Genomic DNA, 72,089 nt, shown 5'->3' with positions numbered 1-72,089 from the left:
CTACAACAACACTGCATATATATCTGTATGGTAGTGTAATGGACTGGAATATAGGCAGTCTGGCCTAGAGGTTGCACCTGGGCTGACGTCTGCTCACCAGGGGATTGTAGTTGCTGGGCAGGAGCTGGAGGGATCTCAAGAGCCAGATTCCATAAGTAAGAGTCAGGGTCAGAGTCAGGCTGGAGTTGGAGACCATAGGTCAGAGGCAGTACCAGGTTAGAATCAAGAGGCAGGAATCAGGATCAGAATCAGACTAGAGATCAGGAGATCAAGCAGGGTCTGGCATTGCAGAAGGCCAAAGTCTGTGTGGTTGTCCAGAGAACATCCTGGGACCAACCCCTGGAGTTAAATAGGGGGCTTAGCCGATCAGAAGGCCTTCGGGTATTTTCACGCTGGGTCTCTTGCGTGGCACTTCCTGTGGTGCCTACTCTCCACAGTGTTCCCTGGCTGCACTTCTGCATGGCTTCTTGGTGGCACTGTGGAACTACCAGCCCACCCACAGACTCAAGTTCTAGTTCCTGGGTCCTAACAGATAGATAATTTACTTGCTGATGAATCACTTCCTTTTATTTTTCAATGTTTGTACTGAAACATGGAATTTCATCATTAGCCACTGGTTGTACACAACAATGGGCACTGCTATTTTCAGCTCATTCCAATACCATACAATTATTTAAAGAAAATTAGCACAACAATGCTGATGGGCTGTTGAGCTTGCAATGCGCAAGCTCCCATCAACCAAAAGAAATTTTGGACAATGTTTGGACAATGTGTTTTATCTTAATTTGATAGGTAGATTACCTGTCAGTAGCACAGACATCAACAAAGAAACAACTAAGGATGATGAAGGGAATGATACTACATGATTCAGTGCTGGGTCATAAGAACCCACAGTTTACACAATTTGTGTTACATCAATGTACATTATTTGTGAATCAATGTTGCATTTTATGGGCAATGTGAGTGATCATTCCAAACTCACTTCAATCTCATGTTTTGGAAGTTCGCCATGAAGGTCATTTTGGCACTGTATTGATGAAGATCATATGCCAGAGTCAGGTCTGATGGCAAGAGATCACCAAAGTCATTGAGAGGAAGGTGAAGTGCTGTACTAAGTCAGCAAATTCAGCATGATCCTGGCTCAGCTCATCAACACCTTCAGTCATGGCTGATACTGCTTGGACATGTATTCACCTGGACTTTGTTGGACCCTTAGAAGATTATATGATTTAGGTCATAGTCAATGCCTATTTGAAGTGACCAGAAGTTTATAGAAAGACATCTACGAGAGCTACCAAGACCACTGGATATCTTCGTACCTTGTTTAGCCAATTTGAATACAGATGGTGATTGACAATGGACCTCAGTTCTGTTCTGATGAATTTCAGAGGTTACTAGCTGAAAATGGAATTCAGCACATATGTTCTGCTCCATTACATCTTGCTACAAATGGACTAGTGGAAAGCTTTGACAGAAAGTGGACAATTTCTTGTTTGTCTACAGGAACACACTACATGCTACTACCCAAGAGTCACCTGCAACTGTTTTTGAAGTGATCTTTGCTTACCTGTTTGGACCTTACATTCTGATGTTGCCTCACAACATGAAGCCAAATCTCAAGATATGCAGATTGATTGACAACATGAGACTCATCATCATTCTTTTCAAATAGGAGACTTAGTGTGGATTTGCAACTGTAGTTTTTGGAGTGAAATGGGTACCTGGAGAACATGTAATATGCATTAGACCTGTTTAATTCATGGTAAAACTATTCAAGTACTTTATGGAAACATATGGACCAATTGCAGCCTCAACCAGTACCAGAATTCAGGGATATTCCAGTCACATTTTCTGTTTCTCTGATCGAAACTTCTCCTGTTGCAACTCCTAATGTCACGGACTTGTTGGAAGAAAATTTGGTACCACATCCAGCTGATTTCTTACCAGATCCAATTGATTCCTTACAACTGATTCTTCCTATTGTTCAGGACAATGCTGAACCACCATCACCAATTATCCCAAGAGAGTGTGAAAACTAGTGATGTGCCTAAACATATAAATTGTTGCAACATTAAGGATCTGTTTCAAATCCTTGTGTTCTTAATTCCTTTCTATCATATCCTCATTTTTCTCATGTGCCCATTACTGTAGTATCTCAGCACTTTCCAGCTTGGAGAATTCCAAAGCTTTTTGGAAGATATATAGTTTACAAACTCTATTCCAGGGCAGAATATTCCCTTGCAATTTAAGAGTCTGCACTAGTCCACCCACAACTTTTAGTTAGGTTATATAGTTTGCTCTGTTAGCCATGTAATCAATAATGTGTTAGTGTATGTACATTTGGAAAGTATTTTTAAAATATCGTGGCAGAATTTGATGTCCTATCCCTTTAAATATTTGAGTTCTCTGTACCCACACTCCTCAGTGCAGAGCCTCACTTAGGTTTGGTTTCTGTTTTGCTGCCAGGATCAGTATTCACCTTGCACTCCCTGTCAGTACCCAGCCCAAGCTGGGGACAGTAATGATCCAACAAGTGGACCAAATTCGGTGATCAATCCTGGTCACGTGCCACTTAAGGCATGTTGCGCATACACTAAGAACAATAAAGTCACCACAGCAGATATCTGTGTTTAAATCAGATTGTCCATGTCTATATCCTTTACTGCTTGGTCCAAATATAACAAGTAATACCATAGGATTCCATGGGATTTACAATGGACATTTATAATTCAGATATTCATTTATATTGGATGGATGAAAGAATATGGACTCTGCTTTTTTAAAAATAGCATGTGATTGTCATTGCTTGAGGATAAGTCCAATAGACTCTAATTCCAATAGAGAGCACCAATTTTCTCTTCTAGCCAACTTCCTACAATGGTCTGCAATAGATAGATATTTCATTGAAACAATGATCTCTGATTGACACACAACAGCAATCTCCTCCATTTATATTTTTGCAAAAGAAAACCATTAGATTTATGAAAATTGGCATAGGCTTTTCTAATGTGTATTGCAGAATCTAGAGAGAGGTGGCAAACTCCTAAAGACAAAAGCCATTAAATGATGAGATAATTACAATACATTTCCCTTTATTATGAATTAAGTATATTCCTACTCTGTCAGGGTGAAATTTATCCGTGTGCAGACAGACAGAAAAAATTCCTATACATCATTTCTGTCCTATTTCATCTCCTGAAATAAGGTTTAACTTGGACTTCCCTGATAAATTGGCCTTGTGTTGAACTGGGGTGAATTTTAGCCTAACTGTATTAAAGAGAAATAATAATATTGGTGTAGTTTTGCTGATATTTTGAGTAATCTTGTATTATAAATAAGTATAATAGTATACTGTAAATTATCCCATTGAATAAGAAATTGAATTTCATAATCTCTTAGTAATTCAATATTTTGAACTTTGTGCATTTTTGTCCAAATTTGGGCAAATATAAGGGAATTAGTTTTTCTTAGTTTCTAAACTGTATAACATTTAGGCTTCTTTGAAGTTGTAGAAATCTTGTAAGGAAAGTATATTTTTTGTGGGATGTTAATTGAACTCATTATAATATTGCATTTTTAATCAAGTCTTTGTTTAGGAAATAATAATAACTTTTGATGCTAGGTTCCTTGTTTCTGCTTCCTTAGTTGAACACTAGTTATCATATTATACTGCTTCTTTAATTATAACTTTTTAAAATTTGCTTCTCTTTTTATGTCTATGAATTCAAAGTAAAAGTGTTATTTAAAATAATCTTATCATCATAAAGAAAACTATGAGAAATATCACTATCCATGTAACTTCTGAAAAATATATCAATGATATTAGCAAGAGCTACTGCCGTTTTTCGAAGATATCAAGAAGACAGGAAAGGAATTCCCTATAACATTATTGGTGAAAATCTTGCCCAACAAAAACAATTTTAAAAAGCAATATTTAGGCTTTTCTTGGCTTTAGAATGGGTCATAGCTATTTTATCACTCAGAAATGATCATTGAAAGAACTGAGTCAGACTCATCTAGACGTTCTTCATTTTATATGTTCTGTTTTGTTTTGTTTTTTAATTGAGCAAACTAGTATTTTAGAATTTCACAACTGGGTCAATCCATGTCAAATAAATGTTAAAGCAGAGCAAGAAGAATAAAAGAAAACCAACATGACAGTTATAGTGTTGGCATTATAGGAGCATTGCAAAGATCAGGGGAGAGGCAGAATACATGCAAGCATTATATTTGTATAAGTTGCTATAAATTTATAGTGATTATTATTTATTTGGATTGCCATACTGTCTGTGGGACTGGCTAAGGACTCCACTGTGCTAGTTGCTGGAAAAAGACATATGGTATATCAAGGTCGCTATTCTGAAGTCCTTACAGTCTAATAAGATGAAATATATGAGTGAGTTTAACAAAGATTAAGAGAGAAGAGGAGGATAACTGTTACTATAAAAAATTGTAAGGTAGCTTATCTGCACATTAAAGGTCTGGTCCTGCAATTGACAATGCACAAGCACAGCAGTCTTTCTGGTGTTCAGTGTACAAGCATAAAAAGAGAGAGCTAAGAAAATGCACTATTCAGACTTGATTTGTTCTTCCACATATACTGTCTTTCATCAAGCACTTACTGAAAGTGAAGTTATCTAAATTCTTTGCTTTTGTGCAGCTATCTTCAATATACTTTTAGCACTTTTAAATTCTGATTTGGCTTTGCCATTTGACTGGCTGTGATATGGTGATGATGTGGAATGACTCAATTCCTACTCCTGGGTTCATTGCACAAACTCACTGTAAGGAAACTGGGATTCATTGTCTGAAACTACAGTTTGGAATGCCATATCTGCTGAAAATGTCTCATTGCTTTGTCTATCACAGTTGCTGAGGTAGTGTTTAACATTTGTATAGTTCCCAGAAATCTAAATAGTAGTGTACAATAACGAGGTTTTTATGTGGCTTGCCATGAAAAAAAAATCATTCCTATTTTGCTCCAAGGTCTGTTGGAAATTGTGTATATTTTCATTATCTCTTTTTGCTGCTTGGCCTACATTTCCCCATAGGTATCACAACTGCTCACCAGGTCTCAGATATCCTTAGTCACATTTGGGCAGTATACAGCATCTCTGGCTTTCTGGATACATATTTCTATTCTGGAATGTTTTTGATGTATTCTTGAAAGAATTTCTGTTATCAGTGATCTGGGTTTTACAATTGACAGAATGATGGATGTGAGCACTTGTTAATCTTTGTCTTGTATAGTTTGTTCTCAGATTTTTTTCAGTCCCTGCCTTGATACTGGCACATATCTGGCCTGGTTGATGCTCTCTGTGTCAAGCTATGTTTTTCTGTATTTCTACCACTTTAAGGATCTCATATTCTTGTTCAGTTGATGTATTTTCTTGCTGCAAGGCTGCTCTGGATAAGAACTCAGCTATGTACATCTCAGTCCCTTTTTTGTAGCATACGAACAAGTTGTAGTGTTGCAGTTTAAGTAGTATAGGCTGAAGACATACTGGGGCCGCTAGCAGTTGCTCTTTTAAAAATGTTCTGTAGTGGTTACTGTCTATTCAAATGGCTTCCCACTCTTGAACAGACTGGTCAGACTTTTCTCTTGTGAACACTATTGCAAGAGATTGCTCTTCAGTTTGGGTGTATCTTTATTTCATGGGTAATAGTGACCTTGATGCAAAAGCTACCAGCTGTCCCTTTTGTAAGAGTGATGCCTCAAACCCTGTCTCAGTGACATCACATTGTGTGGTTGTCCCTTCATTCACATTGTAACATTTCAGGATGGGATATTTAGTCACCAGCTCCTTGATATGTGTGATGGTGACGTTTGAGGATACAATTATGACATGGCGGTCACCATGAAACCTATGAATTTCAGTTCAACTGTGAAAACAGTGAGAAATTCTTGTGTAAACAAAAAATGATTGTGACTTTTTGACACTGTCAGCAGCCCCACGCTTACACAAGGGTTATACTTATGTAAGCCCCACACTTACATAAGCGTTCCAACATTCACGTTCACCTCCAACTCACTGTGGGGAAGGTGAAAAACCCCACCTCGCCTTGGTCAATCTGGTGGCGAGGGAGAAATCCCTTCCCATGACCCCGAGAAAGAAGTGACTAGTGTAATACCCATAGCAGATCATGACAAAACCTGGTATTTAACTACTAAACACCTGCTTCTGCCTCTGTGGGCAGATAGGGGCCTCCTTCCCCCTCTGCTCTATGTTCTTACTGGTCTGCTACAGTGCCTAGCTGAGTCTGAAACTCCTTCCCATTCCCCCTGTGTTACCAAACACCTGCTTCTACTGCTGTTTGCTGGAGGGTGAGGGCTCTTTCTTAGGGTGACCAGATGTCCCAATTTTCTAGGACAATCCCGATATTTGGGGCTTTGTCTTATACAGGCACCTGTTATCTCCCACCCCCATCCCAATTTTTCACATTTTCTATCTGGTCGCCCTACTCTTTCTCCCTCGACCCCACTTCCCTGTCCTCACTGTTCTGCTACCACATGGAGCCATGAGAGAGTAGAGTTTGCTGTGCTGCTGTTCCTGCTGCTCACCCTAGTGCAGGTAAAAGAAGGCTTTTCCTGCATGGATGTGAACCTAAATAGTCCCTGCTGTCTTCCGGTCAGGGTGGGAGGAAGGAATATGGGTCATCATTCTCATGCTGACCTGGTCTGAAGCTGCCACAGCAAGTCAATCTGGCTCTCTGGCCCTTAAAGTGGCCACACACTTTTTCCTACAAGCCAGACAGCAGCTTTCACAACTTCATATGCAGTGATATAATTATACCTCGTGCAGACCAGCTTAGAAAGCTTTCCTTATCCGAGGGTTTTTGAGTATCATATACAAGAATTAAAAGAAAAGCTGCAAGCCTTTGAAAGAACCAGCAATTGTAGTTGAAGAAACTACTGTCGTTGATACAAATATGTGCTTAATATTCTTTTATCCCCATCCCAAGAAGCAGTGACAATGTGGATACCTCGGCTGCAAGTAAACACATCAATCTGGATATTTTTGATTGAATTATGAAGTTTTGGAAGCAGTTAATTTGAAAGCAGTGGGCCAGGCAATTAGGGAAACTGTTGAGAAATTCAAAATACTATTTAATCACATCACTACATTTGTGACAGATAATGCCACCTACACAGGTAAAGTTTGGGATTGAGGTTTGAAATCTTTGTATTTAAATGCTGTGCACGTGACATGCATGGAACATTTGCTGAACCTTGATGAGTATTTGTGGAGGAAAATATTTTTGAAAGTAAACAAATTAGCTGTGACTACAAAACAGGATTTTACTGTGTGGCATTCTGTACCTCAAAGCAACACCCTGGAACCCCCATATTCACCACTGTCATATACTTATGGTATGTTTTGTACAAAGTAGGCCTTGAGAGGTATCATTTTAAAAGTCTTGATGCGTTGAACATTAATGTCCTGTTGGATTGTATGTGCTATCATTGTATGTGAAGTTATGAAGTTTTGCTATGTGTGTGTTACTAAAATAAGTTGGGAAGTTGGGAACACCCAGCTTTTCAGGTACAACAGTGGAGTAGCCAGACGGGCTGATGGCCCATTAAAGGGAATCCATTTTCCCAACACTCATCCCAGAAGACTTCTCAGAGACAGCAAGTAGACAACGGAGGCTGCTTGACCAATGGGGGCGGACTTCCACATCACAAGCATAGATCATTCCAGCAAGCTGGAAGAAACAATAAAGAGGGGAAGTGACATCATGACTTGGCCTCACTCCCCCCAAAACTCAACACCTAGAAACACGTCTGGAGGACAAAAAGTTTGAAGTGGGGAGGGTGGTCCCGGGCTGAAGGAGAGTTCCAGCCTATGTATTGAGGAACTATACCATCTATCAGGGTGAGACACTGTTTGATTCAAATCCTATTTAATTTATAGAACTTGGCCTGCACATTTATTTTATTTCTTAGGTAACCAACTCTGATCTTCACACTTTCTACCTATAATCACTTAAAATCTGTCTTTCTGTAGTTAATAAATCTGTTTATATTTTACCTAAAACAGTGTGGTTTTGTTGAAGTGCTTGGGAAATCTCAGCTCAGTTTGCAAAGGCTAGTGTGTGTCCACATTGACGGAGGGGCAGACTGGGTAATGAACGTACACTGGTCAAGCTTCTAACCAGGGCAAGAAAATATAGTTCTGAGGTGCAAAGCTGAGGAGCTGGGAAGAATTGGCTGGAGCCTTTCTATTGTTGGTTAATGAATGGCTGGGAAAAGCATTCATGTAACTTGGTGTACCCCTTCCTGTGGATGTCTGTGTAAATGCAGTACCTGCTGGAGATTTGTAGCTTGCCAACAGCATCACAGTATGAGAGGGAGCCTAGGTTGGTGGGAGAGAGGGCTCAGCAGTCCCACAGTCCAAATGTCACCCCGGGAAAACCCATCACACACTGTTTTGACTCATCCTCTCACTTTTTCACCTGCTGCTTCTTTTTTCAGTGTATTTGAGCCAAATCATTGAAAACATCTTAACACCATGCTATATTACAATATCCCACTGTTTGAAGACAACATTCCAGCACAGCAAGAATATTGGCTTTATTGTGAAGTAGTTCAAGAACTGATATTTTACAGGTCTGGAGAAGCATGAAATTCTGATTTCCATTTCTTGCAGTAATTGCCCTGTAATGCATAGCAGTACCAGTCAACAGCATAGACACAACGGCCATGCTCAACTTTTAATAACGTGCTCAGGCATGACAGGCTACATCAAAAGTGACAGTCTCTCAATGTATAACTTCTTGTACCAATATCACAGCCATGTGTAAATGGAAATTCACCAAAAAAGTATTGTTAAGTCAAGAACTTTCCTGTTATGGTTGCTTGAAAAAGTATTGTACATCCCAGCTTTCCACAAATTAATTGTTCATGTAAACAAGCCCAGAGTTTAATGCAATATTGTTTTTTTCCCCCCTTGCATTAAACTCTGGGCTTGTCTACACAAACAATTAGTTTGCAGCAAGCTGGGACATTAATTTACTTCATGCTAACCTGCTGTAGATGAACTGTCCATGTGGACCTGCTGCTTTGGCATTAACAGTTGGTTAGTTATTTTAATCTAGTCTTTGAAACAGGACTTGATCAAAACAAACTAAGGAACACTTAATGCCTGGAATCAGGGTCCACATGGATAGTTAGTCCATGGCAGGCTAGTGTGGGGTAGATTCACACTGCAGCTTACCACAAACTAAATGTTCATGTAAGCAAGCCGTCTGTTTATTTAGCAGAAATATTAAGCTGTTTGTGTTAATAAATGCATATTTATGTCCACATTCAGTTAATACACAATTTTGTTGCCATTACCATAGAGTGAAATTATCTATTTTTAATGTGATTGTTCTGTGAATAATGCAAAATTTTAGTGTGGTAAAATTATATGCATAATCATGCTGAAGTAACCATTTTCATGCCACATCTTTATCCAGTAGTCACTTCAGAGGTTCACACACATCTGAAAGGATTGGAAAAATAGAAGGTCAGATACTTTACAAATCCTAATAGTCACTGAATTTATTTAATATCTTTAGGTGTTGGCATCTCCTGTATTGCTTTTACCTTTCTGGGGTTAGCAAGTTCCCCTATGTATGGTACTTCAGTAAATCACAATTTCATCTTGCTTTTACTTAAATTCAGATTTACTTCTCTGGCTCTTTCTCAAAGATTGGTGAGGTTGTGGTCATGATTTGCCAGAGCTTCTTCCATGTTGTCTCTGCATCTGGAAATCAGAATGACATCAACTATGATGCTGATCTCTGTGAGTACATCTTGTTGGTGGCAATGAATTTATTCTGCTACAGTTTTGAACTGGAATGGCATTCCCAGCCATCCTCAATCACCTGCTAATGTTCAAAAGGTGTTGAGGTAGCATATTTCCTAATCCAATAGCACTTGCTAATATCTGTCTTTGGCAACAAGTACTGAGATTATTTTTGCTTTTGCCAAGTAAGATTCTCTCTCTTCAATTGTAGGCATTTGGTAGTGGTTCTTCATAGTGCATTGTTTAAATTGCTCGTGTCTATGCTAATGTGAAGCTTGCCAGCTTGTCAATGACTACCATGCTGTTTATCCAACTTCTAGGCTCAGTGGCTTAAGTAATGATGCCTTCCTTTTTCCAGTTGATGTATTGCCCCCTTATATTTTCCTCTGAATGCAATGGGAACTCTGTGAAGTACTTACTGTACTAACAAAATTATTTTCTCTATTTCCAGGAGTAACAGGCCTGGAAAATATCTTAGTTCTTCAAAAAACTTCAGGATAATTTTTAGCAGCTTTGCTGCAAGGATGGCACAATCCATTCTCTGTTCTGGATATATTTTTTGTTGTTTGTTTGCTTGTGTGCTATTACATGAACTGTTTGTACCAAGTATAGTGGTACTAGATTCATGCACTCACAAGTTTTATCTGAACTGGCTTCTGTGTTGTTGTAAAAGATGATATTTCAGTCTACATGTTTTTCCTTGGTATTCTGCTTTTAATTTACATTGTGCTAGTGGTGTTATAATTGTGCCATCATATAATTTTAATTTGGTTTTGCTTGGTTGCAGTTTTGCTTTGTTTTGCATAATGCTGATGAAGTCTTTGTAGCCTACCACATTCACTGAAGCACCACTATCTATCTGGCATTCAATTTCCTGTTGTTTGTGTGCTGCTGCCATGTCTTTACCTCTGGTGCTAGTCTGAGCTTTATAAAGCTTTATTTTGCTGTTTTGAACTGCATTAATGTCATCTATGTGCAACATCTCATCCTCTGAATCACTGCTTCCTTCCTCAATATGATGCATGTTTTTTCTTTGCTTTTCTTGTCTGCAAACTTTGGCATAATTATTTCTCTTGACAAAATTACTATATATTACCACATATGTGGGGCATTTTCCATTAACATGATTTTTTCCACAGTACCCACAGGTCTTCCTTTGCATTTTGTTTATCTTCTCTGCTTTGTATTTGTCATTTGCTTTTGAACAAATTCTTGTGTATTTTTCCTTTATATTTTATACTTTCCCTGTGATACCTGGTCAGTTATCTGTGTCTGCTCCACTTATGCTCTGCATTTGGATGTCAACTTCATCACTAGCTATTCATAAATCTGTTGCGGTTGGTAAAGTGTGGGCATTCTCTGAGCATTCTTTTTCATGCTCCTGCATCATTTGTCCCTATTACCAATCTATCACTAATTGGTTCATCTTTTAAGGATTAATAGTTGCATGAGTCAGCCATTTTTGTAGAGTTTGGCATTGTAGTGATCTATTGTTTCTCCAGAATCTTGATTAGCCTTGTTGCAAATATAAGATTTTTACAAAGTTTTCATATATGATATTTTTTATGGGTTGAAATGTTTTTGGCCCACATCTGGGATTTTACATTAATCATACCAGTCAACTGTCGACATATCAAGAGCATGCGGCAGCCTTTGCCCATTACAGCTAATAGTGTGGATGCTCCTATTTTGTTTTTCCTTTTGATCCAGCTTGTTGCAATTTTGTAATTTTCCCATTGTGATCCAAAGAATACCCAGTTGCTAAACACATCTCTTTTAATATCCATTTGCCTGTAGACAGGAATCTTGCTGCCATGATTGTTTTATCTCTCTTTTTATTATTTTTTTTTCAATATTCTTAGTTTCTGATTTCACATACCTACAGGAGCTTACACCATGTTCAGTATGCAAACATGGAAAGAGAGAGAGCTAAGATAGTGCAACATCCAGTCATTATTTGTTCCTCCATACATATTCTCCCCTATGATCAAACAATTCCTGAAAGCAAAGTTCTCTAAGTTCTTAGATGTTGCCTTGTACATAATCATGCTGTACCATCCCAGCTGGAAGATATTTTGGACACTAACAAATTTCATCTTCTTGTGAAACATACTCAAATTTGGCCAAGATATATGGCTCCTAAAAATCTCACATGCTCAGTTTTGTGTTCAACAGCTAAATTCTCTGAAGATTCTCTCTGATTGAGCATGACTCATTCCAGGCTTTAGGGGCTGAACAGGACTTTCCCTGTCACTGTGCCTGGAAAATACTAGCTCAGACATGTCCTGGCGGACTTTGCTTAGTCCCAAATTTGAGCGATCCCCCTGGTGTGGTCTTGTGCACCTGAATCATATCGTTGAGCAAGCCCCATTGTGTGGTACTTGCGCAACTCTCTTACAGTATTGTAAATCTTTTGTTTATAACTCCCCAGGTGATTAATGCTTGTTTAAGGCTCCCCCCCCCGGGTGTTGATCACCTCCTTCGTTATTGTCACTGGAGAACTAGCACTGGGCTACTCCCAAACTCACAACATATTTCAGTGACAACCATACAGCAAAATTTCATAACTTCATACACGCTAATGATGTACATATTTTGACAGAACAATTGGTTTCAGCAGATCATAACCTTTCCTGTGATATCTTACATGGCGAGCTTTGTATGAAATATCACAACCATATATGAATGATGAATATGGGGGTTATAGGCTGCAACTTTGGGGTACAGTTTGTCACAGAGGGAAAAGGGGAGAATGGCATGGGGTGGAAGTAGATGGGGAGAGGGACAAGAGCTGGTATGAGGGAGCTGGATAGGAGCACAGTGGGGGAGGGGGCTAGCAGGTATATAGATGTAGAGTCTTGGGAAGCAGGATCCAGGTAGGAAATTTTGGCTAGGAAGATTTCCTAACATTTGAGTGCTTGACTTTGCAATTTTAAAATTCTTTGAATGTAGAATGTTTTATGTAATGGCTTGTACTTGTGTCAATTACTTCCAAGCCTTATGAGAAAAAATCTTTCTTTTTTTAGTCATTAAAAATGATAAATACAAATAACAGGCTGAGTCCCAGGGTTGAGTAATTCCCTGGTGATGGTCATTGAATTGCTAATTCTCAGTCATTTGCTGCACAATGGCTGGTGATGGTTGTATAACACCCACCCAGCCATTTGGTCAAGTGCCTTGTTTCTGAGGAGTTGCCTTCTGGGCTACTTCCAAATTTGCAGCATATTTCAATAACACCATACAGCACAATCTCATAACTTCATACACTTTAATGATGTACATATTTTGACAGAACAGTGGCTTTCAGCAGATCATAACCTTTCCCATGATACCTTACATGGCATGCTTTATATGAAATATCACAACTATATACAAATGGTGAATATGGGGGTAACAGGGCATGCCACTCCCCTGAGGTATAGTGTCACAGCTAGAAACCCCAAGGCTTGGGACTCTTAAAAGGAGACTGGACAAAACATGCAGTAAGGATTAGCCCTGCATTGGCAGGGAGACGGACTGAGCCAGGATGATCACAGAGGGCTTTTCCCCCTGTAACTTGTATAATTCCATCCCACTCTCTTGGGAGTACAAAATCTGGTACTAAAGACCTGGTGCCTGGATCCCATATTGCACTGGGATTCGGAATTAGTGCCCTGACATGCAACTCCTCCTATTGGGCCAATAGTGTAGATCCTGTTGTTAATACAGCTATTTGCAGGCGCCCTTGTGTTTAGCTGAACCCTTGGACTCGGTCCCTGAGTGTATCCCCACAAAACTGAGAGCTAAACTGACACTACTATCCTGCTGTGTGGATCCCAGTGTGCTTGTACTGTGAATTTTTGGAATGCACATCTGGCTATATTTATCTCATTGTGATGGTAGTGCTACTTCCTTGATGTAATGACATTATGCTAGGATGAATCCTGAAAATAGTACCCTGGTGTGATGGTCACTCTGTGCTGTTCATGTGAATCCTGCATTTTTGTATGCTGTGTTGTTGTAGCCCTGTTGTTCCCAGGAAATTAGACAAGGTGAGTGAGGTAATATCTTTTATTGGAGCAACTTTTGTTGGGGGGGGGGGGAGGGAGAGAGAGAAGCTTTGGAGCTTTCACAGAGTTACTCTTCCTGAAGAAGAGTTCTGTGAAAGCTCAAAAGCTTGTCTCTCTCTCCAACAGAAGCTGATCCAATAAAAGATATTACCTCACTCACCTTGTCTCTCTAATGTGAATCCTGTCATTATGGCCATGTTGGGTGCATCCTAATATACAGAGAGCATGAATCTTGGCCACTAGAGGTGGAGTATAAATCTTGATGCTAGTAGCCTGCTGTTTAGATCTTACTCCACTGTGAGTCTGGGAATTTTAATTTTGGCATGGGTACACATGCCAAATCCATGAAGGCAGTAGAGTTTGGCAATAAGGTGAACACAGAGCTGGCCTTACGGGAGGGTGCTGTGGTCAGGAGGGCTCTGTGTTCAAGAGGCAAGGGGCGGGGCGGGCCTGGGGTGTGAGACTGCGGAAGAGACTAAAGTTTTTTTTTTTCTCATTTGTTCATACTATAGGGCCAGGTTGAAAGATGGATAAATTTGTTTTGAAAATCAACAGTGGGAAACCTTCAGGAACCCAAAGTGCTTCAGCAAATACAGTTGAATCTGCTGCAACAGTGGACGATCGGACTGCTGAATCATCTACCAGTAGTTTTGATAGCAAACAAAACACAATGGAAAAATGAGGCAAAGAGAGAACTTTTCAAGAGAGCTGGGGAGTTCAGTATAAATGGATAGAATATAGTAATGCAAAAGATTGCATTTTCTGTTATGTATGTTGCAAACAGGGCTGGCTCTGGGTTTTTTGCCGCTCTAGGCAAAAAAGCCACCCGCCCCCCCCCCCCTCCCCCCCCCCAAGCGCGGCAGGGGAGGGCGGCTCTCCGCTCTCCCCGACCGGCCGGAGCGCCGGGGGGAGGGCGGCGAGCCCGGCCGCGGCTCTCCGCTCTCCCCAACCGGCCGGAGCGCCAGGGGGAGGGCGGCGAGCCCAGCCGGGGCCCCGCCATGCCGCCCCCCTCCAGGCGCCGCCCCAAGCTAATGCTTGGTGGGCTGGTGCCTGGAGCCGGCCCTGGTTGCAAAGCAGCTGCGGCTGGACATCCTTTCCCATCTACAAGTAGAGACAAAGAATCGTTGGCAGCTTTTGTGAATAATGGGTTTTGCTCATGGAACAAAGGTCCATTAGAAAGGTTTTCATCCCATGAAGTCTTCTGTACACCAAGCTGCTTCTCAGAGTGTATCTGAACTGAAAAAGAACATGTATGTAGTCTTATGTCAGCAGGCAAAAAAGTGATATGCAGCATGCAAGGATTTCATTGCTGAAAATTATAACTTGGTTGCAGTTTTTGGCAGCACAGGAGTGGCCTTTCGTGAACACACAGATGAAAATTCGAATTTTGTTTCTCAGTACGCATACGTAGCAGTTTATGTACCTGAGCTTAAGAGATGGCTACAGCGAATGTCTTATAAATGGATGTCTCATGAAGTCATCAACGAAATACTCACCCTGATTGCAAATGATGTGCTGTGAAAGCTATGCACATTTGTACAAGAAAGTCTTTACTATGGACTTATAATTGACTAAACGGCAAACAGTTCTGTTAAAGAGCAAGTATCCATCTGCTTCAGGATTGTTAAAGATGATTTTCCTGTTGACGAGTGTATGTTTTTTGTTTGGTTGGTTGGTTTTTGTTTGTTTTTATTTTACGAGACACCTCTGACCAATGCTAGTATTCTCTTTACTATAGTGAAGGATGCACTGCTCCGGTTCAGTTTTTACATTAGAAATTGTCGAGGTCAGTGTTACAATGGGGCCACAAATGTCAGCAGTGTACTGTCTGGCGTACAAGCTAGGGTCAAGCATGAAGAACCAAGAGCTGTGTATGTACATTGTATGGCACACTCATGAAACCTGGTTGTGCAAGATGTGATGCAATAAATACAGCGTGTTCGGAACTTCTTATCTCTAATGCGTGAGTTGATCAGTTTTATAAGAAGCTCTCCAAAAAGGCTGGCCAGCTTTGAGACCTTACAAGAAGTGGAAGCTACTGCTGCTCAACGTCTTCACCCTTTCTGCTCCACAAGGTGGTGTCTACATGCTACATCCCTGAGATCATTGGCTTTGAACTACGATACACTGATGACATTTTTTGGAGGAAATCAACAGCACTAATTACTCTTATACTGGAGCAAATGTACATGGATTTGTTACTCAACTTCATAAGTTTGAGACTTTTTTTATCCTGCACCTGGCTCTACTTATTCTCGAGCAAGTAGAATTGGTTAATAGGAGTCTACAAAAGAACAGCCTGCATTTTCAGGCAGTGCAGAGAACGATTTTTTTTCTCTAAATGAGAAAATTCAGCAATTGAGAAACAATGGTTTTGAGGATCTGTGGAAAGAGCCTTCTGCACAGGTTGAACAGTTGGAACTTGAGGGGCCCTTCCTGCCTCGTGTAAGGAAAGCATTGAGACGAATTGATGGAGGAAGCAGTGCCCATGTTCTTGCTACGCCTACGGATGTGCATAGAAAATTATTCTACAAAGTTTTCGATAATGTTACAAGGAGTCTTGACTTAAGATTTGTGTCTCACGTTCAAAAGCATTTGACATGCTTTTTGGCATGCTGGGATGATCTAGTTGGGAATTGGTCCTGCTTTGAGCAGGGGTTTGGGCTAGATGACTTCCTGAGGTCCCTTCCAACCCTGATATTCTATGATTCTATGACACAAATGAAACAATTTGCAACTGGTAGCAAGATGAATAAAGTTGAGCAAGTAACAGACTTTTATGCAGACTACTTAGATAAGCAGAGATTGAAACTATACCATGACTTGTTCTTGGACATAGCTCTACAGAAAAATAGAACAGTCTCCAGTGCTGAGAATGTTGCCCTTTTTAAAAACGGAAGGGAATGAACATTTGCGCACTATGTTTCCAGAGTACTGCAAATGTATGAGAAGGATTCTTATAACTGTGCCTGTATCATCCTGTACTGTGGAACGCTCATTTTCTAGCCTCAGAGTTAAAAATTATGTCTGGATATCAATGGGACAGACGCAACTGAATAATGTAGTTGTCCTTAATGCGCATCAAAACTGTATCAGTGAACAAGATGTAAATAAGATTGCTGACAGTTTCATCCAGAAAGATACAGTGAGACATAATGTCTTTAAACTGGGATGTTAGTGAAGACAGCTTGTGAATGCAATGATTTTAATGTACTGTAATTCATAATTATGTAGTTCATTACTATTTTAATAATTAAATTGTTACGATACCAATGATAGTCACATTCAATAACTAGAATATGAACATGTATAAATAGCCTCCCCCCAAAAGTGGCAGAGGTGATCAAGCAGTGGGGGAAGGGGCGGGAGCTCAGGGAAGGGGTGGGGGCTCAGGAGCGCACCCACCAGCAAAACCAAAAGTCAGAGCCTATGCCCAGAGCCTAGAAGTGACTTTATCTGTATGAAGTGTAATCTGGTCTCCATATTGGAAGAGAAGGTTAAATGACTGGAGACCCAAGTAGCAACCCTGCATTGCATCAGAGAAAATGAAGAATTTCTGGATAGAAGTCAGTGTTTGGTATTGCAGGCACAGCATGGTGAAAAATGAGGGCAGTGCAAAACAGGGAAGAACATTGGCAGCATGTGACCTCCAGAAGAAAGAGGAGAACTCATTACCCCCAGTGCAGACAGAGGTATTAAACTGTTTTCAGGCTTTCTGCACAAGTACTATGGCATAGAATGGTTTGGCAGAGTCATCTGAGGGAAGGGATCAGACACCATCGACTGGAAGGCATGGGATGCATTGTTCTAGGGATTTGGGGTTACATGCCCACTACTCCCAGGAGGAGGAGATGGGTGCTGGTGGTTGGGGACTCCCTCCTAAGGGGGACAGAGTCATCCATCTGCTGTCCAGACCAGGAAACTCAAAGCGTGCTGCTTGCCTGGAGCTAGAATTCAGGATGTGACAGTGTCTGCTGAGACTGATCAAGCCCTTGCACCTCTACCCCTTCCTACTACTCCACATGGGCACCAATGATACTGCCAAGAACTACCTTGAGCAACTCACTGCAGACTACGTGGCTCTGGGAAGAAGAATAAAGGAGTCTGAAGTGCAAGTCGTGTTCTCGTCCATCCTCCCTGTTGCACAAAAAAGCCCAGGTAGGGACCATTGAATTGTGGAAGTAAATGCATGGTTATGCAGGTGGTGTCGCAGAGAGGACTTTGGATTCTTCAACCATGGGATGTTGCTTCGGGAAGAAGGGTTGTTAGGAAGAGATGGGATTCACCTACTAAAGAAAGGGAAGAACAACTTTGCAGGCAGGCTTGCTAACATAGTGAGGAGGGCTTTAAACTAGGTTCGCCAGGGATGGAGACCTAAGCCTGGAGGTAAGTGGGGAAATGGGATACTTGGAGGAAACACAAGGAGGAGGGTGCAACAGGGGAGGCCTCCTGATTCATACTGAGAAAATAGGGAAATTGGCTAGGTATCTTGGGTGCCTATACCTAAATGCAAGAAGCCTGGGAAACAAGCAGGAAGAATTGGAAGTCCTGGCACAGTCAAGGAACTATGATATGATTGGAATAACAGAAACTTGGTGGGTGATGACTGGATCACTGCCATGGATGGGTATAAACTGTTCAGGAAGGACAGGCGGGGGAGAAAAGGTGGAGGAGCTTCACTGTATGTAAGAGAGCAGTATGATTGCTCAGAGCTCCAGTATGAAACTGGAGAAAAGTCTGAGAGTCTTTGGGTTAAGTTTAGTGGAGAGAGCAACAAGGGTGATGTCGTGGTGGGCGTCTGCTATAGACCACCAGACTGTCACAGGCCCAAGGACTCCCTCCCTCCCTTAGGGGGTCCCATGGGGAGGCAAATCAGCATTGTATGTTGCTAACGCAGTTGCAAGCATCGCAAGGCATTTTGGGGGAGGGTCAAAGGTGTGAGTGTGAAATGGAAGATTCCTTCGCAGGTTGCAAGAGGCCAAGAGGGGAAGGAGGAAGAGAGCAGAGAACAGGTTAACTCAAGACTTTAGCTAGCTCTGTGTGAAGATAAGATGCTGGCCCCGATCCAAGGTCATGGCGCCAGACAAGAAATCTGCAGCTGCGTTTATCTCTCACTCAGCCACAGACAGCTATGAGAAAAGAAAAAGTACACTGAACCAGGGCTGCAGAGATGAAAAACACAGCTGAGATGACGAGGGAGGGCGGGGAGCAGAGCTTTGCGTCCTTGGAGCCAGTATGTTTTTGGGAAAGCGGAGAAGACCACAGAAAGCCAGTTTGGACTGGTACACAAAGCACCAGGAACAGAGGTCGCAGAATGGAATACCCCCAAAGGAACCCAGGACTTAAAACCCTCCTGAGAGCTGGAGCAATTCAGAGATCAACAGCGGACCTCGGACGACCTGGGCCCAGGACAGAACTCCCATCCACCCTTCCCCCTCTTCTTCTGTTACAGCCAGGCTTGGCCAGCCTCAGGTAGAGCATGTGTGAGTATGAAAGTGGGTTAGGGCTTGGGGCACTAATGCTTTATTCCTTCCTTTGAGTGGTGTGGGGAGCACCCATCACTCTCCGCTGTTTTATTATTTTATTAATAAAGTTTTAAAATTTAGACCTTGGTGTGCTCCTCCATCTCCTCCCCTAAAGATCCTGCGGCCTCAGCTTGATCACCTGATGCCCCGGACAGATTGGTAACAGAAATCTGTCACAAGACCAGGAGGATGAGGTAGACGAGGCTTTCTTCGGCCAACTAACAGAAGTTTCCAGATCACGGGCCCCGATTCCCATGGGGGAATTAAATCTCTCTGACATCTGCTGGGAGAGCAATACAGCAGTGCACAGACAATCCAGGAAGTTTTTGGAGAGTGTTGGGGACAACTTCCTGGTGCAAGTGCTGGAGGAACCAACTAGGGGCTGTGCTCCTCTTGACCTGCTGCTCACAAACAGGGAAGAATTGGTAGGGGAAATAGAAGTTGGTGGCAACCTGGGCAGCAGTGACTATGAAATGGTCGAGTTCAGGATCCTGACAAAAGGAATAAAGAAGAGCAGTAGAATACAGACCATTGACTTCAGAAAAGCAGACTTTGACTTCCTCAGGGAACTGATGGGCAGGATCTCCTGGAAGGCTAATATGAGGGGGAAAGGAGTCCAGGAGAGCTGACTGTATTTTAAAGAAGCCTTATTGAGGGTGCATGAACAAACCATCCTGATGTATAGAAAGAATAGCAAATATGTCAGGCGACCAGCTTGGCTTAACAGTGAAATCTTTGAGCTTAAACATGAAAAGGAAGCAGAAACTTGGACAGATGTCTAGGGATGAGTATAAAAATGCTGCTTGAGCACGCAGGGGTGTAATCAGGAAGGCTAAAGCACAATTGGAGTTGCAGTTAGCAAGGGATGTGAAGGATAACAAGAAGGGTTTCTACAGGCATGTTAGCAACAAGAAGGTGATCAGGGAAGGTGTGGGACCCTTACTGAATGGGGGAGGCAACCTAGTGACAAATGATGTGGAAAAAGCTGAAGGACTCAATGCATTTTTCCCCTTCCCCGCCACCCCCTTCTCCTCGGTCTTCACAGACAAGGTCAGCTCCCGGACTACTGCACTGGGCTGCACAGTATGGGGAGGAGGTGAGCAGCCCTCAGTGGTGAAAGAAAAGGTTAAGGTCTATTTAGAAAAGCTGGACATGTCCATGGGGCCGGAGGCTTGTTCAATGCATCACAGGATGCTGAGGGAGTTCGCTGATGTGATTGCAGAGCCATTGGCCATCACATTTGAAAACGAATGGTAATCGGGGGAGGTCCCGGATGATTGGGAAAAGGCAAATATAGTGCCCATATTTAAAAAAGGAAAGACTGAGTATCCAGGGAACTACAGATCAATCAGCCTCACCTCAGTCCCTGTAAAAATCATGGAGCAGGTCCTCGAGCAATCCATTTTGAAGCACTTGGAGGAGAAGAAAGTGATTAGGAATAGTCAAAATGGATTCACCAAGGGCAAGTCATGCCTGACCAACCTGATTGCCTTCTATGATGCGATAACTGGCTCTGTGGATATGGGGAAAGTGGCACATCCCTCTGGCAGCGGCTCCAAGGTGTGGGGGGGCAGTGGGTTTCTGTGCACTGCCGCTGCCCGCAGGCTCTGCCCCTGCAGCTCCCATTGGCTGCAGTTCCCAGCCAATGGGAGCTGCAGAGTTGGTGCTGTGGGTGGGGGCAGTGCACAGAGGCCCCCTGACCCCTGCAGAGACATGCGGGCTGCTTCCAGGAGTGGCATAGAGTCAGGGCAGGCAGGGAGCTTGCCTTAGCCCTGCTGGGCCAATGGACTTTTAGCACCTAAAATCTCCTGGTTTGGCTTCAGTAGCCCCCAGGGGATACAGCCTGATTCTGGGAGACTCCCGGCAAAACCAAGAGGGTTGGCAACCCTAGTTGATCAGAGGGGCCAGTGGCCCCAGACATGATTCTGCCCTCTCCCCGTGTGGCGGGCAAACTCTCCAGGATTGTCCTGGAATCTCCAAGAATTAATTATTAATCTTTAATTAAATATTATGTCATGTGACGAAATCCCCAGGAATTCATCCAAACAAAGTTGGCAACCCTACTCCCAGTACCTCCTGCATTGGGGAGCAAGGGAAGGCGGTGGGGAAGTTGATCAGATTGGCCTGCAGACCCCCTGGAGTACCCTTGGGGACCCCCAGCGGTTCACAGACCCCAGTTTGAGAAATGCTGGTCCGTTATACAGGTCACAATAGATGATCACAATGGTCCCTTCTGGCATTGGAATCTATAAATCAAGGCCTAGACTGCAGAAAAGGATGTATAATATTATATTGTACTGAGAATTAGCATGTGATCATTTAATTCTGTTCTATATTATGATGTGTTTACATAAGGGGTTTAGTTAAGATAGAACTTGTGTTTGTCCCTTGCCTTCATGAGCATACTTCAAGCATTTGATCTCTGGTTTCATTTGGGAATTCAAGGTGTTAGGAGATTTGTATACAGTTATTTTTTTTTCTTACTGACTGTCTGCTTAGATTTACAGCTTTTTTGTATTGTTAATTTCTATTCATAGATATAAAAATAGTTCAGAATTGAGTGCTGTACAAAGGTCTATATAAACAAAAGATGGAGACAGCATATCTGCCAGTCCTTCAGAGTTCCCTTTTTCCAACCAGCATCACTTTGGTTATGCCTGGATTTGGTTTGAATGGCTCCACATATAAAAGCCAATTTCCTGTCTGCATTCTGACAGTACGCTGATGACACTTTGAAAATGTTAGAAGCTAATCCGATGACTTCTCAATATCTCTCCCAGTGGTCTCATGTATATATTAGAAGTATGAATCCCTGCAGGATCCCACAGGTGCGGGCCTTTGGAGAGGAAGAACAGTTATCTGTCACCACTCCCTGAGAAAGGAACAACTGAAGCCACTGTAGTGCTGGCCATCTACGCCTACCTGACATAGCAGGAGTAGTTAGTAGCATCTTGTAATCCCTTGTGTCAAAGGTGGCAGAGGTCCAGCAGCATGAGCTTGAAGATCTTGCCGATGTCTGTGGTATAGGAGGCTAGAAGCAGGACAGTAGTTAAAGTCGTCATAGTTCAGTGCTGACTTCTTGAGGAGTGTGCAAATTATTGCTTTTTTTCAAAGAGATGGGAAAGACTGACTAATTTCATGAGTAGTGGGCATAGGTCTTTGGCTAATATCAGCCACCATGGATTTGTTTCACAGATTGTGGCTCTTAACTTTAATTTGTATTATTGTAATGTTTTTCATAAGGCAAGATATGCCATATTTACAACATTCCCTGTGTCTAGTGTGGGGAACTGGGAAATAGATGTATCTTTATTTATTTATTTTTAATGGATATGGTGCCTGCCTTGGTATGTTTGAAGATGGGTTACCTGCTATGGAGTTAAATTAAATGGGACTGTCAGGGAACCAAGCAGCAAAGCCAACACAATCGCCTAAATAGAAAGAATCCCAACAAACAGAGTAGCCAAGTTAACACCTATGAAGAGATGACTACTGGGCTCCAACCCTAGTCATTGTTGTTTCTCCAAGTCTGAAAACTGGAATATCTAAATTGTTAACTACTTCATGCTGACAGAGTCCAGGGTCTTTAGCAAGTAGACTGTAAGTTAAGCCCACAAAAAATGGGGTCACCCAGGATAAGTCATGTCTCCTTAGTGGGTGGACGAGAATGCCAAGCATAGTTAAGACAGTATGGGTATAGATCTCGTTGCTTTAAGTCCTTTAAGTCTCAGAGTGTTGCATACCTTTTAGTAAATAAAAATACTTTTGCTTTGAAGAAGGTGCTTCTGTGTCACTGCTTGCTGTTGTTGTCCACAGGCTCCTAAGGTAAATTCTTGCAGGTGCCAAGCTCATTGGACCTACTAGGCATCACAATTGGCAACCAGAGGATTGTAACCCAGAGACCCAGTTGGCGAGTAGCTGGATCATAGGGTCCCACCCCATAAAGGAGTGGAGGCATGGGCTGGTCATTTGAAAAGGGTTTATTTGGGTGGGGAGGGGGCTGGAAAAGGAGCTCAGAGGCAGCTTAGCCAGGGACTGTAACTCCTAGGAAACAAGTTGTCTTATCAAAGGATGATATTTGATATACTCCATGACTTGGAAACCTATGGTTACTTCTTCAGTGTAACAGGGTTGGCTGCCTCCTGAATACTCTTTTTGGCCATGGGTGGCTCTGCACTGCCTTGCCTCAGTTTCCCTTCTTGGATGACTTATTAGCTCACCATAGGCTTTCATGAGGTGATCAACAGCCATTCTGGGGTCTGGTTTATTAACAAAGTTCAAAATAATTAAAACCATTCTCAGTCCCAGAATAATTCAAGCAGCTACTACTAGGCTTCTCCCAGCTGTAGCCCTTCACAGGCCTCTGCCTGACTTGTCCAACTTGCTCCGATTCCAAGAGGTCAGCAGGCAAAAACCCCTCTACCACTCCCCTGGCCTCTTCCTGATTTCCCAGGCTCCCTGAAGGAGTCTTGCTACTTCCTGCAGCATCTTAACATCAGTTTCCAGCTGGTCCAAATCTTCCTTTCCAAGTGGTCTGCTCTACCTCTCTGAGAGATTTAAAGTTGAAATGCTTGAGGTTTTTCTGAATACTAATATGATGTCACAAACATGGTGTTGCAGACCCATAAACATTTATTTTTAGAGGTTGAGGGAGGTAGTCAATTAGCATAGCTGCTGCTACCTCTTCCTGCTCCAGTCAGTTCTGTTTCTCAGTTCAGGTTTGGACTCTGCCCCATACCACCCAGATCCAATTATTGTCTCCCCACTGTGTGATTAGTTCTCCGCTCCCATACAGTCAGGTTCTGGTCTATTCTCCCCAACCAGCAGTGGGCAGGACACACCTCCACCAATGGGGAGGAAGTAACCAGAGCTGGGTGGTGTAACAGAAAAGCCCTTTCCTGCAGCCATGCTGGATAGATGGCTGGGTGACATTTGAGTGGCACTGTGAGATGGCACATGGGTTTATGCTTCCAGTTCTGGGCTCTCTGCTGTGAGATTTCATGAGGTACGTGTGAGTATCTGAGACAGGTTCTGTAGAAGATTATAATTTAGAGACACTCCCTCAGAAGGGACAGTATTATGAAGATAGGACTTTGGAGAGGTGTCCTGAAGCTGGGGGGTTAGGAACTCCACATGACTATAGGGTGTCTGGTTTTCAACTGGAACGCCCATTCAAAAAGGGACCTTGGCGGCTCCAGTCAGCACCACTGACCAGGCCACTAAAAGTCTGATCAGCGGTGCAGCAGAGCTAAGATATGCTCCCTGGCTCTGCGTGACTCCCAGAAGAAGACAGCATGTCCCTGCAGCCCCTAGGCACAGCCACGGGGGCTCCACACATTGTCCTCACCCCAAGCACCAGTTACACAGTCAGGCAGTGTGCAAAACCCCTCTAGCCACGCCTCCTGGCATTGGTTACTGTTTGTAAACAGGATATTGGGCTGGATGGACCTTTGGTCTGACGCAGTATGGCCATTCTTACGTTCTCCACCCAAGGGCTTCAGGGACATACCCGCTGCTTCCGGGAGTTGCATGAGGTAAGCGCTGCCCGGCTGGAGCCCACACCCCCTTCTGCACCCTAACACCCTCCTTGAGCCTGTACTCCTCACCCCCTCCAATGTCCAAACATCCTGCCCCAGCTCGGAGCCCCCTCCTGCACAACACCCTTAACCCCTAATTTCTGGCCCCACCCTGGAGCCCACATCCCCAGCTGGAGCCCTCACCCGCTCCCATACCCCAACCCCAGTCCCAGCCCCGTGTAAGTGAGGGTGGGGGAGAGCGAGTGATGGAGGGAGGGGGATGGATTGAGCGGGGGCGAGGCCTCAAAGCAAGGGGTGAGGCAAGGATTTTCAGTTTTGTGCGATTAGAAAGTGGGCAACCCTATGTGGCTATGTGCAGCAGTTCACCAGAGACTCTCTCCAGTTTTTTTATTCCTTTCTCATTCACTTTTTTTTAATGTAATGAACCTCAAGATCTTTACAGCTTTTGAATTCATAAATCTCACAGTTTAGGCATGAGACTTAAATTGCATCACAACAGTCATGTGACTAAAATCAGGCATCAGGCTCTGGGGGTGAGAGAGAGACCTGTGGACAGCTGGAACAGATAGTAAGAGAGTAGACACCTCATTTCCTCCATCTAGGGAGGCAAATAGGCTGTGTCCCAGGTGGACTGGGGCCTATCTTCCTTTAAAGAGCTAGACACCCTGGGACACTTCAGAGTAGCAGCCGTGTTAGTCTGTATCCGCAAACTTTTTGTGACACTTTGATTAGCTGCTCTGTTTTTCCTGGAAGTGCAGGTTCAGATGTTAGGTCTGCTGTCCTGGGGTCTCCCAGGAGTTGTCCAAAATTGCCAATTGTTCTGAGAATCTGGTGGCAAATACCATAAATTCACCTGAAAGTGTCAAATCTGGCTAGACTGATTTAAAAAATATTAATTTAGTCCTGGTATTTCTTCGTTTTGTTATTTAAAAATGTAGTCTGTTCCCTACTCAAGACATAATAATTAATCACTCCTCACGAAAGGCCTTTTTAGTAAAGACTGAAGCAAAATAGTTATTTAGCAATTCACTCCTTTATGGCTCTCAATTTATTTCCTCATTGTTAATTAGTCCCTATCAATTCCCTTATCTTCCCTTTTCTTCCTACTTGTTTTTATTCCTTTAATATCATTTAAATAATTATGTGTTTTTGCTTATGAAATTTTACTCCTGGAACTCCTCATCATTTCTCTGTCCTCACTGCAATGCATTGTCCTGTGGTATGTAGTGTCTTAAGCATTTTTGTTTTCTCTCCAACCCTTATTGTAGAACAGATACATTGCTCATTCCACACTCATTTCACATGTGGAACTTCCATCATGTCAGTGGACCCTGTGTAGATCAGAAATGATTTTGCTCTTAGGCACTAATCCAGCACATCATTTAAGCACATGAGTAACTGTATATGATATGGACACTGGTTTCTGGAAGCAGAGGGTTCTTTAAGCTTGCAGACAAAGTCATATCAGGATCTGTTACCCCAAAAATGAGTTTTGGGGTGCTGCTACACTAACCTGCCTATTTCCCCCCATAATATGTTCTTCCCAAGGTAAACCTTCTCAGGGTTGCTAAGGAAACTCTTAAAGGACATGGATATAACCTTCTGATAAAGTAATTGAAAACAAAGTATATTTTTATTAAAATAACAAATAATCCCAATACAGTATCTTAAAAATCCTAAATAAAGCACAACAATCCCTGAGACACAAATCCCTTATTGCAAGTTAAAGAGCACTTAGCATATAGTTCAAATAATATATTATTGTTTACTTGAAACAATTTTTTGCAAGTGGCCAGTTTGCAACAAATTGCCGACAGCAGATCTTAAATTGTTTTAAAGTTCACATAGATTAAAATACAATTAAAACACACACATTTCAAGCATACTTATACTAAACTCTAATTAAAGAATGTTAAGCTTACTCTATAAAACCATTGCTTCTTTCTTTTAAAAATCAAATCACTGCTGCTGTTTGGCTCCTGGTCAGTCAGTTCTGCTCCTCTCTGGCTTTCTTTTCTCTCTCTGCAACAGTTTGTTTTTAGATTCGCTTTCTGGATCTTTCCGCACAGCTCCTGCCTTCTCAGGTGCAGCCTTCACACTACCAAAACTGCTGCTGGCAGCTGGCCTTTTATGCTACACGGTAGCTCTGTCTTACATAGCTTACCTCATTCACACATACTCAGTCTTGACCATTACCTCAGAATTTTGATTGACAGGACTGACCTTTAAAAAAAGTTGTGACCAGTATGAATGGATTCTGACCAGCTAGAGCAGGGGTCTCAAACTCAAATGACCATGAGGGCAACATGAGGACTAGTACATTGGCCCGAGGGCCGCATCACTGACACCCCCCCCACTACCCCTGGCCCTGCCCCCACTCCACCCCTTCCATGAGGCCCCGCCCCTGCCCTGCCTCTTCCCACCCCTTCCCTGCCCCCATTCCAACCCCTTCCCCGAAATCTCCACCCCAACTTCACCCCCTCCCTGCCCCCAGGGGGTGCAGGAGGGGTGTGGGGTGTGGCAGGGGCTCAGGGCAGGGAGTTGGGGTGTGGGGTGCAGGAGGGATGAGGGGTGTGGCAGGGGGTTCAGGGCAGGGAGTCGGGTGCAGCAGGCAGCTCAGGGAAGGGAGTTGGGGTACAGGAGGGGTGCAGGGTGCAGCAGGGGATGCAGGGCAGGGGGTTGGGGTGCAGGAGGGGTGTGGCAGGGGGTCGGGGTGCAGGGTGCAGTAAGGGGCTCAGGGCAGGGGTTTCGACTGCAGAAGGGGTTCAGGGGTGGGCTCTGGCTGGCGTGCACCGGGGGCAGGGCAGGCTCCCTGCCTGCTTGCCCGCCCTGCCCCCGTGCCGCTCCGGGAAGCGGCTGGAACATGGGGGAGCAGCGGCACAGGGGTGTGTGTGTTGCTGTTGCTTCAGGCACCGCCCCCAGCATCTCCCATTGGCCGGGAACAGGGAACCGCGGCCAATGGGAGCTGCTGGGGGTGGTACCTGAAGGAACAGCAACACACACCCCCCTGTGCCCCTCCTCCCCCAGGTTCCAGCCGCTTCCTGGAGCGGCGCGGAGGCAGGGAGCTGCTCTACCCCCGGTGTGCGTCGGGCCAGAGCAGCTCTAGGTAAACGCTGGGGGATGGCGGGGGGCCGCTGGGGGATGGCGGGTGGGCCACGAGGAGCTCGCAGGCCACAGAAAATAACCTCCCGGGCTGCATGCGGCCCGCAGGCCGCATGTTTGAGACCCCTGAGCTAGAGGCTTAATTGATTGACTTCTGTCACCCCTCCCTTTACTGCACATGCTCAGTAGTACTATACTGTTGACTGTCAGGTCTTTGCCTGGGCATGTCTGATCTTCGCCTAGACTTTCTTTGCTCATGCTCAATAATTGCCAATATTGCACATGCTCACTGATGTCCTTTACTTCAGAGCTTTGATTCTGCTGAACCACACTCACATACACTTGGCTCTTTGATCGGGCACCTTTTTATTTTCTTTAGAAATCCTTAGCTCCCACTGAGCATGCTCAGGGATCTCAGCATCCACCTCAGAGTAAAATGATTTTTGCTTATTTAGAATAGAGATCAGAAATGCAAAGTAGAAACCAGGGAGTTTTCTCTGGTAATAGACCCAAGTGGCTGGAAGCTAAAGCTAGACAAATTCAGAATAGTAGTAAGATGCACATTTTAACAATGAGGATAAATTAACCATTGAAACAGGGTAACTAGATTTGTGGTGGATTCTAAAATTTAAGAGGTGAATGAGTTCCATGAAACTCTTTACAGGCCCGAAGAAGGCTAACAGGAGTTAGGCTCCTGATTTCTGTTTATGTTCCTAACATCTATTGATTTCAATGGAATTTCAGAGTCCAACTCCTTTTGATAATTTGTTCCTTATGGCTTGCTGGCTGAGGGACTTAGGGCCTGATTCAAAACCCATTTAAACCAATGAGCATGTTCCCATTCACATCAATGGGCTTTGGATCAGACACTTATGATCTGTACTATAATAGCAACATATTAATGCTAATGAGCACCTCTCCATTTTATTTGTTTATAGATGTCAACATACCAGACCTAGATTTGCCTTAGAGATATAAGCAGTATTGCCACTGATGTCAGTGGGATATGGTGCTTGTTTGAGTGCTGAAATAGGCCCACTGTGTTTTCTTTACACATTTTCCTTTTTACAGTTTTTAATATAAAATTAAGGGTCTACTGCATAGCAACCTGCATGGAATTTAGAAGGACAGGTTGTGGAAGGGAAGAGTTTGTAGGAGGAATCAGGAAGATACTCTGAGCACCTGGCTGGAATGCTGTTTTAAATAAGAGCTAGTTTAGTTTTAGGAGAATGGAGTTCTGTTCTCATTACACAACACATGGTACATAAAATATAGTGTGTGTAATACCACAGAGTGGTGCTGATGCTTTCTGAATTTATACAAAAATAGTGAGCACTTTGAAAAGGGGAATTATGAATGATTAGTATTTCAAGTCTGAGGCAGCTGCGGGTGGTAATCTTTTGAAAGAGGGTTAAGACTCAATAGGATGAGACATCAAAAAAAACCCATCTTTTCCCTCATTATCGAGCTATTTTTCATTTAACAATCCAACAAAACATACCCTTTGATCTGCTCATATAGTTAAGACCATCAGCATTTTAGAAGAGGGTGATCCTGAAACTCTACTACAGGAATGTCTATTAATCTCCAGTGAAGATGCTGAACTCTCATCTAGCAAAGCATGTATTGTGTAAGCACTTTCATTCCCATCTCTTTAATTCAAGAACCTTACTCTTCTAACAGCCTATGTAAGAATGAGTATTTACAGTAAACACACTTCTGAAAGGATAATACTAAAGCAGACAAGAGCACTTTTAAGCTGAATGACATTTGTCAGTTGTGTAACTGTTTGCCAGTTGCAAACATACACCTAGTAATCAGGGCAGAGTGAATATTACTCTTCAGCCTCTGGAAGGAAAGAGCAATAGATAGTATTATTCAAGAACAGCCTGGTTTGTTTGTTAAATAAATAAGTCTACAAGAACAGAAGAGTAAAACTTTGAAACACTAAATGATATAGCTCTTCTGAGGAAAAAGTGTGTCACTACAGTTTAATTACAATCAATCAAATAAACCGAGTTCTAGTGTATACTATAATATACTCAAGAGCACAGCTGTATACTGGGTATTTTGCAGATAAAAAGACTAAACAATTTTGTGGCCTAATGCAAATCAACATATTATTCAGAGTCACTCATTCATTGGAAAAATTGGTTTGTAAATGTCTGTGACTCAATAGGACATTAGAAGGTAGTTCAACCAATGGGAAACAAATGGCCAGTTTTGTGGATGAAAATGAAGCATAAACCTTTATTTGAGACTATCTTTCATCAATTGCTCTCTAGGTGGATCATTCTTTTCCTTTTGATACCAAGTGATATCACAACTGGAAAAACTATGTGAATATTCAGTGGAGCAGAGGAGGAAAAATAGACCCTACCAGAAAGTGAAGTTTGTTATCTCTATGTGATATCCTCTTATAATTAAAGAACACTTCATTAATGTTTATATTAGCCATATATTAATATATGGTCAAACATTTAATCTGCAAATTGTTTATAAATATTAATGTTGGATGTTACATTTATTGCTTCTGTGATTCTTAGGAAAAAAACATAACATTACAGTATTTTATGTAAGAGTTACTTCTCACATGGGATCTGTGATGCCTTTGCACATATCTCACATATCTATGAGGTGCAAGGAGCAAACTCTGCTCCTCTCCAAAAGTACAAGCCTGGGACATTCTACACAAGAAAAAAACTAAAAAATGTCTCAACCTTCACCTCTTTCAGTTGGTTAAAGGATGGGGTTGCCAGGATCATACGGTGGTTTGTTTTATTTTTTGGTCTGTTTTTTTTTTTTCTGTAGAATTTCTCCAGAATTTGGTTTCATTTAACTACTGAAAAATAGAGTAACATGCAGTGTCTTAATTCTATAAAATTTCAAAACTCTATTAGCTTACAAAAAATTGTTCATGACTTCTATAATGTCCTAATCTAGAAATACTGAACTTGTAATGTGCCCAGAGAATAGCTTTCCTCACTGTCCCTTGGAAGGTCTTTGAGAGAGCCCCTCTTGTGAAACTTAGGAGCTCCACAGCTGGCAAATTTGTTTAAGTATGTGGGAGTGGAAGTAGAGGACAGAAGATGGAAGTTTGTTGGATGACTACTTATGCTTAACGATCTCTTTGACCTTATATTTAGCTGTGATACTCCGAGTATCTTTCCCAAATCTGAAGAAAAGCTCTGTGAGTAGCTTTAAAATTTGTTTCTTTAACCAACAAAAGTTGGTTCATTAAAAGATATTACCTCACCCACCTTGTGTTTGTTGGATGACTTTGTTAGTCCTCAACTTACAAACTGCTCCACACAGGTGCTCCACATTTTCATGGAGCCACAAGAAAATCAGTAGGACTCCTCACAGCTGCAGGAAACCACCACATGGAGCAGGTGAAGGAGTCAGGCTTATGTTTGCATTTCCAAGGGTTTCCAACCCTTCAGGGTTGGAAGGGACCTCAGGAGGTCATCTAGTCCAACCCCCTGCTCAAAGCAGGACCAATTCCCAACTAAATCATACCAGCCAGGGCTTTGTCAAGCCTGACCGTAAAAAACTCTAAGAATGGAGATTCTACCACCTCCCTAGGTAACCCATTCCAGTGCTTCACCATCCTCCTAGTGAAAAAGTTTTTCCTAATATCCAACCTAAACTTCCCCCACTGCAACTTGAGACCATTACTCCTTGTTCTGTCATCTGGTAACATTGAGAACAATCTAGATCCATCCTCTTTGGAACCCCCTTTCAGGTAGTTGAAAGCAGCTATCAAATCCCCCCTCATTCTTCTCTTCGGCAGACTAAACAATCCCAGTTCCCTCAGCCTCTCCTCATAAGTCATGTGTTCCAGCCCCCTAATCATTTTTGTCGCCCTCTACTGGACTCTTTCCAATTTTTCCACATCCTTCTTGTAGTGTGGGGCCCAAAACTGGACACAGTACTCCAGATGAGGCCTCACCAATGTTGAATAGAGGGGAATGATCACGTTTCTCGATCTGCTGGCAATGCCCCTACTTATACAGCCCAAAATGCCATTAGCCTTCTTCGCAACAAGGGCACACTGTTGACTCATATCCAGCTTCTTGTCCACTGTAACCCCTAGTCCTTTTCTGCAGAACTGCTGCCTAGCCATTCGGTCCCTAGTCTGTAGCAGTACATGGCAATTCCCTTAATTTTGTTTCTGGATTTGAACTTCTGTGTAACTAACTTTGGTTTCTATCTGTTTGTTAGTGATCTTTTTACTAGCATTTTTTAGTTTTTTTAAATTATTTGTATACAGAATGCAACAAAAACACTACAGATTTATGTGTTTATATACTAGCAAATAGATAATATTTAGTCAAGCTTGATTTAAGCCACTATTTAATAGGGACATGTAATGCGGCCTTTTCTCTATTAAATGACAGATTATGTAGTCCAAATACTGGATTTATGTTATCCCTTATTTTTATTTGAGACCATGAAAGGTGATGCACATGGCTCATCCACTGCTTCTTTATTGTTCACTATAACATCAAACCAAGCATTAGGAAACAGCATTTTAAACAAGCAGAAACTTAGAATGTTATCTTTTTTTATTTTTTTTTTAAAGGATGATCTACTTGGGTCTCAAGCTCCAGGATGGCTTTGGTCATTACTATAATTCAAGTTAGCAGGGTTGATCTTATATTCAAGAGTATATTTTTGCATGGTCACAAATTCAGGGCTCACTTCTCTACTACCTTGCAGTCTGTATCATCTTTTACATCTGTATAAAATGAGTTCAAAGTAGGTGTAAAGTTCTACCAAGCCAGTTAGTAAGTTTTATGCTTACTTTTGTACTCACTCTCAGCAGAGGGCAAATTTGTAGAAGATTAGAGTCTGTTCAATACAAATATTGCTAGACCATGCAGGGGTGTAATCAGGAAGGCCAAGGCACAATTGGAGTTGCAACTAGCAAGGCACGTGAAGGGTAACAAGAAGGGTTTTTACAGGTAAGTTAGCAACAAGAAGAAGGTCAGGAAAATTGTGGGACCCTTACTGAATGGGGGAGGCAACATAGTGACAGATGATGTGGAGAAAGCTGAAGTACTCAATGCTTTTTTTGTCTCGGTCTTCACAGACAAGGTCAGCTCCCAGACTGCTGCACTGGGCAACACAGTATGGGGAGGAGGTGAGTAGTCCTCAGTGGTGAAAGTACAGGTTAAGGACTATTTAGAAAAGCTGGACATGCACAAGTCCATGAGTCCAGATCTAATGCATCTTAGGGTGCTGAGGGAGTTGGCTGATGTGATTGCAGAGCCATTGGCCATTATCTCTGAAAATTTGTGGCGATTGGGGGAGGTCCAGGATGATTGGAAAAAGGCAAATATAGTGCCCATATTTAAAAAAGAGAAGAAAGAGAACCTGGGGAACTACAACCTCACTTCAGTCCTCAGCAAAGTCATGGAGCAGGTCCTCAAGGAATCCATTTTGAAGCACTTGGAGAAGAGGAAGGTGATTAGGAACAGTCAACATAGATTCACCAAGGGCAAGTTATGCCTGACCAACCTGATTGCCTTCTATGATGAGAAAACTGGCTCTATGGATATGGGGAAAATGGTGGATGTGATATATCTTGACTTTAGCAAAGCTTTTGATATGGTCTCCGACAGTATTCTTGCCAGCAAGTTAAAGAAGTACGGAGCAGCGGCACCCAGGAGCCGGCAAACAGGGCTGCTAACAGGGGAGTTTACGTGGGAGTTTACAGGGGGAGGTGGAAGGGGGGGCAGGAGGGCGCGGTGGTCGCTGTGCCCTGTTTCCCCAGAGGCTGCAGGCAGAGACCATAGCAGCCATGAGCCTAGCAGCTGGGGACACAATGCAGATGATTGCATGTGGCAGCTGTGGTATGTATATGGTCCTAGCAGTGGCACCTGAACAGAGGTATGTCTGTATGAAATGCCGCCTAATTGACCTGTTAGAGGAAAAGGTCCGAGGGTTGGAGATGCAGGTAGAGACCCTGGTAGAGTTTAGAAGGGGGTTCGAGCAGCTAATGGAGCAAAGGCAAGGGGTGGCTGAAGGGGAATGCTCAGGGGTGCAGGTGAAAGCAGGGGCTATGGTCTGTGAGGGGGGAATGTCGGGGGGAGAACAAGAGCAGTGGAAGCATGTGACCGTGAGAAGCAGGCCAAGGAAAAGGAGGGCTAGTGAGGGGGAAATAGAACTCAGGAACAGGTTTGGGTGTTTGGATAACGAGGAGGGGACGCAGCAGGTGGTAACTGATGGTGGGAGGCAGAGGAAGAAAAGAAGGGCAGCTAGTCCAATAGAGAGGGGGGAGGAGTTGATGGAAACAGCATCAATACTCGGCCCCAGGAGGATACAGGATGGCACTAGGGGGACTATAAGGGAAAATAGAGACAGACAGGAGTTACGACTGCAGGGAACAGGGGATAGATTAGTAGATCGCACTGCCACCAGGCAAAGGCAGGTTTATGTGATTGGAGACTCCTTACTGAGAAGGTTAGACAGGCCTGTGACCAGGGCGGACCCAGAAAACAGAAGGGTGTGCTGTCTGCCGGGCGCTAAGTTACGGGATGTGGACCTGCGGTTGAAAAGGATCCTAAAAGGAGCAGGTAAGAACCCCTTGATCATCCTTCACGTAGGAACAAATGACACGGCTAGGTTCTCGCTAGAGAGAATCAAGGGAGATTATGCCAGGCTGGGGAAGACGCTTCAGGAAGTAGAGGCTCAGATTATCTTCAGTGGCATTCTGCCTGTTCCTAGAGAAGGACAGCAAAGGGCAGACAGAATTGTGAGGATAAATAGCTGGCTAAGGGAGTGGTGCTATAAGGAGGGCTTTGGGATGTATGGCCACTGGGAGGCTTTCGGGGACAGACAGCTGTTCTCACGGGATGGACTTCACCTGAGTAGGGAAGGAAATAGACTTCTGGGAGGGAGGCTGGCTCATCTCATCAAAAGGGCTTTAAACTAGGAACTTGGGGGAGACGGTTGGGAGATGTCCAGTTAATCTCCACGCCAGATTCCAACACTGAAAAAGAGGGCGAAGAGATAAGCACAGATATAGGTAGGGGTAGGGAATTGGACATAAGAAGGAGGGGGCGGATGGACAGTACGGAGTCCGTACCAAATTGCATAACTAATGGGAGAGAAGATAGACAGCATACAGTAAGATGTTTATACACAAATGCGAGAAGCCTAGGTAACAAAATGGAGGAATTGGAGCTCCTGGTCCAAGAAATGAAACCTGATATCATAGGAATAACCGAAACGTGGTGGAACTGTAGTCATGACTGGAGTACAGGTATGGAAGGGTATGTGCTGTTTAGGAATGACCGGAAAAAAGGTAAAGGTGGGGGTGTGGCATTGTATGTCAATAATGAGCTAAAATGTAAACAAATAATAAGTGATGGAATGGATAAGACAGAGTCTGTATGGGCAATAATTACACTGGGTAAAAGACCTACTAGAGCCTCCCCTGGGATAGTGCTTGGGGTGTGCTATAGACCGCCGGCATCTAGCCTGGATGCGGACAGAGAACTATTTAATGTTTTTAAGGAAGTAAAAACTAATAAGAGCTGTGTAATCATGGGGGACTTTAACTTCCCAGATATAGATTGGGGAACAAATGCTAGTAACAATAATAGGGCTCAGATGTTCCTAGACGTGCTAGCAGATGAATTCCTTCATCAAGTAGTAACTGAACTGACAAGGGGGGATGCCATTTTAGATTTGGTGCTGGTGAGTAGTGAGGACCTCGTTGAGGAAATGGTTGCAGGGGACAACCTTGGCTCGAGTGACCATGAGCTAATTCGGTTTAAACTAAATGGAAGGATTAACAGAAATAAAACTGTGACTAAGGTTTACAATTTCAATAAGGCCAACTTTAATAAATTAAGGCAACTACTTAGGGAAGTGGATTGGGCTAACATACTTAGGGATCGAAAGGCAGATGACACCTGGGATCATTTCAAGCTGAAGTTGCACGAGCTGTCCGAGGCCTGTATCCCGAGAAAGGGAAAACGGTTAGTAGGCAGGAGAATTAGACCTAGCTGGATGAGCGGGCGTCTCAAAGGGGCGATTAAGAAAAAACAGAAAGCATACAAAGAATGGAAGAGGGGAGAGATCAGCAAGGAAACCTACCTTATTGAGGTCAGAGCATGTAGGGATGCAGTGAGAAAGGCCAAAAGCCATGTAGAGTTGGACCTCGTGAGGGGAATTAAATCCAATAGTAAGAGGTTTTATAGCCATATAAATAGGAAGAAAACAAAGAAAGAGGAAGTGGGACCGCTGAAGAATGTAGATGGAGTGGAGATTAAGGATAATCTAGGCATGGCACAATATCTAAATGAATATTTTGCGTCGGTCTTTAATAAGGCTAATGAAGGGCTTAGGAATAGAGGGAGCAGGACAGAGGGGAATAAAGGAGGGGCGATTGACATTACAGTATCAGAGGTGGAAGCCAAACTTGACCAGCTAAATGGGACTAAATCGGGCGGACCGGATGATCTTCATCCGAGAATATTGAAGGAACTGGCGCGAGAAATTGCAAGCCCCTTAGCGATAATTTTTAATGAATCTGTAAACTCGGGGGTGGTACCGTTGGACTGGAAAATAGCTAATGTGGTTCCTATTTTCAAGAAGGGGAAAAAAAGTGACCCGGGTAACTACAGGCCTGTTAGTTTAACTTCTGTAGTATGCAAGGTCTTGGAAAAAATTTTGAAGGAGAAAGTAGTTAAGGACCTTGAGGTGAATGGCAATTGGGACAAATTACAACATGGGTTTACGAAAGGCAGATCGTGCCAAACCAACCTGATCTCCTTCTTTGAGAAAGTAACAGACCTTCTAGATAAAGGAAATGCGGTGGATCTAATATACCTCGATTTTAGTAAAGCGTTTGATACGGTGCCACATGAGGAATTATTGGTTAAATTAGAAAAGATGGGGATCGATATGAAAATCCAGAGGTGGATAAAGAACTGGTTAAAGGGGAGACTGCAGCGGGTAGTACTGAAAGGTGAACTGTCAGGTTGGAGGGAGGTCACCAGTGGGGTTCCTCAAGGTTCGGTTTTGGGTCCGATTTTATTTAATCTATTCATTACTGACCTCAGAACCGAATGTAGGAGTGGGCTGATAAAGTTTGCGGATGACACAAAGTTGGGAGGTATTGCCAATTCGGAGAAGGATCGGGATATTCTGCAGGGAGACTTGGATGACCTTGTAAATTGGAGTAGTAATAATAGGATGAGATTTAATAGTGAGAAGTGTAAGGTGATGCATTTAGGGATGACTAACAAGAATTTTAGTTATAAGCTGGGGACGCATCGGTTGGAAGTGACGGAGGAGGAGAAGGACCTAGGAGTCCTGGTTGATCACAGGATGACTATGAGTCAGCAATGTGACGTGGCTGTGAAAAAAGCTAATGCGATCTTGGGATGCGTTAGGCGAGGTATTTCTAGTAGGGACAAGGAGGTGCTGCTTCCGTTATACAAGGCGCTGGTGAGACCTCATTTGGAGTACTGTGTGCAGTTCTGGTCTCCTATGTTTAAAAAGGATGAACTCAAACTGGAACGGGTACAGAGAAGGGCCACTAGGATGATCCGAGGAATGGAAAACCTTTCCTATGAAAGGAGACTCGAGGAGCTCGGTTTGTTTAACCTAACCAAAAGAAGGCTGAGGGGGGATATGATGCTCTCTTTAAATATATCAAAGGGATAAATACCAAGGAGGGAGAGGAATTATTTCAGCTCAGTACTAATGTGGACACGAGAACAAATGGATATAAACTGGCCGTGGGGAAGTTTAGGCTTGAAATTAGACGAAGGTTTCTAACCGTCAGAGGGGTGAAATTTTGGAACAGCCTTCCGAGGGAAACGGTGGGGGCGAAAGACCTCTCTGGCTTCAAGATTAGGCTAGATAAGTTTATGGAGGGAATGGTTTGATGGGATAACGTGATTTTAGTCAATTAAGCATTAATGTGCCAGCGCTGGTAAAATGAGAGTCCGGCTGTATAATCTTGCCTGTATGCTCGGGGTTCTACTGATCGCCATATTTGGGGTCGGGAAGGAATTTTCCTCCAGGGTAGATTGGCAGAGGCCCTGGAGGTTTTTCGCCTTCCTCCGCAGCATAGGGCAGGGGTCGCAGGCTGGAGGATTCTCTGCGACTTAATTTAAAGACTTCAAGGGAAAGTGGGTGGGTCAGGTTTTGTGGCCTGCATCATGCGGGAGGTCAGACTAGATGACCATATTGGTCCCTTCTTACCTTAAAGTCTATGAGTCTATCAGTCTATGAGACTATAAGGTGGATAGAAAGCTGGCTAGACTGCCGTGCTCAACGGGTAGTGATCAACGACTCAGTGTCTAGTTGGCAGCTGGTATCAAGCGGAGTGCCCCAGGGGTTGGTCCTGGCTTTGTTCAATATCTTTATTAATGATCTGGATGATGGGATGAATTGCACCTTCAGCAAGTTCACAGATGACACTAAGCTGGGGGGAGAGGTAGATATGTTGGAGCGTAGGGATAGGGTCCAGAGTGACCTAGACAAATTGGAGGATTGGGCCAAAATAAATCTGATGAGGTTCAACAAGGAAAATTGCAGAGTCCTCCACTTAGGAATGAAGAATCCCATGCACAACTACAGGCTGGGGACCGACTGGCTAAATGGCAGTTCTGCAGAAAAGGACCTGGGGATTACAGTAGACGAGAAGCTGGTTATGAGTCAGCAGTGTGCCCTTATTGCCAAGAAAGCCAACTGCATATTGGGTTGTATCAGTAGGAGCATTGCCAGCAGATCAAGGGAAGTGATTATTCCCTTCTATTTGTCACTGGTGAGGCCACACCTGGAGTATTGAATCCAGTTTTGGTTCCCCCTCCCCCCCACTACGGAAGGGATGTGGACAAATTGGAGAGAGTCCAGCAGAGGGCAACGAAAATGATTAGGGAACTGGGGCACATGACTTACGAGGAGAACCTGAGGGAACTGGGGTTATTTAGAGAAGAGTGAGGGGGAATTTGATAGCAGCCTTCAACTACCTGAAGGGGGGTTCCAAAGAGGATGGCGCTAGGCTATTCTCAGTGGAGGCAGATGACAGAACAAGAAGCAATGGTCTCAAGTTGCAGTGTGGAAGGTCTAGGTTGGATATTAGGAAACACTATTTCACTCGGAGGGTGGTGAAGCACTGGAATGGGTTACCTAGGGAGGTGGTGTAATCTCCATCCTTAGAGGTTTTTAAGACCCAGCTTGACAAATCCCTGGCTGGGATGATTTAGTTGGTGTTGGTTCTGCTTTGAGCAGGGGATTGGACTACATGACTTCCTGAGGTCTCTTCCAACCCTAATATTCTATGATTCTTGCTTCTTACCTTTCCCAAGGAGCCTTACAAGAACATTCTAAACTTAACATGGAAAAGAATGAGATCAGGTGAAAACCCAAATGATTGAATTCTTTGGTTGCATAAGAATAGCTCTCTTCAAAATGTTACATATTTTGAAAAAATCTTTCCTCTTAGGGCCTGAACCCAAAACTCTCTGTTTCAAAAGTAGCAATAATGCCAATATTTTCAATTTCTGTGCTATAAGTTAGGCACCAGAATAAATGGCCAGACTTCCACAATGACTGAATACCTAGAACTCCCACTGAAGTCAGTGGGAGCTACCAGAGCTCAGTACCTCTGAAAATTCAGCTTATTCCTGTGTCTAAGTATAGGGGGTTTCTTTCTCGCTAACTTTAGGAATCCAAGTTTGAAAACAAATAATGTGTGCTGGAAAATAAATTCAACCTGATGGAGTAACATTGCCAGAGAAAATCTTAACTTTTGGACTCTGTTTACTTTTGACTTCCTCCCACTGCAAACTTATGGCTATTTTTGTTTATAGTTAGAAGGCAATAAAAGTATGAATTTTCTGTTATAACCTTATGCCTTACCATAAATTATGCAAACATGATTAATATTGGGTTTATTTCTCACTGCACAGTGGGGGAGTATTAAAAACTGCATGCTTGGGTTGGGATTCACAGCAGTATTTAGGTGCCTAACTTCCATTGATTTCAATGGGAAATAAAATGCTTAGCGTGCTTTTGTGAATGCCACCCTTCACACCACAAGTAATTAAATTTACTGTGGTATACAAGTGTTTTTATTTTCCTTTCTCAGGATTCGTATACACTACATACTTAAATATAACTATGTTGCTCGGGCTGTGAAAAATCCACACCCCTGAATGACATAGTTATACCAACCTTAACCCCCCATTTAGACAGCCCTATGTCAGCAGTAGAGCTTCTCCCACTGACATTGCTACATGTCTCAAGGAGGTGGAGTTATTAAGCCAACAGGAGACTCTCTTCCATTGGCTCAGAGTGTCTTCACCAGATGCGCCACAGAGGTGCAGCTGCCTCAGTGCAACGGAGCTGATGTAAATTTGTAGTATAGACCTGCCCTTAGTATCACACGCTATACCACAGAAGTGCAACAATGACAGTTTTTTAAAAAAACGATTAGCTTCTCCATTCTTCAACTTATTCATTATTTGTCACATATTTACAGTTTGGCCCATTGATGCTACATAGCACTTTGAAAACAATGTTGGGAAAAAAGTATTTAACTATATGCCGGCTTTCTGTAGGTTTAGACTAAAGAATATTGGCCTACTAAACCCAGGGTTGTGAGCTCAATCCTTGAGAGGGCCATTTAGGGATCTAGGGCAAAAATCTGTCTGGGGATTGGTCTTGCTTTGAGCTAGATGGTCCCTTCCAACCCTGATAATCTATGATTCTAAGGTGAGAGTAGCTTGCTAGAGAGGACCAAAAGTGAGGGCTGAGCAGCCCTCAGATGAACTATGGCAGCAGCCAACCCCAAGAAAAGGCTTGGGCTGAATTTTGGGGGAGGGATAGCTCCGTGGATTGAGCATTGGCCTGTTAAACCTAGGGTTATGAGTTCAATTCTTGAGGGGGCCCTTTAGGGATCTGGGACATTACATTAATGGAGCTACTTGCCATGAATCACATATGTGCTCATTTAACTGGAATATTTAGATTATTCATGTCTCCTTGTAGGTGACTAAAGTTAAATGAATGTTAAATATTTTTATTCTTGATTAGAATTTAATCAAAGGCTCTCATCATGGATATATTTTACTTGGTAAAGATTGTGAGGAAGGAGGAATGTTTTCTTCTTTTTCTAATACCAGGTTTCTGTTTGTAAACAGAACAGTTTATTGGAAGCATACATCAAGATATTTAAGACTCAAATGACTGCAGTGGAGTTGCATGAGGATAAATATGGCCTAGCGACTATTACCATTTTTCAGTATTTGCAGCAGCATTCTGCTATTGAACTGTGCCCAGCACAGGAAAAACCTCCACCTTTGGATCCAAAAATTTGCTATCAATTACATGATATTCAGTTACTGTTACTGACATGCATGTTATTAGTGATCATAAACTTATCTAGCTCTTTCAAAACCAACAAAAAACAGCCACACTATCTGAATTTCCAACACTTGATATATAAAGGGGGAGGGAAGACTGGGCATAATGTCTTTGATAAGAGCCTTTTAGCTAAATTCTTACCAAGCCTATGATGAATATGTAATATAAACTAATTTATAAGTAAAAAAGAGCCGCCAGATGGAAACACCCAGTTTCTTTGAAGACATCACTTCATCCACATTACTTCACCTTGCGTACAAGGAAGTAGGTTTAAAAATAAACAAAATGGGTGTAAATATAGTAGATGCACATATGAATAGTTTAAACACTGAACTCCAGGTGAGTGACATATTGGTTCTTAATCTCAAAGGCTATAATGACAGGTATAGTGGCCACTCAGCAATGACTGGCACTGTGATACAGCTCCAGGAAGGGCTGTGCCTTTTTCAAGGTTGAAACAAGCCAAATGAGAACTGCAAAAACCAAGAATAATGACAGGTTTCAGAGTAGCAGCCGTGTTAGTCTGTATCCGCAAAAATAACAGGAGTACTTGTGGCACCTTAGAGACTAACAAATTTATTAGAGCATAATAATGTAGCCCACGAAAGCTTATGCTCTAATAAATTTGTTAGTCTCTAAGGTGCCACAAGTACTCCTGTTATTTTTGCAAAAACCAAGAACTGATTACTACATTGAAAAGCTAACAGAGGACATATGCACAGTAAACAATATGGGGCATTGCTAAATAAAATATAATTTAGTAAACTGAAATAGTGAAATTAAAAACTACGGCGGCATAAAAGGAGAAATTCTACAGCCCATGAGTCAGAAAGACATGTTAATCTTACAGATTTTTCTTTCCATCATGATTCCAACGCAAGGGGATGTAATCTAAGCAGAGTTTCTATAAAGGTTAAAATGATTCCTTGACACGTTACAAATATGTGCCCAATCAACTATTAAGCTGGTTCAGTTTTGTGTTGGCATAACATCATTAATTTAAATAGTCATACTGGCTTAAAAGTGGAGTAACACGGTGGTGAATCTGGTCACTAGTTTATATTGCAAGTGTGAGGTCTACATGCCCCTTTTTAACTTTTTTTTTTCATTTCCCACATGGCTATTTATAATACTATTTTAAAAGGTGTGTACCCATTGCAGGGTAGCTTATAGCATCTTATAAAACTGAATGCATTGGTATGCATATTAATATGTAAATATATGGGCTAGATCATCAGCTGGTGTAAACCAGTGAGTTCAGTAGCTTTATACTGATTTGCACAGTGAAGATCTGGCCCATACATAAACTTTTATTTTTAAAATGTGTATCTGGGTGACTACATTGTTGCCCCGCCTTCTAAAACTAGTGTCTTATTTCTGACACCATCATCATCAGTCTGCCAAAGGGGCTGCAGGTGAGTTTCCTGGTGGAGTATAAATCAGTGATATGTAGTGTGGATATATTTACACATCTACACCAATCCTGGAACAGAGGCAGTCACAAACAGCATACAGGCAAACCTACCTTCAGAAATCTCAGCTCACTTATTAAAGTCTGGTTCCCAGGAAGTAATTCTGCACCAAGAACCTATTCTAGCAGAGAGAGCACATCTTTCTGCTTGCAACAGCTTCCTCTACTCAGAATATTACACAATGAAAAAAAAAAATCAACAATACAGTCTTTCTTCCTAGATTAAAAAATATCTTGCAGAAAAACAACCTGGAACACTGTAACTGTACCACCTACTGACATCTGCCATATCAATGTAATCATTGGAATTTCTTTTTGTTTGTTTTTCATTCATCTATCGCAGAAGGACAAGACTGAATCTTCCAGAACCAAATACGCAGTTTTAAGGTATCTAAGTATTCCATCCTGGATACTAGACCACTATGTATGCATCCATTTTCTATATTCTCTCATTATTCTTCTACTTTTCCCCTTACCTCCTATGCACAATGGTCTGGCAGAAGAACATCATTTTAGAGCTCATTGTATCATTAATTTTAATTTGAAATTTTATTAACCCAAATTATTTTGTTTAATAATATGCGCAAAATATATGTAAGTAACCCTTGATTGTATTTTGGTTTTTTCCAGCATTCATTGTTTTTTCCCCCCCAGTAGTAGTTAATTTAGGTGGTATCCAATGTGATCTATGTATATTTGCATTTGCTCCTGCTTTTTAATCAGACAATGTTATTCCTTTGTGTTTCTGTGTACTGTGTGTTGTGTTCATATAATGTTTGGCAATTTGTCCTACAGTGAGATATATTATGCTGGGGTGTTTTGGTACAATATGTAAGATGATTCCTCAAATAAAATGAATGTCTACAAGAGTCAGGCAATTTTAATAGAAATGTAACTGAAATGTATTAATAAATACAAACCTGTATTTATATACCTTTGAGGCAGGTATATAAATAATATATACTTAACGTGTCTGTCAATAGATGGTGATGGCTGTTTTCAATATGGCCTTGTTTAGCATTCCCTCCCTGACTTTTCCCCCCAGTCCCAGTCATTCGTAAACTACAATTTCATATTACCCAGTCTGCATCCCAAGATCCTCAACAACCAGACCTGGACACCCCCCACTCTGCCTCTCATACCACATTTATATAACAAGTAATAACCCCAATAATGCAGATTTACTAAAAATAACAAAATTTAAAATTTACAGATCGGAAAACTGAGAATATGTGACTTGCGAAAGGTCACACATCTAGTCAGCCACAGAATATGGCCCAGAACCCAAGTTACCTGACTCCCAGACCATTCACCTTATAATTACTACCAACTAAATAAAAGTGTACTCACTGTTTTTATTAGATGTTCCTCTGCCTCTCCAATATGAAAGACAAAATTAATGTGGTTTGGTGCAGGCTGTATATTTATGTAGTTACTGAATACAATATATATAATACAAAAGTAAGTAGCGATTGAAAATTATACCTGTTGAATTTTCCCACAATAGAGAAAAGACAGAATTCTATTGTAATGCATGTAATGGTTATCCGTAACACAGGCTGCTGAACATGGATTCCTTATTGTTCTCTCTGGCTCTCAAACTCACTAACATAACCTTTGGCGCCTGCCTTTGACTCCATATTTTGTCTCACTAAATCCATACTTGGACTAAGCATTTATTCAGAGGATTACATTTGAATTTCAACTTGCCATTGGGTTGTGCAGATCTTCCCAAAAGTGCCCCATATTTTCTTTAAACTGACTCCCTTTGAACAGCTGCTATGTGATTGACAAATAAGAGAGGAAAAAAACAGCTGGTGACACCATACTGTATATGTAGGTATTAAAAGAGGATGAGATAAGATAAAATTACAAAGGCTATCAGTCATGCTTCAGGGCATAAACCTATCAGCAGCTGGGATTCTGAGAAAAAATTCATGTTAGGAAAATTGTTTGTGGATGGGTGACTTATGTCTTACTGTGAAATATTCAACATTAGCCACTGCCATAGTCAAGCTACCAGTATAGAAATACTATTTGTCGGCTCTAGCATTTTTTTTTTCAATTTGGGAACTATTACCTGAGTATCTAGCATTTATTCTAATCACATCTAAATTGTTGTCTGGTTTCATTCAGTATTACATGGTTAGACAACTACTTTGTCTACTATCTTCTTTATATAGATCTGACCTTTTTAGAGAGCAGTTAATACTCACATGCACTAATATATATATTAGTGCTGTCGATTAATCACAGTTAACTCACATGATTAACTCAAAAAAATTAACTGTGATTTAAAAGATTAATCACACGGTTAAAGAATAGAATATCAATTGAAATTTATTAAATATTTTTGGATTTGTTTCTATATTTTCAAATATATTGATTTCTATTACAACACAGAATACAATTATTAATTAATTAATTATATTATATTATATTATATTATATTATATTGCTGTTGTAATCATCAGCATGGACAGATGTATTCTGGAATGGTGGTTGAAGCATGAATGGACCTATGAAACTTTAGCCCATCTGGCACATAAATATCTTGCGATGCTGGCTACAACACTATCATGTGAACGCCTGTTCTCACTTTCAGGTGATATTGTAAACAAGACGGGCAGCATTATCTCCTGCAAATTGTAACCAAATTTGTTTGTCTGAGCAATTGGCTGAAGTAGACTGAGTAGACTTGTAGGTTCTTAAGTTTGACATTGTTTTATTTTTGAATGCAGTTATTTTTTGTACATAATTCTACATTTCTAAGTTCAACTTTCATTATAAAGAGCTTGCACTACAGTACTTGTATTAGGTGAATTGAAATATACTATTTCTTTTGTTTTTTACAGTGCAAATATTTCTAATAAACATAAATATAAAGTGATCACTGTACACTTTGCATTCTGTGTTGTAACTGAAATCAATGTATTTGAAAATGTAGAAAACATCCAAAAATATTTAAATAAATGGTATTCCATTATTGTTTAACAGTGCGATTAATCATGATTATTTTTTTTAATCGCTCGACTGCCCTAATATATATATATATATATATATATATATATATATATATATATATATATATATATATATGTGTGTGTTTGTGTGTTAGTGTGGCAATTGTTATACTGAAATGGACAAATAATCTTTCAGTAGCTTGGCTCCATATATGTGTGTGTGTGTGTGTGTTTGCTAGACAGTGACTTCAAATCCGGTTTCAAAAAATAGAACATCAGAAAAAGATAAATCTTTTTAGGCTCAAACTGAATAGTAACATCAGTGGATCAGACTTGTGTAATATCTCATTAACCTTGTAAAAAGTGACAAAGAGTCCTGTGGCACCTTATAGACTAACAGACATATTGGAGCATAAGCTTTGCTCCAATATGTCTGTTAGTCTATAAGGTGCCACAGGACTCTTTGTCACTTTTTACAGATCCAGACTAACATGGCTACCCCTCTGATAATTAACCTTGGTTAGTCATACCCTCCCTGTGCAGTACTAGCCAAGCATGACAAGGTTCTGGCAACAAAATTTCAACACAATAATGAAAGAAGTTTACCCTTTAATATATTAAGAATAGATGATAATGAAAAACCTACATGCAGTTTTGATAGTTACCACACTTATTGCACATACCTCGTATTCTAAATACATGGGGAATCATGCAAATGATAGCTAGGCTGAGCAACAGTCAGGACCACATGATTTTATTAATTATACTCATCTTTCCTCCTCACTACCCTTCTACTTTTTGTTAAAGTCATTTGTTGAAGTTCATTTCAAATTGAAATGTAAGCTCATTGAGGCAGGTATAATAATTTCTTTTGTATTTGTACCTTGTCGCGCACAATAGTGCCCTGCTCCTATCAGCGACCTTTGGGACTACCACAATTCAGATAATAAATAATATTATTAATTATAACTGTTAATCTCAGGCACCATTCTATGTTAATGATAGTATATGATTTTTGATCAATAACCTAACTCAGGGATCGGCAACCTTTGGCACGCGGCCCGCCAGGTTTGTTTACCTGCCGCGTCTGCAGGTTTGGCTCCCACTGGCCGCAGTTCACTGTCACAGGCCAATGGGGGCTGTGGGAAGTGGTGCGGGCCGAGGGATGTGCTGGCTGCCGCTTCCTGCTGCCCCCATTGGCCTGGAGCGGAGAATTGCGGCCAGTGGGAGCCGCGATCGGCCGAACCTGCGGACACGGCAGGTAAACAAACCGGCCGGGCCCGCCAGGGTGCTTACCCTGGCAGGCCACATGCCAAAAGTTACCGATCCCTGACCTAACTGATGAGTGATGAGCATTATATTTTACAGCACAGCTGTTTGCATTAAAATGACATTGCTGTAAAATTAACTTTATCTTTATCTTATATGCACCTGTCACTAAAATGTAGCTGTACTCACAATTTATTCATACTTCTAGAAATTAAAAGGTACAGTTTGGCATAAGTTATTATTTATTCCACTTTTAAAACTTCTCATACCATTTCCCATGAGAGCTTATGATGGGTTTAAGTACCGCATGTTACTATTTCTACTGTAAATAATGACACGTCTTCATGGTAACTCATGTAATGTAGGGTATTAAGATTACATTATCTTTTGACAATCTGGCTAATAATGTGTGTCACACTAAACTATAATTAGTGTATTCCATATAGGCCATCATAAAACCTACTTCTTTACCCACTGCTAGATGATTCACATGATACAGAGGTTATCTACAAGATCAAAAATGCATCAACCCATAAGATATACCAGATTCATGTTCAATTTTCTTTCATAATGTTGATGAATTTCACAAGTAACTCCAAGTCATCTTGTTCACTGGACAACGATGAGTGTCTTTGTGGAAATATTATTCACCTGCTCAGCTAATGTATAGTATCTGGAGTGAAATATTGGTCACATTAAAGTCAACAGAGAAATTTTTATTGACTTCAGTGGGTCCAGGATTTCACCCCTGCTCATTGTTTGTTTTCTCAATCAGCTTATAGACAGTCTTATTTACATCCATGCCCCCCAAAATTATATTCTATTTGATTCAGCTAAACAAAACCTACTGACACATTAATAAATGTTTACATTAGTTTTAGATAGCTGAACTTATTGAACTTATTTTGATGCAGCCTTTTTTGGCTTTGGCTCCAGAAGACCCTCATCCTCTATGTGTTGCCCATTTGAGGGATGACTACAGACCATGGTCATCTCATGTTTAAATGCAACTACTAAATTTTAATAAAAAGTGTGACTATAATCAGACCCCCTGATTTGTGAAGAACTAGTGAACAGAGGGCAGCAAACAGGGGAGCTTGTGAATGAGATCTCCTGCTGAGGAAATAGCATGCAGTAATACTTGAGGTGAGCCAGCTGACTCAGGCTGTTTCATTGCTGTGTACAATGAGCTGGAGCCCAAGCTCTGGGTCTATCTGACCCCTGAGCCCCTTGAGCTTCAGTAGGGCAACCACTCTTGCCAGCTTGTTGGCACTTCTGTAGTTCTATGCACTGTGGTAAAAAGTGCTGCCAGCCATTCCTGTCCCTGTCTCCCCAGGTTCTTGAGAAACTCTGAAGGAATGCCATCTACAGCTTTCCGGCTTTTGGTTTCTGACAGCACAACATTGATCTCCTCAACAGAGTATGGGGAGGAAAGTGGAGATTACTCAGGGTATTGGTGATGGTTTATGTGGAATTCCTGCTGGACCTTCCTGGCATGTAATCTTGTCTGATGGCATCTTGCTGTTTGAGGATATTAGACAGTTACACATAGCCTGGCAAAGGTGACTGCAAATACTGTCACCTCTTATCTTCTTTCTAAGTTGCCACAATAGAGCACAGGCTTTAAGGGTTGAGTGGGTGAAATCAAGGCTTTCAACACTCTTTCCACCTTTTCAGGTACACCGAATTCAAGGACTCAAGCAGCGCAGTGGCTTTATCTGGGTTGCTGCTCCTGGGTGACAGGGGATGTATCACTTGATGATTACCTGTTCTGTTCATTCTCTCTGAAGCATCAGGCATTGGCCACTGTCGAAAGACAGGCTACTGGGATAGATGGACCTTTGGTCTGACCCAGTATGATCGTTCTTATGTTCTTACGTTATGTTCTTATGTTCCTTTCATATTCCCTCACACCATTCATAACAATGTCGTCAACTGGCCACTGGTCATCGCATTACTGACCTCCCAGTAAAAATAGCAATGATTATACATACAGAAACATTTAGAATACCTATTTGGGCACCCACTGCTATGTACCCACTCCACAAAGCCTAAATACAGACCTGTTCCTTAAAAACACAATGTAGCCTAAGCTAGTTAAGTTTGTTAGTCTTGAAGAAAAAAAACATAGGTACAGTATGCAAGATTATTCTTTTATTCTAAAAGGTGACTTGAATTTCCTCAAATTGCTTTCTATTGCTGAAATCACTCTATCTATTAATCCACTGCACCTCAAGACTACTGTCATCTAACCATAGTACTTCTAACGTTGTGTATGGTCCTGCTACATTCACTTTGAAACTTCTTTGTTTCTATAATAAGTCTTTTGAGGTACCATTCATTTAATCATCTATAGACATTCACTCTTAAAGGCATTTTGTAGGGAACAGATCAAGAAGAAGACTTTGTAATATCTAGCATTTTCCAGAAATACTTGGAAGTGGCTCATTTTTTCAAATTCACAGGACTAAAGAGTTGGTGTTAAATTAAGCACACATGCAATGCAGCCTACCTTCACTTAGAATAATGCTAAGAATTCTACCAATTGTAGTGCACCTGTAAAAAAGATATGACTGTCAAAAGAACTCAGTCAAATCAAAACCAAATGAAAATGGATTACACAAGAGTATTTATTCCTCATTGAGGACAATTAGCCAGCTAACTTCCTCTCCTCACATTTTTAGTTGAAACGGTCTAAAAAGGTTTTAATACTGGGAAAGGTTAGTTTGTTCACTCGTCTCATGCCGAAAGAAAGTGTTGAACTATTTTTGTTCAAACTTTTCTTTAAAAACATTTTTGGTTTTCTGGTGAAGTCCTCAAAACTTTTGTGGAAAAGTTTGGTCATTTTTTTCAATGGGAAAATACATTTCCACACCAGTTTTGTGATGGAGCAGATAAAAAATAGAACCAAATTTTGCTCTTCTGATAGGTAGTTCTATTATATTGGATGAGTGCACATGTCATGGTAAAGTCCTGGTCAATAAGGGAAAGCTCTTGAAATACCTAAGACCCATTGTCACAGCGTGATCTGCTCCTCTAATAGCCTCGGGAGGAGGGCTGACAACGAGCAACTGACCCCTACTCCACAAGGAAGCGCAGCAGACAGGTGCTAGGAATCAGCTTACACAGCTGAGCAGCCCCTCATGACTGGCCCACACTCTCACCTGGAATTTAAAGAAGAGCTAAGGCATGAAGGTGGGAGGGGAACCCAGGAGAGAGGATATTCTCTGGGAAACAGAGCAGGAGACTGCAGACAGGCCTGCCTGCTGTGTAACACCCTCCCCTGGGGCTAGAAAGGGCCCTAGCTGGTAGCTACCAGAGGCCGGATGGCCTCAGTTGAAACCCCCTAACCAGACTGTTGTTAGTGTTGTTTTTGTATACTTTTCTTGCTTTTTGGAGGAGGACAATAAACAGAGCCCTGAAGAAAGGGACAGAAACCTATCATGGGTGTGGCTGTCCATCTATCCCCAACTGATGACTAAGGGGCATGAGTCTATACCCATCCCATTAAGAGCTTTGAACATCAAGATTAAATTGGTTCAAACTGAGAATTCTATGGGAAGCCAGTGAGGTGACAAGAGCACTGCATCAACATGTTTGTACGGAAGTGTTACCTATTAGGTATGATGTTGCATGTTTCTTCAAGGCTGCATCCTTCATATGTGATTCACTGTTGCAAGTCCCCTTGATCAGGATAGAGGCCAAGTTTCTTGGCTAACTAAAGGTAGTAGGAAGCATTTCTAACCACTGTATCTAGTCATGTATCCAGTAGCAGAGACCAGCCTGGAATGTTGAGGGCTGAAGCTTGCATTCCATCAGTGAGCACATGCTCTCTAAGGGTGATGTGTTGTTTACTAGCTTGTCTCAATGTTTTCTCTTATGACCCAGTTTCACCTCCATCTGTACTATGTTCAACTTTTAACAGCTGCTTTTTCTTGGTCACTGGGACAGGCAGAGGATGATACACTTGGTATTCAAAGTGAAGCAAAAGTAACATTGTAATGACACTGTATGCTGCTTTTTTTGTCTTGGCTCCAAGGAGAACGTCCTTGACTCAGATGATCTTTTCCAGAAAATAGGCTGATCGTTCATTGCAGTGGTTAGTAGCGTAGACAGGAGTGCATCTAGTCCAGGTTGATATCAATTTATTGTCCAAAATAGCTTTTCTGGGCATCAATTTGCAGTTGCTATGGCATAGAAAGAGGTATACTCTGTGACTTCCGTGTACTTGGAGCAGATCTTACAAAGTCCATGTGATACAACCTATCCAGGTCTGCTTTCACCAACATCATTTGAGTCCCTCTCCTTCACTGATTTTTCTGCCACTGGAACCACAGGGTGATCTTTGGTGATGGTGCAATGGCTGGGGTGCTTTGGTGCTGTACCAATAGTAATGGAACATAAGTGGTCATAGTATTTAACTTGTTCATCTGTAAAAAATCAAGAAGACCCTGTTTTGTAGCTTGAACTTCTTTTTGCCAGCAGGAGATATCTTAGCTTCAGCCTGGTGGAGGTGTTGGTCCAACAAGATATGGGTATAGAATCATAGAATCGTAGGACTGAAAGGGACCCTGAAAGGTCTTCTAGTCCAGTCCCCTGCACTCAAGACAGGGCTAAGTATTATCTATACCTTCCAGGTGATTTACACCTGTACACAAATATACATTGTAAGTAACAGATGCGATTTATATGTTTGTACAGTACATGCATCTAGAAGTCTCAATAGGTGCATTTTATAAATTGAAAAAAAAAAATCCAAAGCTATCTTTGCACTTTCACAGATGACTGTCCCAACTTACAAGACTTTCTGCAGCTATTAATTTTCCTTTCTTCATGTAGAAATTCCTGGTACTGATGATGAATAGAAATAGTCCAGAAAAGTTTCCGTAATGAAACAGCACCACAACTTTTTTGACAGTTCCAATCATTTACCACACAACAAACAAAGATGTGCTAGAACAGAAATAACTAGGATAAAGCATACTATCTTCTGTGTCATTTAAATATTGGCTGGTAGAAAATTTCACCCTTTTGAAAAGGTTACCCATTCATCTCTAAAGCCATTTAGCATTCTTACTGGAGCTAGGAACTAGGGAAGGCTGATATAACTATTTCTAAATTTTGTTTTATTTGTTTGGTGTCTTTTCTTTTCAACAGGATCACAGCCTCACTCATCATTTGGCAGCTGGTTTCTTTCAAGGGATTTTTACTTAAAATATTTTTAAAAAAATATTATAATTTACTGCTCAATGAACCTTGCAATAACAACATTTTAGCATCTATCCACCATGGCAGATGGCAAACTAATGAGGCCTGCTGTAGCTGCATACAGATATGTTCTGTTCACAACACTTCGGTGTTCCAAAGGGAGGTCAAAGAGTATCTTTTATTTATCTTCTTTGTTGTATTCGATCCTTGAAAATCATAAAATAGATTATTAGAGAAAGCACTTTTTGCACCTTTTAATTAGATTTATTAGGGGTTTTTGCATGTGATCGAATCACAGAGCTAAAAAAGACAGTACTATCTGCAGTATGCTCTAATCTATTTTTTTTACAGCAAAAACTATTATTCCCAGATATTTCACAGTGTTCTAGTTAAAGTGCACCTAAGAAATGAAACCAAAAATGCTTTTCCTGTGCATGTCCTTTAGTCACTTCAGTGAATTTTAGTACATTCATTTTCTTAGCTTTCAGGTATTAGAGATATAATTAACATTCTTACATGGTTTCTGCTCCAGGGCAACAATGCATATTTTGTTGGGATTCTATATGTTTCTACAATGCAGATGTTAGACAGTTTTCATTAAATCTAGTGAAAAGCTAACCTAGTGTACATTTATGATCAGGTGACCTGCTGAACAGCAATACAATAATGCTAAATCATAAATCTCTTAATGCCTGATTCTGCTACCTTTACTCACATTGGGTTCAGTAGCGCTACTTGCAGCTGTGTGCTGCTCCGTGTGAGTAAAGGTAGGGGTCTCTAGCCCTTGATAAATAAAATCTCGTCTTGTTATTTTACAGCCTTTCCTAATGTTGATCTCAGACAATGTTACTGAGCAGACATGAAATCAAGTTTGAAGCTATTCCAACAATGATTCCTCAAATTCGGATTGCACAGTTTAAATATTTGGTTGTAAATGGTTTTTTAATTGATAGATATATTGAATTCAAGTTGTGTTTCATCAAATAATGTGAAAGGTAGCTTTCATTTTAATACAAATTCATTGGTTCACTGATCCAGAATGCTATCTTGTATGATATTGTGTCAATATTATACAAGTATGACTATTACTGAGCACATCGTGTGGGATAAGTGTGAGCTTTGAAGTAATTAATTTTAAAAAGGCAATAATCTGTATCAGAACTTCAGCTGTACTTCAAAGCTCTCATTTTTTCAACACTTTTGGCAGAATTATTTTTTTTTAATCTATGGCTTACAAGACATATACTGTAGTGTTGGACAAAAGACATCATTAACTGCATATCCCCAGCTGCTTGAAAGAATTCTTACAGTACCTTAGACTGTTCAACATTTTTAATAATAACAAAAGTTATTAAAACTGATTTATTTACTATAAATTCTTAGGGCCGGATTCTTCTTTCAGTAAGTCCATTCTATACCAGAGTAACTCCACTAACTTAATTGCAGATACTCCTGATTTACACCAGTCTGAAGGGATTCTTAGGTCTTTGAAGTATGAGCTTTAAAACCTGATTTTAACTTAACTAACTTCTAATTTAACACTGCTCGGAGGACACAATAATGGAAGATTAAACCTATTTCTTTTGTCCAAAATGTAAAATTTGATCATTATAGTTCTTTATACTTTCTCAATAGCCCCATGGGCTGTCTTCCTCACCTTTCAGGCCAATAGATTGCTCTGAAATGACCCTACTGAATGGTTTTGTGATGATTTCAGAAGAATAATGGTCAAGGGGAGGAAAACAATGTCACCCGAGCTTTCGCCTGTGCTCACTCCTTTACTGTCATCTTAAAATCCATATTCTTACCCTTACCTTTTCTATCACCCATTGACTTCAGTGGAAAGATCAAGCAAACAGTCTGCTTGTATAGTCAAAGCTATTATAACTGTACACTAGCTTCATCACTGATTTACAATGAGAAAAGCAATTGATTCCTCTACTGAGAAAACCAGAGGGCTGTATATCTTCCCTGTAATGCAAATTAGATAGTTTCTAATCATGTCTTCCACCACATAGAAAGTAGAAGTAGAAAAATCCTCTAGGAGCCTGAGACACCCTTTCTCTCACTATACCTTTCTGCATGCTTATAGACCCCTGTGGCAATGCCAAAATCAGTGTCTCCTTAAGGGAAATAACCTACATATTAATTTTACCAGTCTGAATTTCTGTGTTTATCTACATATTATTTAGGGGATATTTAAAATGTCTACTCAACATAAGAGGCTTTTAAGAATATCATTAAATACTGAGTAATCTATTCATTATCTTAATAATTTGCCATGTAATGCAAATTATAGTCAGAAGCTGCTCAATCAGTGTATTTTTGGAAAAGTCATGCGGAGAATCAACATTAAACAAGTCTTTGCTTTCAGTTAGGCATGTGTGATTTTCATACAGTCTATCATTTGAAAATATAATTTGCACATTAATTCTAAATTGCAAAGTCATCTTGTAGACTAGTTGCTTGATAGTCTTTCATTTGACAACAATATTCTTGTATCCCTAGATGGTGCTATATGTACCTCTATTGAAAGAAGCAGTATAGGTAATTTTAATATAAAATTACAGAAAATCCTATGTAAAACATAACTACTAGAACCAAACAAATATAGAAAAATTCCCTCTAGTTTTGCTATAGGCCAAAAAAGCATGTGTTGTCATATGATTGTACTCATGAGAAAGTTATTTCTGTGCTGTATTTAGTAGGAATAACAAATAAGTACTATAGAAAGCAACCCACATTTCGGGGGGGAAATGTCAGGCCAATTCGTTGGTAGGTGTAAAATGGCAAAGCTCCTTTAATGTCACTAATGCTGATTTACACCAGCTGAGGATCTGATCCTTTCAAAATGTTTAGCAAATTTTGTTTTTGCCTTACCTTCAGTCATGTTGAATTGCTATATTTATGGGCCCATAAGTGAATATGCAAAGTATGATTTTTAATAGCTATGTATTTTCAACCAGAAAAACAAAACAACAGATTGTCAGCCATTGAAGAGAAGAGTATTCAGGGCCTTTTTAGTAAGCAGCAGCTACTCTTTTCCAGTAGAAATGGATTGGTACCAAAGTCAGTACAGATTTGCCTTATCTATTGATGAGTAGCTTCAGAGACAGGGATGCACATTTATCATGGTGTAACATGTTCTGGGATGAAAACTAGGCCCTGATCTTGCAAAAACGTATAAACATGAGTAACTATGTGAGTCAACTAAGTGCATAAAGTTATTCATGTGCATAAGTGTTTGCAAGATCAGGTCCTTAGTATTGTAACATTATTATGTATCACAGAATAATTCATTGATTTTTTTCTTTAATATAGAGTAACAATTTAATGAATTATGACACATTACATATTTTCATATATACATACATTTCATATGTATTGTTTGCATATTTGGTTGATAATGTGTCTATTTTACTTGTTCCAGACACTGCAGAAAGACAGTCAAGACATCAGGAATGTGTTTTAACTTTGTTAAGTAATAAATATGGGAATTATCCAATAATGATTTGTCTCGTGCAGGTCACCCTTCCTTTGTAATTTTTATCACCTGGCGGAGTGATGTCCTGGTGGAGAGGTGTCCTCCAACACACACACCAATAATCTGTTCCCAAAATCATTGCTGGGATTCCATCAACATTTCCTCATATTAGGATTAAGGAGCAGGACAAGGTGGTTGTCTCCTTGCTCTACTAGACATTAGGTGCTCCAACTCCATTCCCCACCCACTTTAGGGATGTATTCTCCTCATCTGTGTCCAGTTCTAGGTTATCATCGAACCAGACCCCCTATGGATTTTCTCTCATTTATTTCAATAGGACCAGGATTTGGGGCCAGATTCAAAATTTACTGAAGTCAATAGAAGTCTGTCCAGTGACTTCAGTGGACATAATATCACATCCTTAATAATCTTTTCTTTGGTGAGTGCCTTTTAATTCAGCCAAATGAAAATAAAAAAATCTAAGCAGAGGATTCCAATACTTCTCTCTGCTTGTTGGTTTTAGGAGCATATTACCACATTTATTTAAGATGGAAATCTTCAGGAAATAAATATAAGACTTTTGTGAGTTAAAGTGTAGCTGCCTGCAATTAAGTATAAACTTTTCCTTTCAAATCCTTTGACACTTTCCATATTCTAATGGAACATTCATGGCAAAGCAAAAGCCTCCTATGACATCTCCAGTTTATAACGCTAATACTTTTACCACATTAGATGTTACTCAGTCCCACCCATTGTTTCATTCAGTTTCATTCAGTTCTTAGTTTTTATTTGCTGATAGCAAACCTCATTATAATTGCATTTGTAGACAAAAGACTGCTGTATTCCTATCCCTGTTTTCTGTCTGAATATTTTTAGCACTGAAGTCATGTGTAATATGAATATTTACAGAGTGAATTTTGAATTAATAAAATCAAGTATTACCATCCAAAACATAAGGGCTATACTCATCAGAGGCGCAACATAAACCTAATGAAGTCAAACCTCAGAGTACACTTACTGAATCAGACCTCTCAAACAACATAATTGTGGTGGTGCCCTCAGACAGCCCCTAAATACACCTACCAGACTGGTTAGTAGGGCACCCATCTGGGCAATATGAGACCAGGGTTCAAGTTGCTCCTCTGAATCAGTCAGAGGGGGGATTTGAATCCCAGTTGTGCATATCCTGGGAGAGTGTGCTAACCTCCAGATTTAGAATTACAAAATTTATTAATCTAGCCCTACTTTCCTTCCCCTGCCCCAAAGTGTTCTGAAGGAAGACCTACTGCACTAGTCCATGAAACTCTTAGCTCATCTGTCCAACTTGCTGACTTTTATGGGTACTTGGATACTGATCCAAAAGGGATCTAGGCATTGCAACATCTAACTTTTAGCCACCTAGAAAATCACTGGAACAACAATGGGATCCACAAAGCCTGGAGGTACTCAGAGGTCTAGATATTTGGCTAGTTTTACCACAGGGTACATAAAAAGCACTAGCAAAATCATACAAACTAAAATTTCATACAGACAATGACTTGTTTATACCACTCTATATACTGTACACTGAAATGTGAGTACAATATTTATATTCCAATTAATTTATTTTATAATTATATGGTAAAAATTAGAAAGGAAGCAATTTTTTAGTAATAGTGAGCGGTGACAATTTTGTATTTTTAGGTCTGATTTTGTAAGCAAGTAGTTTTTAAGTGAGGTGAAACTTAAGGATATACAAGACAAATCAGACTCCTGAAAGGGGTACAGTAGTCTGGAAAGGTTGAGAGCCACTGAACTAACCTATTCAGTGATGTTAGTATGACTAGATTTTACTGTATGCACTGGATTTTAGACTGTTTTAGGAGACTTCCCTGAAGTAAATGCTGTATTACTTCCACTAGAAATAGTACTCTTGTGAAACATAAAATATTTGTTAGCTGGTATTATGTGTTAGATGAATATCATTGTGTAAGTTGAGCATTGAAGTATTATAGAGCCTTGGATTTTGTGATTGCTTTTACTAATATGTGTATTTTTGTTTGTATTACACAGGTGCTCAGAATTGCTTTGTTCTGACTCTTTGTGTGGTTTCATTTAGGTCAATTGTTCATATAAATATGCTAAAATATTTTAATTTGATATAGTCATATGATTACTAATGGAGATGGCAGTCATTAACCACCCCCTTCCCCCCGAAACACACACACGCTGACACCCACACAATGAAAATCTGATACCTATTGTGGTTAGATGAGTTTTCTGCTATTACAATGAGGACTGAAGCTCATTTCAAAATAATGTGTGTATTTAAATAACAATAAGAAATGAATACAGCACTGCTTCCTACTCAAGCATTAGGCCTGGCTGCACTGACTGCCTCAGTACCTGCAGCTAGTTTGTATATATAAATAGAAAGAGAGAGAATTTGTATGAATCCGTTTACAGTGTGGCACTGCATAGTGTCCACAGGATGTATGGCAAGTTTAAACATCCTGATGGGCTTTATTGAAGAGGTTCATGGAAATTGCTCACAAAGGCTAATTTAAAATTAACTTCTTCCAGAATAGACATAAATGAGAAACAGGAAGACACAGTATAATGACATACAGACCTGACTCTCTTCTCATTTACATCAGCAGTAACTCCATTGACTTTAACTGAGTTACAGCTGATGTCAGTGAATGAGATTAGAGAATATGGCTAATGCTCATTTTTACATGACTATCAGGACAATCTGCACCTTACCACTGTTATTGGTGCAGTGCACTACATTCAAACCAGAAATCTTGACCCATACTCTCGTGTATTTGAGATCATGTCTGCCTCCCACAATTCCCTCTCCCCATGTCCAGAAACTAAGACCTAGGGTTCCATAAGGCAAATGTAAAGTGCTAGACTTAGGGAAGAAAAACCAAATGTATAAATACAGAATGGGGGATAACTGGTTGGCAGCAGCATTGCTGAGAAGGCTCTGGGAGTTGTGGTGGATCACAACCTCAACATGAATCAATAATGTGATGCTGTTGCAAAACAAGCAAATGAATTGTTGGGTTGCATTGACAGAGGCATAGCATGCAAGCCACGGGAGGTGATAGTACTGCTCTACTCGGTGCTGGTTAGGCTTCAGCTGGAGTACTGTGTCCAGTTTTGGTCACCGCTGTACAGAAAGGATGTAGAGAAACTGGGAAGTATCCAGAGGAGAGTGACACTGATGATCAAGGTGATTGAATGCAAGTCATATGAGCAGAGACTGAAGGAACTGGTTAAGTTTAGTTTGGAAAAGAGGAAATTAAGGGGTACATGATAGCAGTCTTCAAATACCTCAAAGGCTGCCATAAAAAAATGGAGAAAAGTTGTTCTCTCTTGCCACAGAGAGCAGGACAAGAGGCAATGGGTTCAAACTACAGCAGAGCAGATTTAGATTAAATCTCAGGAAGAATTTCCTAACTGTAAGAACAGTAGGACAATGTAACAAACTTCCTCAGATAGTCCTGGAATCTCCTTCACTGGAGATTTTCAAAAAGAGGCTGGATAGCCATCTGTCTTGGATGGTTTAGACACAACATCTTGGCACCGTTTATGATTTCTTCTAACCCTATAGTTCTGTGATTCTATGATAATGCAATATAGTAAAGCTAGGCTTCCATAATTCAAATGTATTCCTCATCCCACCCTATCTCTTCCTTTTGGCTATCTCTCATTCCTACTATCTTTCAAAGGAAACCCTCTTCTGGTGTAATTATCTCTTATTAATTTCCATACCTCATAAGATTCAGAATGGGAAGAGGCAGTATAAAGGATAAAAAGGGCAAATCTTCCCTAAAGGAATATGATTTCATTATATAGCCATCCTGCATCAGTCTGCATCTCCAAGAATTATCTTACAGATAGTCTGCCCATAAGTAGCAGAAAACTATTTCTAGATCAGTCCAGTTCTACAAATTTTGCTACTGTTTCCTGAACTTATTAACTGTGTAACACTCCCTGATGTTTAAAACAATAGCCCTGTGTCCTGCAAACTGAAATTGGGAAAAGTTAGTAGGGGAGAAAATCCATGAAGCACTGGGTTGATTGGTTGGTTGGTTGGTAGGTAGGTGGGTAGCTAGAGCGATAGGCAGGCTTGGTGAGAGGGAGAATAAAAAGTCCCTAGACGTAACACAAACATACAGACACAAAACAAATTGTTCAAGCTAATCAAGGCCAGTTTTGTGTTTCCCTAAGAAACCATGGAAAATTAAATTATGGAAATATTCAAAACATAAGAGACTGGGCATGTTTCCATGATTTTTGATGCAAATACTAAAATGTGGAAAAACTGCTGGTTATGCATGCATCTGTGGTCTCCTTGTCTGCTCATTAAAGTTGTCATTTCTTTTCAAAGTTGCAGAATCAAGACAGCTTTTCCTTGCACCTGCTCAAACAAGAAGCAGTGACCAAGGGGGATTCTACCTCTTGTAAGCTTAAATTCCTTTATAATATTAACATCTATAACTGTAAGCTTTCCTTCATGTCTGTAGAGAGACTAGGGATTTTATAATATGCGTACATGAGCACCCTTCCACCCCATGTTTTCCTCGTTGGGAGAGCTTGTGTGTGTGATGATATCCAAATGGGTATTGAACCGTTTAAGAAAACATGTCAAAGCAATCAAAATGTGCCCTTTAACATTCAATATATCTCACCCCTGATATTTATAAGCACCTGAGGGTTAGGGGCTAAAAGATAAAATAGGAATCAATCACAAATCCCTCAAACCATTAGAAAAAAAAATCTAGTGACTTAAAGGAAAAAGTAGTCTCTGCTTCCATGCTCCTGAGATGTTTCTAAATCTGGGATAGTTTTAAACTAAAATTGTGAATCCCAACTCAGACCTGAATTTGAACTTTCTAAAATAACAGGGTGCTCAAATTCAGAACATTATAGTGGCAAGTTTGAGCTGAGACTTTGGATTGTAACTCAGACTGAGGGCATGAATCTAAGCTTTTGGTTTTGGCCCATTTCTACTTCTTACCACAATTTGAAATACCATGAGAGAGGCTTCCAAAACATGGGAAATACTCAAAACTTTATAAGAAAATTTCAAGTAAGCCAGTTTCATGGTTGCAAGGAGGGAAAGGGGTGAGTGAGTATTCTAAATTTAAATTTGTGTTCTTGTTGTTCACACTTTTAGGCCCTGAAATTACAGTAGTCCAGTTGAAATCAAGACTTACGAGTAAGTCTTTGATGGATTGGAGCCTTAGAGAACTAATGTCTATCTGGTTTCTGCAGTTCCATAAAGAACTGGGAGCAAGTCATTAATAATTTTGTGTTTTGTGCTTTGTTACCAGTTTATTTCATATTGATGATTCCACATCCTGCTGGACTTGAGAAAGAAAATAATGTAAAAGACATGAGAACCTGACAGTGAAAAGACAAACAGACAGGTAGGTCAACAAGTGTCAGGGTAGGGCAATCGCAAAAGTGATTGTATATAGATATCAACAGGATTCCGTAAAGGAAGCATGACAGAAGTGTTGTTTTATTTTAAAGGGATTTCATAGTGGACAGAGTAGGGGCTTTGCCAATGAATTCAGAGAAGTTGAACCATTCATAAGAGCCAAGTGAAAAAAGTCACAGACTGTCTGAGAGACTCAGAGATGGGTAATGAAGGCTAGGACTATTGACAATAAGAGTTGGTGGAAATTGATATGAAGTTTGACAATGGAGGATAAGCAAAAATGGGCAGCTTTATGTAGAACATCATAGGAGGTGAACAGGTGTTTAAAAAATGTCAGGCAACAAAGATTATATTATTGACTGTATTTTCTATGTTCTGGAGAGGCGTAATGTGATGTGTTAGAGAGGCCAGTGAGGAGAATGTTGCAGTAATCAAGGAACAATAAAGTGGGGACCTAAACAAGAGATTTTGCTTTGAGGATGGAAAGAAAAGGACACATCTTGTGATGGTGAGCAGGAAGAAGCGGTTGGATTTGTATATAGCCTGAAGGTGCAGCACAAGGAAGAGTAAGATATCAAAAGTAATCCCCAGATTGCTGGATAAACAACAGGAAGAATCGTGGTGATGTTGACAGTGATGTAGAACCGAGGTAATGGAAAATGTTTGGAAAGAAAGATTAGGAGTTCAGTTTTCTGTTACAAAAATTGCAGAGCTGTCACAGCTTTCAGTTGATGGCTAATAAGGATGCCAGTGTATACTCCACTTGCAACTCATTAAAAAAGCACAGAGTCTTCAAGTAGTATATGCAATTATTATTTTTCTGAATCATTGAATTACTATATACAGCAGTTTTCAAGTACTATCATACAGAATAGGTTGTGTTAATAAGGCATAACCATGAATAGATTCAAAGGCATAGTAAAGGGGGTCACTCCAGAAGGCACTGTGAAACTGAGGAGTCTACAGCATGTTCTCACTTCAAAGGTAGTAGCTCCACTGGCCAGGAAGAAGGTGGAGAGAAGCCATGGTCTTGTATCTTCCTATCCCTTCCTTTTCTGAAGAGTCTAATATCTATAAGGACACTACCCTGTCTGGTCAGGGGAGCAGAAACAACCTGTTCATATCAGTTCCCTTGTATCTGCTTACATGACACAAGCTCCTTCCATTTTTCCCCAGCTGCATGTGCATTCTCTCTCTCTCTCTCTCTCTCTCTCTCTCTCCCTTTCTCTCTCTCGCATACACATACAGAAGCCAACCAAACTGTGTCCTTTTAGGATGCATGTGGAGAATATATGCATTGTCAGACTCATGCACAAACAATTTTCTATCTCTCCATTACACATTTTACCCAATTATTACTTTATTATTATTTACACGTGTTTAAAAGCCTGTAAATAACCTATTTCTGATATAAGTAACACTATGGCCCTAGGCCAAATTCACTTCTCTGTGGGGTTACACCACCATAAATGAGAGCAGAATTCACCTCTGTAGGGCTTCCTAAAGCCTATTACTCTTTTTGCTGCTGCTGCTGATTTGGAGATGTTATTTACGTGCACCTTTCTCATTATCTGGCCCTGGCCCAAAAGTTCAGAGGGCTATAATTAAGATCTTCAAATGCCAAAAAGTGAATGAAAAACTCATGAAACATTACCAAGTAGTGTTTAGGGACTAAATTTTAAAGGAGATCTTGCCAGGAATATGGGAAATGATACAGGATCTGGAAGAGGTCTATGCCTTTGGGATATTTTGAAAGAGTCAGACAGCTGCTCAGGAAACTGAAAACATACCACCATATTCATTATTCCTCATGCCTGTAGATCAGTTGAAGTTGGGACCAATTCAAAGTGAGGGTCAAAGAAGCAGAAAGCATATCTTATTCTTCAAAACATACACTTGCGGGGAAAGCTCGACTGTCATACCACATTAAGCAAGTTTCTATTATGTGCAGAAAAACACAGAAAATATTAAACCATTACACACATGAGTAATTTCTGCCATATACTTTATAAAGAACAGATCATCAAGATAGTAATACTTATCATTTATATTGTATAGTGTTTTATATACACTATATGTCACTATACATCCATTATAAACATAAAATTTCATTTAAACATGTACTTTATGGCAATCATTCTAGTTGGACTCCTAATAAGTGTTAGTAAGGGTGGCAGAGTCAGACCCATAAATATTAAGAATTAATATTTTGATCTGTATCTGATCTATGAGAATACAGTATGTATTGTGGTTAAAGCTAGAAACTAGTCAATGGGATTCTTGGGTTCTATTCTTGGCTTCCCCACTAATTTGGAGCTCACTACTGCAAATAGGTGTGCCAAGGCACAAGGATATGCCAGGGCTGATTTATTTGCAGGATCTAGTTTTTGGGGAAGGAATTTGGCAAGCCACCTAAGTTTCCTGCACCTCATGATTCCTGTCTATAAAACAAATGTAATAATGCTTACTGAGCTCTAGTTAAGAGAGTGGTTTTCTGGTTTAATTAAACATTACACATTGTTTGTAAAATGCTTTGAATATCTTGAGTGACAGTTTATAATTGATCACTTAATGCCCAAATATGCACCAGGTGTTACTTAAGCATTAAATATTCTACTAAGATATTATATTATAAAATACATTAAACATTACTTTTAGTGAAACCTTTATTGATTTTGGAGGGGGGGGAAAAGACAGCAACCACAGAGGAATATTACCTTCTTCTCAGGGTCATTCATTAGCAAACCATTTCTAACCTCATGCTTATTGATAGTCTTACATTGCACATTTTTATGCCTAACAAATGGACAAGCTTCCATTACATATCCAACAGTCTCCTTCAGACTACATCTGTGTAAATAGCCAGTGAACCCCCTGTTTTATCCTATAGCAATCTATCAGCAAAAGTTAATTAAATGCAAAGACACTATTGCATTGAATACATTGTAAAGATATCTGATACTTTGGTGACAAATTAATTTCATTTCTATCAGCAAAGACTAGATGAGTATGCTGGCTAAGAGACTAGAGGAACCCACTACATATTGATCAACCTACTCAGTAAGGGACAAAGTTTGAACCCCTCACTCACTCTGGTGAGGAATTACTCACTTAGATAGTACCTATGACATCACAATTTGTCCCTAAAATGCACAGGAAATAATCCTTGGATTTATAACATGCTGAAATTATGGGAAGATAAAAGAAAATTACTCATTTCAAAACTGACCATTATTATTCTAGCATAGCAGACAGTATACCAAATATCACCAAAGGGTGCCTCAGGAACAAACTGAACTCTTATTTTAAGGGCAGCCAGGATCAGAGTCATGAATAAGTGGCCTGAATTCAAGGATAAAGTGGAATGTGTATTTATGGCACCCAAATGGTGCCATAAATAGCCAGTGAGGACCAGTGAGGGCATGGAGGACAGGTGAGGGATACTAACTATGCTTTCATAAGGAGGAGGGATGATCATATGCATAAGAAAGACAGGGATTCAGGAAATGTGGGTTTATTTCTCTGCCACAGACTTCCAGTGTGACCTTCGTCCATTTTTTAAAAAATTCCTGTGTGTGTCAGTTCCCCAAATATAAAATGTTACATTTCCCTACCTCACAAGCATATTATGAGGTGCCTAGACACTGTGGTGATGGGGCCACATAAAAACTCAGATAGATAGAGCTACACACCAGGAAGTATACAGAACCCCATTCAACCTGAAATTTTACTTCACTGACAAAGAATATAAAATATGTCTCCAGTCAAGAAAAATTTTACTCAGACAATTTTCCTTTTAAAATGTGTACTTAATGTTAAAGGGTTTTGTTTTTTTGTTTTGTTTTTTATTGAAGCAATAATTATTTCTATGACAATCCAAACAATAAGGGGCTTTGGGTGATTACTGCCACGGAATCAATGAAGCTTTCAGTGTTGCTACCATGCAGCTCTTATTAAAATTCTAGCCAGCTACTGAGCATTCAATTCTTTCACTAGAAAACCATTAAACAATGAAAAGAAACATGAGCAGGAAGAAAGATCTGTTCCAAATACTCTTGCATGATCCCCTTTGCCAGGGAAGTGATTCCTTGGCCCTTGTGTATTTGGCTTGCTACCTCTATTCAGCTTTCATTTTTAAACCATGAATAATGTGTCACAGTGTCAAGTGAAAATGAATGAAAACAAATGGAGGGTTATATTTTTAACAATGAGTGTCTAAAACTTTCTAAAAGGTATTAAAAATAGCAATGTGCTGTGTTGGGAGTTGATTTTAGGACTCTGCTGCAGTCTGTAAATCAAAATTTAGGATTCTGCTCACAGGTTCTGGGACATTTCCCAGAGGTAAAAAAGTGTTCACAAAAATGGAAAAGATATTCAACATATTAAAAATCAGTTATTGATTATCTTTAAACTGGAACTGGGAAAAGGTTTAACATCTGGCTCTGTCCATTTATGGGTATAACAAGAATTTACGGAGTTACAGAAGTAAGGATTAATTAAAAAAAAACTTGGAAGAGATGTAAATTCTCATGCTGCAGAGTGTATGGACAGATTATTCCACACCTGTCTATTTCAGGGTTGTTTCTTTTACCTTTCCATAGTACTCTCTACTGTTGGAAACAGGATACTGAGCTAGATGGATGTCGCATCTGATCCAGTATTGTAATTCTTATATATTCTCTTTCTCTCCCTCTCTCATTCATTTCAAGAACTTTAAAGACCAAGAAGGAAGTCAAACTTTCTAACTTCACAATGTTTCTTTTATTTTCTCTTTCCCAGCTTCCAATAAAAATTGATTCACTACATGAAAATTTCAAGAAAACCCATTCTAAACCATATTTATTTAGGGTAAGTATTTCACAGCACAGGAAGTTGCCCTATTCTTCTAATATTAGATAATCCCAATTAAGAATTGTAAGGTAAAGATTTTACAGATTTTATCTGCAGAAAACAAAAGGCGTCAACTGATGCCAAAAAATCACTGAAGAGAAAATAAGAAGTTAAGATTATGATACTGGTTTAGTACTTATTAGATAAAAACTGTTGTGTCTATTAACGGTTAGTATTTCCCACTATATAATAATGAGGAGAGGGGAATTTGGCTCTTTGACTGTGCCATTATAAGGTTTTCCTTATCTGATACATTATTCAAACATAACCCCCTTTCCATTTTCTTATTTCCTGGTGTTCAACCAAAAACCTTACTGCTATAATTACAGCTACTATTTCTATTTGCTCTAAATTGACATGGAAACATTCCCAGGCAAGATGGCAGTATATCGGCTTGAGTGACTGAAACAAGTAGTTGCTATTTCAGTACACTAGCAGCAGTGCAGGAAGTTGTTAACCATGTAGCATGTTAACTCATGTTCAAACCATGCTTTGAATCAACTGTGGAAGGCTTTAATAAAGGCAGAGATTCCTGCACATACACACATATGCCCTTAGTTAAAACCTGGAAGCTCCTGGCCAATCAGTATTGAGTGCTGCCAGGGGTACAGCACCAGTCAGATTCAGCCCAGCCCTTCAGGGAAAAGAGCTGTTAGGGATAACCCAGCCTGAACATGTGGGAAGGAACGCTGTAATTTTACAGAAATCAGTGGGTTGAGAGGGGAAAACACCATAAATGAGGAATCATAACCAGGAGGTCAAATGTCGTTGTCATTTGTATCACATCATTGAAATAAAGACACCATGTGAGTCTAGCAGCTTCAGTGATGGTCAGTTTTTCTCATTTTAAATTGTGTATGTGCTCAATAGTGTAGAAGCTGAAACAACTGGTTATGTGGTGCAACTAAATGATTTATCTAATTGTCAATATAATATACAGCAGTGGTGGGACCTGTGGCATGCGGGCCGTACGCAGCCCATCAGGGTAATCTGCTGGCAGGCCACCAGACAGTTTGTTTACATTTTCATGTCTGCCTGCAAGTCCCAGTGGCTGTGGTTTGTGTTCCCGGCCAATGGGAGCTGCAGGAAGCAGCGGCCAGCATGTCCCTGCGGCCCACGCTGCTTCCAGCAGCTCCCATTGGCCAGGAACGGCGAACTGCAGCCACTGGGAGCTGCGAGCGACTATGGAAATGTAAACAAACTGTCTGGCGGCCTGCCAACGGATTTCCCTGATGGGCCGGTTGCCCGCTACTGATATACAGGGTGAGCAAAAATGAAAGCAGAAGATATCTGATTGTCAGAACTCCAAATCCCTGTATTTATTTTGTAAGTTTTATGTATATTAGAGTTTAGGCCCTGTGTTAATATTTCATTTTTAAGGAATTACAAATCTCTAGTTAGTGACGTTAGTCTAGTGATGGTTTCAGAGTAGCAGCCGTGTTAGTCTGTATCAGCAAAAAGAACAGGAGTACTTGTGGCACCTTAGAGACTAACAAATTTATTTGAGCATAAGCTTTCGTGGGCTACAGCCCACTTCATCGGATGGTGTGTTGTAACTGCTGTACTGTCGGTTTATCGTTGGAGTGTTATTCATTAAAAAAAGAAATTTGAAACAATTAATTGTGTGTGTTTAATTGTCTGATTGTGAAGACTGGTACTGTTTTCCTTAGAAGACAAAGAAAGTGAATCCTATTATAATTTCCACTGCCAGTATTTAGAGGGTTCCTATAGAAAATCCAGCTGTAGTGTCTTGCAAGGATATGAATTCATGGTCTGTGCAAATACTTTGAGTCAGAGAGACTCATAGAAATATAGGACTGGAGGAGACATTGATAGGTCATCTAGTCCAGTAACTAAGACAGGTATTTGTCTATCCTGTTCTTAAAAACCTCCAATGACAGGGACTCCACAACCTCCTTAGATAATTTGTTCCAGTGCTTAACTACTCTTACCATTAGTAAGTTTTTCCTAATGTCTAACCTAAATCTCCCTTGCAGCAATTTAAGCCCATTATTTCTTGTCCTGTCCTCGGTGCTTAAGGAGAACGATTTATCACGCTCTTCTTTATAACAACCTTTCATGTATTTGAAGACTGTTGTCCTGTCACCCTTCAGTCTATTCTCCAGACTAAAGAAACCCATTTTTTTTCAATCTTTCTTCATAGGTCATGTTTTCCAGACTTTTAATCATTTTTGCTGCTCTCCCCTGGACTTTTTCCAATTTGTACACATCTTTCCAGAAGTGTGGTACCCAGAATTGGACAAAATACTCCAATTGAAGTCTTATCAGTGCTGAGTAGACTGGAAGAATTACTTCTTGTGTCTTGCTTTCAACACTCCTGCTAATACATCCCAGAATGATGTTTCCTTTTTTGCAACAGTATAGCACTGTTGACTCATATTTTGTGATCCACTATAACCCTCAGATCCTTTTCACAGTACTCCTTCCTAGGCAGTCATATACCATTTTGTGTTTGTGCAATTGATTATTCCTTCCTAAGTGTATTACTTTGCATTTGTCCTTATTGAATTTCATCCTATTTATTTCATATCATTTCTCCAGTTTGTCAAGATGATATTGAATTCTAGTCCTGTCCTCCAAAGCACGTGCAATCCCTCCCAGCTTGGTCCATTAGCAAACTTAATAAGTATACCCTCTATGCCATTATCCAAACCATTTATGAAGATATTGAATAGAAAGAGACCCAGGAAAGATCCTTGTGAGACCCCACTTGTTATGCCCTTCCAGCTTGATTTTGAACCTTTGATAACTATTTTCTGAGTATGGTTTTCCAACCTGTTGTGCAACCATCTTCTAGCACATTTCTCTAGGCTATGTTTCTATAGTTTGTTTATGAGAAGGTCATGTGAGACAGTGTCAAAAGCCTTACTAAACTTGATATATATGACATGTACTACTTCCCCCCATCCACAAGGCTTGTTACCCTGTCAAATGTTGGTTTGACGTGATTTGTTCTTGACAGATCCAAGTTGACTGTTACTTATCTTCTACCTGTTTAAAAACTGATTGTTTGATTATTTACTCCATTGTCTTTTCAGATACCTAAATTAAGCTGAATGGTCTATACTCCCCTGGGTTGTCTTTATTCCCCTTTCTATAGGTAGGTACTCTATTTGCCCTTTCCTAGTCCTCGGCTATCTCTCCTGTCCTCCACAAATTCTCAAAAATAATGGCAAATGTCTCAGAGATCTCCTTAGCCAATGTCTTAAGTATTCTAGGATGTATTTCATCAGACCCTGCCAATTTGAAGATTTCTAACTTGTCTAAGTAATTTTTAACTTGTTCTTTTCCTATTTTAGCATCAGATTCTTCCCCATTTACACTGATGGTCAATATGTTAGTTGTCCAATCACTGCTAGTGTTTTTAGTAAAAAAAATGAAACAAAAAAGGCATTTAACACATTGGCCACTGCTGTATTTTCTGTTATTGTCTTTCCCTCGCCATTGAATAATGGGCCTACTCTGTCCTTGGTCTTTCTTGTGCTTCTCATGTATTTGTAAAATGTACTTGTTACTCTTTATGCCCCTAGCTACTTTAACATTATTTTTCCCTTGGCCTTTCCAGTTTTCTCCCGACATGATTGTGTTTGTTTTTTAATATTCATCCTTTGTAATTTTACTTAGTTTCCACATTTTATGACTCTTTCTTGAGTGTCAGGTCGCTGAATATCTCATGGTTAAGTCAGGATGGTCTCTTACTATACTTCCTATCTTTCCTATGTGTTGGGATAGTTTGCTCCTGTGCCCTTAATAATGTTTCTTTAAAGAACTGTCCACACTCCAGAAATCATTTTTCCCTCATACTTGCTTCCCATGGGATCATATCTACCAATTCTCTGAGTTTCTATAGTCTTCCTTCTTAAACTCCATTGTCTTTATTCTGCTGTTTTCCCTCCTATCATCCCTTAGAATCATGAACTCTATCATTTCATGATCACTTTCACCCAACCTGCCTTCCACCATCAAATTCTCAGCTAGTTCCTCCCTATTTCTCAGAATCAAATCTAGAGTAGCCTTTCCACTAATTGCTTTCTCCACCTTCTGTAATAAAAAATGCATTCCAAAAACTTGTTGTATAATCTCTGCCCTGCTACATTATTTTCCCAACAGATTTCTGGTAGTTGTAATCCCCCATCACTAACAAGTCTTCTGTTTTGGAGGATTTTGTTAGGCCTTGGCTACACTCAGCATACCGCGGCAGCGCTGTGAAGTGCAAGTGTAGTCGCGCCGCCAGCGCTGCGAGAGCTCTCTCGCAGCGCTGTAAGTACTCCACCTCTCCAAGGGGAATAGCTTGCAGCGCTGCGAGTGAGCGTGCAGTGCTGCAGGCTCTGATTACACTGGCGCTTTACAGCGCTGTACTCGCTGCGCTCGGGGGGGGCGTTTTCACACCCCTGAGCGCAGCAAGTTGCAGCGCTGTACAGCGCCAGTGTAGCCAAGGCCTTAGTTGTTTAAAAAGAGCCTCATCCACCTCTTCTTCCTGGTTAGTTGGTCTGTAGTAGACATTTACCATGATATCACCCTTCTTTTTACCGCTTGTATCCTTTCTCAGAGACTTTCAACAGGTCTGTTTCCATTTCCACAGTGCAAATGTATACATCTTTGATATAGACAGTAACACCTCCTCCCTTTTTTCCCGTTTGTCCTTCATGAATAAGCAGTACCCTTTTATACCAATATTTCAGTCATTTGAATTATCCCACTTAGTGATGCCAATTATGTCATAATTGTGATTTCTCGTTCTTCCTGCTATTCCCCATACTTCTTGCATTAGTATACAGACATCTAAGATGTTTGTTACATGTCCCCTCTATAGTACCTCATCTCTCCTTTGTCCCTGTTGTAATTGCCTATGTTCCCCCCAGATCTGACCCTTCACCCCAGTCTCCATGTTTTGGACTTACCTGTGGGCTTTTGTCTCCTGCCCCCATTGAACCCAGTTTAAGGCCTGCCTCACTAGGTTAGCAAGTCAGTACACAAAAACACACTTCCTTTTCCTTGATAGGTGGTCCCCATCTCTGCTCCGAAGTACTTCTTGGAACAGGATCCCCTAGCTGAGAAAGCTGAAGCCCTCCTGGCAACACAATCCGTGCAGTCATGAATTTACCTCCAGGATGTGTCTATCTCTGCCAGGGCCTGTATCCTTGACCAGAAGGTTTGATGAGACCACCAGTTGTGGTCCCAACTCCTTCACCCTCACAGTGCCCTGTCATCACCTCTGATCTGCAGAATTCATACCTTGCAGTATCATTAGCAGTATGGGATAGTAGTCAGATGGATGGATGATCCTTGGCAATCCTTGCATAATTGTACAGATATGAGCCCCTGGCAGGTGGCATATCTCCCAGCATTAGAGAGCAGGCTGGCAGATGGATTTTCCCATCGCCCTTAGAAGGGAGTCACCAATCACTACCATCACCACCCTTCATTTCCTCTTAGGAGTGGTGGCTGAAATCCCCCCAGCATTGGGGTAAATGGTTTCTGCTCCTCCACCTTTGGGGGAGATTCATCATCCCTTGTTGCCGGGCCAGCATACTGTTTTATTAACGGTATGGACAGTGGGTTGGCAGCAGGGACAGAGCACTGCCTGCTGTCAAAGTAACCAGCAGCCAGTTTTCCTCCCTGTGAAGGAGCCATTTCCACCTCCCCTAGGGGTGCTACTGCAGTCCTCTCCAGTCTGACTTTTTCCCTCAAACTTGGAGGTCTTGGTATGTATGTTTTCCAAAAATTCTTTGTCCACACAGATGCTCCTTAGACAAGATACCTCTTCCTGTAACTCTGCCCACCTGCTATCTCAGAGATTCTTCCAGTAGACACCTCTCACAGTTGATGGTCTCCCCAGCCTGGATTTCTATGATAGGGAAATACAGGCCACAGTCTCCTCAAATTCATACCAGGAACTAGACATGACCTATGGTCTAGTTCTCCATCTAGACACAGGAGCAGG

The sequence above is a fragment of the Emys orbicularis genome, chromosome 1 (genome assembly GCF_028017835.1).
Source record: "Emys orbicularis isolate rEmyOrb1 chromosome 1, rEmyOrb1.hap1, whole genome shotgun sequence".
Lineage (NCBI taxonomy): Eukaryota > Metazoa > Chordata > Testudines > Emydidae > Emys > Emys orbicularis.
The sequence above is the reverse complement of the archived record's forward strand: the minus strand, read 5'-3'. Positions refer to the sequence as shown.